We start from the raw sequence: 72,089 nt of genomic DNA, 5'->3' as shown, positions 1-72,089 counted from the left end.
AAATTGATGATACAAGAATACAGCTGGGATATTACCCACATGTTCATTTCTAAACGCTGTTCAATCCCTAGTATCTGATGAACTTCATTCAATAAAGACATGTTCAAGATTAATTCAGATAACCGTAATGCATAACTCATAATGATGAAACAACATCATTAACTTTTATACACAAATAGCATCGACGTACTGACCATTGATCACACTATCGCGCTAATCGCGAGGCACCCATGCTAACCATGTGCTCAGGCCTGCTAAACTCATGACATACTTTAAGGGTAATACACAAACTGCTTTCAACACACATAAATCATCATTACTATATTACAGTGTTTATATTTAAACGGAAGAGTGTTTTGTACATCTTGTTTTACGATTACCTGAAAAGAAGTTCATAAAGATGAATAAAGAAAAATGAAAAAGAGAGCGCTGCAGTGATGGCTTCTTTGATGGCGTATTTACTCTGAATGAAGCACATCACGGGCGCGCTACCTACTGAAGCGTGCAATGACGCAGGTATGTCAGGCGAAAATAATTAATTCAATAAATGCACATAATGCATGTCATGAACAAACAGGAAATTAAACACTATTTAACGATTTTAGAAAAATAACAATTTTAGACAAATGGATTCAAAGAAAAATGTACCATATAAACATAACTGACATTCAATATTCAGTATAACACATTAACAATTTGGATTGGACAGAAATGGACCTATTCACTTCAACTGCAGCTTCCGACAGTAATTTACAGGAACCATAACACAATAATCCACAGAGAAATACACGAACAGCTTTTAAAATCCAGCCACTGCTTTCAAACCAGAGCCATAACGCGCTTTACCTCCTGCTGATCAGTCCACTTGTCCTATAGTCTCCGATTTGATAAATAAATTAAAAAAAGCAAACAACAAAAATAAAGAACAATCCATTCAAGTCCATAAAAAAGTTTGTATGACCTTCTTCGACACAGATCACAGAGGGGAGGTATCCAAAGCACATACACTGGTCACTGGGGTTCCTCAGGGATCAGTTCTTGGACCGCTCCTCTTCTCCACATACACTACATCACTGGGTCCCATCATACAGGCACATGGATTCTCATACCATTGCTACGCTGATGACACACAGCTCTACCTCTCTTTTCAACCAGATGATCCAACGATAGCTGCAAGGATCTCAGGTTGCCTGGCGGACATCTCGGCATGGATGAAAGAACATCACCTGCAGCTCAACCTGGCAAAGACTGAGCTTCTTGTCCTTCCTGCCACTCCGACTCTACAGCATGACTTCACGATCCAGTTAGGTTCATCAACAATAACCCCATCAACTTCGGTCAGAAATCTTGGTGTAATCTTTGATGATCAGCTGACCTTCAAAGACCACATTGCAAAGACTGCTCGATCTTGCAGGTTTGCACTATATAACATCAGAAAGATCAGGCCCTTTCTGACAGAGCATGCTGCACAACTTCTTGTCCAGGCCCTTGTCATTTCTAGGCTGGACTATTGCAATGCTCTTCTGGCTGGACTTCCGTCTAACACAGTCAAACCTCTACAAATGATTCAGAATGCAGCGGCACGACTGGTCTTCAACGAGCCCAAAAGAGCCCATGTTACACCTCTCTTTATCTCCCTGCACTGGCTACCAGTCGCAGCTCGCATCAAGTTCAAGACACTGATGCTTGCATATAGAACAACCACTGGCTCAGCACCCGTTTACTTGCACTCTCTATTAACAAACTACATCCCCTCCAGAAATCTGAGATCTGCTAGTGAGCGACGCCTCGTGGTACCATCACAGAGAGGCTCAAAATCACTCTCCAGAACATTCTCGTTCACCATTCCTGGCTGGTGGAACGATCTTCCCACCCCTATCCGAAATGCTGGATCCCTGTCAATCTTCAAGCAACAACTGAAAACTCATCTCTTTCGACAGCACTTGACTTCATCCTAAACTTAAAAAAAAAAAAAATTATCTTTACTTATTCCTTCCTTTGGTAGTTTGTATTTATTTGAACAATGCCTGAGACTTGGTGTTGCAAGCACTTCGTCTGTCTGATTGCCTCTTCAAGATGAATCGCTTTATGTATTCCCCAATTGTAAGTCGCTTTGGATAAAAGCGTCTGCAAAATGACTAAATCTAAATCTAAATCTAAATCTAGATCTGAGTTGACTTGAGAGCATAAATACATTATTCACCCTCTAGTGTTGTGAAAGAACATTACAAACAAACAAAAAATGGCTCCTACAGTGAGCAACCTCTTATTAAATTGACAGTCTTGTGTGAAAGTGAAAATGACCAATAAACAACCTGAAAAAAAAAAAAAAACCTACATACATAAATCATAGTTCACTTACCCAGAGTGTGGAGCAGAGAGGGGCCTGAGACAGTAGTGCTTCACCAGATTTGTTTTAAATGAGGGAGAATGGTACTCATTTGGCTCCCCTTATCCTGCACAAGTGCCTCGACAATGATGTACTCGAAGTGCCTCTGAAAAGGTGTAGGTCCCATGTCAAAATGACAATTGATCACATTTTATAAACATTTGATGTGTATCATTTTTCAGCATTACATGAATTATGTGTGTTATGCGTGTAGGTCTAAACTTCATACAAAACTTTACAAAATAATTCTAACATGCACATCCATGCATGGTGTTGGGTAGCTCTTTGAAATAAGGTTTTCTTTTTTATTTAAAATATTTCTGTAATCAGTAAGTATTAATCAGTAAGTCTCCCTTTGTGCTGATTTAATGACAAACTTCACATTTAAAGGTGGGGTAAGCGATTTCTGGTAGCCAATGTTGATATTTCAAATCACCAAAACAAAAATGCCCCCTACCCCAAAAGGGTCTCGCCTCTATTTTGATAGCTCCGCCCCACACATACGTACGCAAACCAGGCAACGATAGTTCTGTGAAACAAAGCAAAACCAATGTTACTCACTGATCGAGAAGAAACAAAGCAACCTTGAGTTCTCTCCAGCGCTGAAAAGCTGATCCGATATTTACAGATATTTATCTACCAGTGTAGACAGACTTTAGCTGGTGCTGCGCGGCACAACATGACAACTGTCACGTCCGGTGTATAAGCCATCTTTTGTTCCGCAGACGTTTTCCTCTTTTGTTTTTTATCCGCCATCTCTATCTTTCTGTAATCGCTCGGCTCGGCTAATGTCCGTCCTGTGCACTGAGCACTCTCTCCTCGAATCATGAATAGACACGCCCCTTTCTGCTGATTGGCTACAAGTTTGTTTTGGTACTCGGCCCGACTCGTTTTCTAAAGCGTTTTTGAAAAAAATGCACACCGCACCTATAAGAAGACAGAAATTAGTTATTAAATGTAAAACATATTTTCAAAATACATTTTAAATGTATGAATATTTTTCATACTTGTTTTTTTGTTTTTTTACAGAAAAATAACTCAATTTCCCCCCCCCCAATCATTTTAAATTGTATGCAAAACTCTTGTATGCAAAAAAATAAAAATAATAATAAAAAAATAAATACTAAATTAATAATGCAACTGTTATTTTAAGTATTATATCATTATTGACACATTACAGTAATTCTCATTTTTATACAGATAAATACTGTATTATTCTGAGACTGTTGAATGCTTGGTCTGACAGCAAGCATTTAGAGAACAAGAACTTGAAAAATGTTATGGAAACAATGATGTAAACCACTTATTATGACATTATTTAATCTTAAGAAATACAACTGTATGTACAAATGCATGTAGATTTTATTAGTATGTACATTTTAAAAAGTGTTGGACAATACACTTGTAAACCTAGTGTTTTAGGATTGCCCCTGAAAAGTGTTTCTACTGTAAGAATCCACCTGCTATCACAAACAACGAAATCCAGCGGCCTGGTCGAAGGTTTAATGCGTATTATGCCATGTCTTCATTACTTCTTCCTGCCCACTGGAGGGCGCTGTTTGACATAGGTTGAGTTAAAATCCAGTTTGACAAAAATTTATTTGTTATGCTTCATAGCCTAAAAGCACAGCGGCCATCTCGCAGCAGAGTTAAAACCCCTAAGAAGCTTTGCTTGTAAGTATATCGTTTATAATCGGTAATTTGTATACTTTGTTTGTATTTTGTTAAGAGTTATAAATGTTGGAAGCATGCTAGCCTTTCACATGCATTATATTTACATTCAAAGATCAGTATAACTAACGTTACTGCAGTTTACCAATGTAAATGTAAACGTTGTATAATTAATGTGTTACTGTATTTTGTTTGTTTTATTTAAGTAAGCATTGTATTTATTTTGCAGTTTCACAAAAGAATGTAACAGAGATTGAACTACGTGATTGCACTCAAGCCAAAGTAAAGAGAAAATTTACTCCATCATCTGAGTGGACACTGAGGCTGATCATCAGTCATCTTCTTGCAATGTTTGGCTATCTGTATATGCTCGACACACACGCATGCAGAGGACAGAATAATGCACATTCTTTTACTTTCTCTTCTGAATTTATCTGGATTTAGGTTCAATTTTAGTCTAGCTCCGTGTTCAATCTGACTCCGATTTCAAGTGATCATTAAATTTAGACAATATTTATAATTGAAAACCGATCACAGACATCGATTGTATATTAATTTAGATATTTGATTATTCTGAAAATCCCATACTTTCAATTATTCGTTCATTAGGGACCAGGTATCACACAGTAATTACACTTCGGGCGATAGTGAACCCACGGACACAAACTCGTCAGTTCTGAACTTACTCAGAGGGTGCAGAGCGGTTATAATACCTTTAAGTGAGCTGCTCCTGCAAACTCATAACAAAAAGTGTATTTTTTTCATATAACCACGAGAGCTACACCGTGTTAAGCCAGTGACAGTCAGAAATCAGAAGCCTTTAATGGTGGTCCCCATGGTTCATCCATCGGTGCTTTGGTGTGATCTGTCCTGAACGCAGATTTGCGGAAATACTGCTACACATTAATCTACTTGAAAAATGATTTCAGAAGAGTTCAGAATAAGTCAAATATAACATTTTATTATCAGTCAGGTAAATATGTATTAATTATGTCAATTGCATAGCCAATTCAAAGATGTCAAATCATATCAATACAAAACATAAAATGCTCAAAGATTAATCGAAGAGTAAAAGATGCACACCAGACCTCTGGAAATACATAGTATGGAGTGTAGAGACACCACACTAAGGGGTCATTCTGGCTACAGAATCATAATGACTGATTTGCTACTTTCCCTTAAATGCTACCAGAACAAAAGGGCCCTAAACATTTATTCTCGGCCCCCCACAGATTAGATCTGTGTATGGGGGATGAGAAGCCTCCTGTAGAAGCTGTTCTCGTGCACCAAATGGTCACACCTGTAGAGCAATGTTTATCAGATTCTGAAAGGAGGCCGCCCACAACAGGAGTACAGAGTTGATTCAAGTTTTCAATATTTCTCATAATATAAGAGACCAATTTACCAATCGCACAGAGACCTTTAAAATGATACCAAACATGAAAGAAAAAATACAACATTGACAAAATATAACATTTGTGGCATATGGATATTCTTGCTTTTTGGGGAAGAAGAGTGAGGGAGGAGAGACAGAGAGGGCAGAGGGGAGAAGAGGGAGGAAGGGGGTCATAAATGATCAAGGAGATAAGTTTTGGTGTTTGTTCTCTTTGGAGATCTTTTGTTCTCTTTGGTACATCTCTTCTCCAGATTATTTTCATGGCTTTATTGCATGGCATCTGTCTTTGGGAGAGTTCCTGAGTTTTGGCCTCAGAATTAATTTTATAAGGAAATAAATTCACTCCCTACACAGCACTTACATATTATTTAAATGTACTCCAGAGTTAACAATATCAGTCTCCATGATGAAAGTCCTCAGAGGTTTAGGGTGCCTGAAGATGGATGCTGACGTGAAGCATTTCTTGAGGATAATGAAGAGTTCTTTGACAAACATCGGTGTCAAATGGATGATGAGGAGAAGTTGTGTGGCCTTAATTTCACTAAAATGAAATGAACAAAATCAATATTCTTACATATACAGAGAGAAATCAATAATCAAACTCTGAGAAAAATCTTATTAAAACAGGTCATGATATTCAGGTGAAATGATCTGAATGAGAAAGTTTTTTTGTTTTGGAAATTAAATAAACATTGATTCATTGTTGCAGATCAATTCAGAGTTATAGAATATGCAAAGAAATAGAGTTAAAAAAACATGTATGATTAAGAAGTGAATAAATAATTTCTTCAAGCAAGGATAAAAAAAATCAAAACAAATAGAATGGTTTTGGAAATTTGCATCATGCACAGGTGTCTTAATGTGATAATTTGCCCACATTTACCTGAACTCATCCTTCAGCTTCATATTATCTTAAAATCCTATGCACAATGTCTTCAGCAAAACCAGCAACTACTCCAGCAGCTGCTCCAACAACAGGAATATAGTAACCCCAGTCACGAGCTCCCTTTGATCTGCATGGTAGTTTTGCTTCAGCTTCTTTTAAAGCTTTAGCCACTTTCACAAGTTTTCATGACATTCACGCTTTGCTTGTTCTGCTGACAGCAAAAGCAAAACAATTAATGATATCCTTAAAAAAATAATTGCACAACAAAACATATCTATCAACACTTGAGAATAGGGAAAAACATATTCACTATTATTTAAGAGTTTTCCCTCAACAAACTCCTATTTAGCTGCTTATTAATAGTAAGGTAGTTGTTAAGTTTAGGTATTGGGTCGGATTAACGGATCTAAAATATGATCATGTAGAAAAAGGCATTTATATGAACTTTATAAGTACTAATAAACAGCCAATATGTTAGTAATATACCTCTTGATATTTCTACATTTGATACGATCATAGCAGAGCCGCTGAAAATCAGAGATGTGACATACTTTGATCTCCCCGCTGTGCGCTCACGTGGTTCATGAAGCTCTCAATAGTTCCAAACAACTCGAGGGATAGACAGCACTATTTTAGGAATACTATTGAAAACTATTTTAGGCAGAGCAAATGTCTAATGAGTGCTGCTCTGCACTATCTACTGGTTGTAATGGTAATTCAGCGTGTTTTTAAATGTCAAAATAAAAAGTGTACGTTTTTGTACATTGTGAAAGTTTTCGTTTTACAAATGAGGAGAATCTTTAAAAGAAAAACAAATGTTGATGGTCATCACATTTAAATTGAAAAATAATCAGACGTTTGAGCTTTGAAGTGCTGGAAAAAGTTAGAGCTCATTCATCTTAGGATGCATCAAAGACACACTTGTGTTGTTTCTCTCTGCTATTGCTATACCATTGCAAGCATTTTGATTTCATGCATTTCCAATGGCTTCAATACATGTAGATGTGCTTGTGATTTGAGGACTGCAGCAGCATGTATAGGGTCAGGAATGAAAGAAAACGTGGGACTGCTACATAAGATTTGATGGTGTCATCAGAGTTTGCCATACCTAGGCTTTTGGTGAATTGATAGTTCTGCAGTATGATGAAGACCAGCAGAAAAACACAAATGAGCCCGAAACACACTGCCAAAAATCCATAAAATCCATATATTCCTCCTGAAAAACGGAGAAAACACACAGATATCCATTAAGAACAAATCACATATTATAAGATATAACCCCTAAAATCAACATTTGCAGGTAATTGATAGGGTTTTTTTTAACGAGTGCTCTTTTGAATGCTCCTTTATAATGACAATCACCGGAAATTAATATACGATACAATATACAAACAATGTATGCTGTAAAGTAAAAATAATACAATTCTGTGTTAATACACTAAAGGCTGGGTTAATACACTAAAGATATATTTCTAAAAATCATTCTCATTATTAAAGAATAGCAGAGAATACCACACCACAAACGTTTGAGGTCGCTTTTTTAAATGTTTTTGAAAGAAGTCCGTTATGCTCATCAAGGCTGCATTTATTTGATTAAAAATACCACTAATAATTAAATTCATTTTACTGGATTGAAATCAGGGCGGATTATCCATAGACGGGATTGGGCGAGTGCCCTGGGGCACCAGCCAATAGGGGGCACCAAGTGATTACGATAATGACAAGACCTTTAAAATATTTTTTCATGTTTTGTATATATTATTTTGCTGGAAGAGATACAGATGCATAGAAAAGAACAGTTAATGATACAATATACAGAAAGAATATCAAATATATGCACGCATATAAAGAATTGCGATTGTGTCAGGTCACAGTGTATTTGCCCCTCCCCAGTCAGAGTCAAGCATATTTATTCTCAAATGTATAGGCAGCATCAATTTGGCGGTTGTGCGAAACGTAAGTTAAAAAAAAAGAAAGAGAAAATATCACGACACATTGCCAGGGCTATACAGTGCGACTGAAAAGTAGCTACTGCGTGCGACTATCAAAAATATTTAGGAGCACCTGTGCGACTAACCCGATCAGCATAGACTATTTGTGTTTGCGCTGAGAGGAGCTTCAAAGATTTCTGCTCGTGTGTTTGTGCAGCGTTGAGTAATGTATCGCAGACATGATTCCTTGAATGCAATGTTAATCAGAATCCACTCACTGCTCAAAATATTTTTGTTCATTGCTGAGTTATGCAAGCTCACAAATCCTCTCCATAACAAACAAAGTGTAGACGGTGTAAATAAGAGATTCGTTGTGCAGTGCAGAGATCTTCATTGATTATAATGGAGTTTTGTAAGATTGCGATGAACTGAAGTGAGTAACAGCTTTTAAAGATTATTAAAGGAGTTTGTAAATGTGATATTAAATTAATACAACAGCTCAATAAACAGTAAGTTATGTAAAGTGATGTACATTGTATGACTTTTAACATTATTGCCTGATTGTGCTCTATTTGGTCAAGGAACATAGTTTCAAACAGTCACAGCCGAGCCGCTGCTCATCATTCAAACACAGCGGTGTTTCATTTATGAATGAACCTGCGTTTTTAAATGAGTCTAGTGAGTCAGTGATTCAATTACCCACTCATAAAGACGGTCACTTGCTGCATTCCTGAATGAATCACCTGTTCAAACGAATCAGTTGAATGAATGATTCAGTGAAAAAAATCAGTGACTTGCCGCCATCTACTGGCAGTTTTATTTTTATGTTTAAAGTGTCCTTTCAGTTATTTAAATCATTTCAATCAAACAATAGTTCTATATTCAAAATTTTATATTTAAAGCATTATTCTCACAACATTGTTATGAATTTAACTTTTGTGTTCTTCTGTGCCACCTTTGTAGTGGAAACTAATTTTGTTATATGATTTCTTTTGATTAGTAACTTATTCTTCTTATTCTACCTGTTCTTATTCTATTTTTTTTTTATTAGAAATTTTGGAAAAATATACATTTTTAAATCTGACAATGACATAGCCTACCTTTAATAAAATTAAGGGGAAAATATGGAAAATATATTTTAAGTGTAGTCAGATGAAGTACCAGAAGTGTTTTAAGTGCATTACTTATTCTCTCTTTCTCTTCTTCATGTTTCTTCATCAGTTCTTCTCTTTCTCTGTTCAGTTTCTCCATCAGGATCTTCTTCTTGTTTTCTTCTTCTTCATGTTTAGATTGAAGAACTTTTTTCTCTCTTTCCATTCGTTCTCTCTCTTGTTTCAGTCTCTTATTAAATTCATCATAATCTCTCTGTTCTTTCTCTCTTCTTTTCTCATCCTCTTCTTCTCTTTTCATCTTTTCCTCTTGTTTCTGTTTCGCCCATTTCTCTCTTTCTCTCTTCATCTTATTTTGCATTTCTCTCTCTTTCTCCTCTTTCTCTTTCATTAGTGATTTATAACCCTCTTCTCTCTCATTAAACACTTCTTCTCTTCTCTTTCTCTCATGGTCATGATTCTGTCTTTCATTCTCTATTCTGTTCATCAGTCTGTCTATTTCTATCTGTAGATTTTCTTTTTCTTTCTTTACAGTCTCCTTTTCTTGCATCATTTCATCTTTAAGCATCTCTCTTTCTCTTTTCATGTCGTCTCTCATGTGCTCCTCCTGTTCCTTCATTTCTCTTTTATATCGTTCTTCTCTTTCTCTGAGTTCTTCATCTCTTTCTCTGACTCTGTCCATCAGGATCTTCATCTGTTGTTCTTGTTTTTCTCTCTCCATCTGTCTGAACATCTTACACGAGTAGTAACTCCCTCCGTTTTCTTTCAGCATGATGTCTATCTTCTGCAGTAGATCAGTCACCTGTGTTCGGTCTTCAGTCTGATTATTATTGAACACATGATATCTGTTTCCACACGCTTCAATCAGATTCATCAGAGGAGATCCAGGTTTTCCCAAACACTGATCGATGGTTTTCTTCTTCAGGTCATCTCCTCTGGTGAAGAGCACCATGGTGTACATTAATGAGTTTTCACCAAACGTCTCTTGGATGATCTTCACTGCTGTTTCCTCTTCTTGAGTGAATCGTCCCAGAGGAATCAGTAAGAGAAACACATGTGGTCCAGGCAGGATCATGTGGATGCAGTTAGTTATTTCTCTCTGGATCTCCTCGTTACTGAGTTTAGTATCAAACAGTCCTGGAGTGTCGATCACAGTAACACGTCTGCTGTTGATTTCAGATGTTTCTCTCTGACTCTCTTTAGTCACTGATTCAAAACATTCTTCTGCTGTAAACGCTTCTCTTCCTAAGATTGTGTTTCCAGTTGCACTTTTCCCAGCTCCAGTTTTTCCCAGCAGCACAATCCTCAGATCATCTTCATTCTCTGATGAACCTGAAAAAGAGGAAATACATCAGTTGCAGCAATCTTCATTTCCTGTGGAACACTGGAACTTGACCTTTGACCTTATTTTTGTACAATCAGAATGTTTCCCTTTCAAATTTTTAAATTAAATTTTGAATTTTTTAACTTTATAATGTTAAATTTTGCAGTTCTTCTGTTTAAAAGACAAATGTATAAAACTTTAATATAACATCAAACCGTACTCTAGTAAAAATCTAATTTTAAAAAAGCTGTGTAGTTTAAGACCAAACAATTTTTCTTACCTTGTGACAGTAAATGTGTCTCTAGTGAATGAACTTTCTTCTTCATCTCTTCATATTTCATCAGTTTCTTCACCTGCGCCTGCAGAAACATCTCTGTGGAGAAACACTCTCCTCTGTTTTCTTCCAGCATCTGCTCGATGTTCTCCATCAATGTGGACACTTGTGTTTTGAGACCAAAGAACTGATGTCGTCCTCCAAACCTCTGAATGACAGACTGTGTTTCTTCACTGAGTTCTTCTGTCTGACGCTCTGAACTCTGCTTTATGAGGATCATGATGTGTTTGTTGATTCTTGAGCTGAAGATCCTCTGGATCTCCTGTATTTCTGCTTTGTCTTCATTATTGAGCAGAGCGTCAGGAATAATGAGGAGGAAAGCATGAACTCCAGGATCACAGAGAGACACACAGCGGAGAGTCTGACGCATCACTTCCTCCTCCGAGAGACCAGTCAGAGCTGGAAGCTCCAGCAGATTAATCAGACGATCATGAAGCTCCACGTCTGATCTTCTGTCTGTCTGCTGCAGGATCTGCTCTGATACGGAGGATTTTAATGAGCCGTCACTCCCACACACAACCAGATTCAGCTTCACACACTCTGAAACTGACAGAAGAAGATGATTAAAACATGTTCATTAATCATTAGGAACTAGTGTTGCACAATATATCGGTACTAAAAAGGTATTGCGATACCCTGCTTTTAAAAAATGGTAAGATTCCACATTTTATTAGTACCAGTACTTTAAGAATGCATTTTAATAAGAGCCGTAATTCCTGAGTAAAACACTGTTTACTTATAAGGCCGTATGATTATGAAAATGCGGATGGAATCACAGGAAACTTATAATTTACTGCATAACGCGGAATATCATGGAATCTGGCCATTTAAATCTGAATCCTGCATGTTGTATGTGTCTGTGTGTGAATGAATGACGCAGACTCGCGGTTTCGTTTACTACACACATACTGAAGTGCACATCAGTGTTAATTTCAAGTACTCCTCGCTGCAGATTGTAGCGCGGTGACGTCAGGTACCTACGTCAGGTATGTGTTTACCGCGCATGCTCAAAGTGACGTATGGTATATCTATAAAACGCAGGCGCAGTAGCGCTGTGACGTCACGTACCTACGTTACCTATGTATTTACCATAAATACGCAGGTTCAATAATGGTTCATTCACTTCCAGAACATTTACTTACTTTTGTTTTCTTAAAATGTGCGTTTGTGTTGGCTTTTAATTGTAAGGATGCTTTGGTCATAATCACAGAGAGTGTCATTGCAAATGTGTGCAATTTCAAACATTTATGACATGTTTTATGATATGTGTTAGTATTCGACGTGACAGGGATTCTGGTGCTGGTCTTTAAAAGTCTTATTTCGCCTAAAATTAGCCTTTAAACGTATTAAAATAGAGCAGAAATACTTATATTAATAAAGTAATGAATTGCATGCATTGCAAAAAAATAAATAAATACATACATACATACATACATACATACATACATTTATATATATATTCTTCATTATGTATGTATGTATGTTTCTCATATTTGTCATCTTTTGCATTAACATTATCAAAAATTAATAGATACTGTAACAAATGTATTGTTCATTGTTAGTTCATGTTAATTAATACATTAACTAGTGTTAACAAATGACACCTTATTGTAAAGTGTTACCTCTTAAATTTACCTTCATGTTCATATGACTTTTTAGGGACATTATCAGTGAGACGAAATTCAGAGAAGAGGCCCACTTCATATGTCTAGACAGATAGTTCTTTAACTCCTTAACATGTAGTGAATACTGTAAAAAGTATTTGAGTGTCTGTCTCTCTTCTCATCTTTCTGTCTGTCTCATCTCAACTATCTGTTTTTTGTTTTTTTTTCCTGATAGACTGTATTGCCCTCAACTGTAAAACTTTCAAATTGTTTCAGGCTATGCTTTCTCAAGCCAAGCTTAAATATTTAACATGCAGAATTGCCAATGCAAAAGGAAAATGTCCAAAATTATCCAAAATAAATAAATAAACAAGAACCATGACAGAGGACAGATTAAAATAATAAAGGCAGCAGCTATTTGCACTAAGTGATAGCAGGGTTTTCTGCTATTTAAACTACTTATTGCAAACAGTGGTAATTACCTGTACCTTAGTGTTGTAGTACATTATAAAACATTAACGTTATGCAATAATAACGTATTGAGTGTAAATTATAATTTTAATTCAAATTATTAAATGGATATATCACCTTATTGGGACAATAAAGCCCTCCCTCACAACTTTTTGATTATTTCCTTAATTTTTATTGAAAATAAATGCTTTTTTGATGTGATTTGAAATTTGAAAAGGGAGAAAAAACTTTGCTAAAAGGCGGATTCGAACCTGCGTCGATCATGTCAAAATGTGAAAATCACACGATTTACCATCTGCACCACTAGAGCTAACGACTGATGTCATCTTTTGTAATGTTGACTAGCCTAATAAGAAATATATAAGGCGCCGTTAAAGGGTAATATTACAATATACACAGTGAAGTAAAGTGCAACAGAATGTTAATAAATTGTAAATAAAATACTACACAGATATTACAGAATAAACTCTGTAATTCCGTATCATTTTACCTGAGATGAGACATGGTTAAAATCATGGATATGTGCTGTATTACATTTTATTGTTTTATTTTTTCCACCTTAGGGTTCTTAATACTTTTACATTTTATTAGAGTATTGTTAAGTATGCGCATGCGTTTTATGATGTGTTACGTCACGCACGGCGCAAAAACACCTACCGTCACCACGTAATGCAAATTACACACGCAATGCGCATGCGTGTCATAGACATACCATACGTCACTTTGTGCATGCACGGTAAACATATACCTGGCGTAGATACCTGGCGTCACCGCGCTACAGTCTGCAGCGAGGGTGTCTCGTTAATTTTGGCAGGCATTTTTGATTTAGTCTTAGTCTTTATCTTGAGACGAAAATGCTTAGTCTTAGTCACATTTTCCGCCTATCCGTCCGCTGCGGCTGCCATACTGAGACTAGATATAAACGTCCCTCATCTGATTGCAATCCAAAGACAGAGGCGCACATTTTGAAAGACATTACAGTTAACTTAGCCTATAGGATGTATTTTGAATGTCCGGTAGTCCTCAAATAACATTTTAGTCCCGTCTCGTCTTGTTAATGAAGACGCGGCATAAATTTCGTCATAGTTTTTATCATCAGATATTAATTTTAGCTCGTCAACGTCTAGTCTTAGTCACAGAAAAAGGTTTGTTGGCGAATATTTTCGTCTTCGTCGGCGAAATTAACACTGGTGCACATGATGCTCGCGGTGTTTATGAACACATAAACATGATCTCTAGAACTGCTCTGGGGTCAGTTCATGAGCATTTTACTGTTACTTTTGAGAAAAACCATGGAGATATCACATACAAACAGAAACATAAAGGTCTTCACAGTAACCCGTCAAAATAAAAGTTCAGTTCAACTTGACATAAATATTACTTAATTTAATAATAATGCTACTACTAATAAAATATTAACAATTAGCAATATTTAAGGAATATTTATCAGAAATTTTTTTATTTTACAATTTATTTACTAGAAAATTGTAAATACACAACAGTGTTTGTAAAAAGAGAAATAAATAATATAATAAATTAATTCTTTATAAAATTGAATTATTCTTTATAAAATAATTAGACATGCTTTTAAATTATTATTATTATTATTATATAATTATTATTAAAATGGAATCCAGAAAATGAATGGAAAACCAAATTTGAAAAAAATAAAACTGAATTTGAGAAAAATAATAAAACGTATTTCATAGGGCCTTAAAAATTTTTTTGTTAAACTTTTAATAAATTGCTGTTAAATTGTGTAAGGCTCACGATTTCAATTAATTAGACATGCTTTTGATTAATATTTTTAATGTAACCATTAAAATAGAGTGGAAAAAAGCAGAATTTGGAAAAAATAAAACAGAATTTGGGCAGAAATAAAACAGATTTCATAGGCCCCTATTTATTTCATTTTGTGTCTTTATTTTATTGTATTTGTCCTTTAGTTTGTTACTTGCATCTATGTTATTATTATTAATAAGAAAGATAAAACCTTTCCTGTTGTTCTATGTTGGTATCGGTTCAGTAGTAGTCTCAATATATTTTAGTGGAGTATCGTATTGAAGTCAATATTTTGGTATCGTGACACACTATTAGGAGCTTCAAGCATCATCACACTCACGTCTCTCTGTGGTCTGTTGCTCCATCATGAAACACTGTGAAGCTTCAGCACAGTCCAGATAACGTCCATCATTCATCTTCTCAATGTCCTCAAGCGTCTGTGAAAAAAAAATAAAATAAAATACTTGTTCATGAAAGAGGACAAATAAAAGAAATGATCTTGCTTTATCAGTGCAGTCACAAGTGAAACTTGTTAAATTAGTTTATATAGTTAGAAATATACAGCGATAGAGACTCGAACATGTAAGGTCACAGTCATTTTTAAAGTGTTATCTAGTGATTCTACAGCTTATTTATATTATATACGATCTGTATATATTAACATTCATTTTAAATAAATGATTTATAATAACTGTTAAACTAAAATTGCTTGTGTGTAATGGATTAATAATAATATAAAACATATAAAATAACTCAGTTTTTTATTTTGGCCAAACAATTTTTTTTTAGTAATGACCTTTGATTTGGAGCAAGAGAAACTGGGAGAGTGACTTCTTTGTGTCAGACGTGTCACTTTGCTCACATCTGATTGGTCCAATTTCAGTTTTAGATCTCTAACTCAGAACATAATCTGCCCCGGAGCAGGCTAGCTGTGGAGTATAAGTTACTATGGCATTGAACGCAGCTAAAAGTCAAGCCACTTTCATGGTACCTAAAACCCAGGATTGGTGCAAACTAAACTGAAACTTACCTGGCTAGCCAGCTAAACCGGCTTCACGGTACTGGCCCCAGATGTTCTGCACCATGTTTCCAGCATGTTTATCTAAAGACCATAAACTAAACACACTTCACATCAGCTAATATTCATGTGTCTCAACTCTGAACACAGTCTTTTACTCACAGATTTGTTTCTCATACAGTTCTGTGACTGAAATGAAAGTGAAACTCACTGATGTTCCTGCAGTTTACATTTGATGATTAAAATAAACCCATGTTTTAGTCTATCTGATATTTACATTTCATATAACATATAGAGTGTTTATAAGGAAATGTGATACCTGCATGTTTCTTCGTGTTGATGATTATGTCCTTGTTGATGTCTTGAGAATAGAAAGTGATCTGTGTGTGTGGGCGGAGTCAGTGACGTCACAAAGCTGAACACCTGTTTCTGTTTGATTAACAGCAGATAAGAGTTCAAGCTATACAAGTTCAAGAAATATGTTGCATTAAACCAGTGAAAACAGCATAAAGTGTTGTATTAATTATCATACACATATTCACATTTAAAGGTGGGGTAAGCGATTTCTGGTAGCCAATGTTGATATTTCAAATCACCAAAACAAAAATGCCCCCTACCCCAAAAGGGTCTCGCCTCTATTTTGATAGCTCCGCCCCACACATACGTACGCAAACCAGGCAACGATAGTTCTGTGAAACAAAGCAAAACCAATGTTACTCACTGATCGAGAAGAAACAAAGCAACCTTGAGTTCTCTCCAGCGCTGAAAAGCTGATCCGATATTTACAGATATTTATCTACCAGTGTAGACAGACTTTAGCTGGTGCGGCGCGGCGCAACATGACAACTGTCACGTCCGGTGTAGACATGGTGTATAAGCCTTCTTTTGTTTCCGCAGATGTTTTCCTCTTTTGTTTTTTATCCACCATCTCTATCTTTCTGTAATAGCTCGGCTCGGCTAATGTCCGTCCTGTGCACTGAGCACTCTCTCCTCGAATCATGAATAGACACGCCCCTTTCTGCTGATTGGCTAAAGTTTGTTTTGGTACTCGGCCCCGACTCGTTTTCTAAAGCGTTTTTGAAAAAAATGCACACCGCACCTATAAGAAGACAGAAATTAGTTATTAAATGTAAAACATATTTTCAAAATACATTTTAAATGTATGAATATTTTTCATACTTGTTTTTTTGTTTTTTTACAGAAAAATAACTCAATTTCCCCCCCCCCAATCATTTTAAATTGTATGCAAAACTCTTGTATGCAAAAAAATAAAAATAATAATAAAAAAATAAATACTAAATTAATAATGCAACTGTTATTTTAAGTATTATATCATTATTGACACATTACAGTAATTCTCATTTTTATACAGATAAATACTGTATTATTCTGAGACTGTTGAATGCTTGGTCTGACAGCAAGCATTTAGAGAACAAGAACTTGAAAATGTTATGGAAACAATGATGTAAACCACTTATTATGACATTATTTAATCTTAAGAAATACAACTGTATGTACAAATGCATGTAGATTTTATTAGTATGTACATTTTAAAAAGTGTTGGACAATACACTTGTAAACCTAGTGTTTTAGGATTGCCCCTGAAAAGTGTTTCTACTGTAAGAATCCACCTGCTATCACAAACAACGAAATCCAGCGGCCTGGTCGAAGGTTTAATGCGTATTATGCCATGTCTTCATTACTTCTTCCTGCCCACTGGAGGGCGCTGTTTGACATAGGTTGAGTTAAAATCCAGTTTGACAAAAATTTATTTGTTATGCTTCATAGCCTAAAAGCACAGCGGCCATCTCGCAGCAGAGTTAAAACCCCTAAGAAGCTTTGCTTGTAAGTATATCGTTTATAATCGGTAATTTGTATACTTTGTTTGTATTTTGTTAAGAGTTATAAATGTTGGAAGCATGCTAGCCTTTCACATGCATTATATTTACATTCAAAGATCAGTATAACTAACGTTACTGCAGTTTACCAATGTAAATGTAAACGTTGTATAATTAATGTGTTACTGTATTTTGTTTGTTTTATTTAAGTAAGCATTGTATTTATTTTGCAGTTTCACAAAAGAATGTAACAGAGATTGAACTACGTGATTGCACTCAAGCCAAAGTAAAGAAGATTTACTCAATCATCTGAGTGGACACTGAGGCTGATCATCAGTCATCTTCTTGCAATGTTTGGCTATCTGTATATGCTCGACACACACGCATGCAGAGGACAGAATAATGCACATTCTTTTACTTTCTCTTCTGAATTTATCTGGATTTAGGTTCAATTTTAGTCTAGCTCCGTGTTCAATCTGACTCCGATTTCAAGTGATCATTAAATTTAGACAATATTTATAATTGAAAACCGATCACAGACATCGATTGTATATTAATTTAGATATTTGATTATTCTGAAATCCCATACTTTCAATTATTCGTTCATTAGGGACCAGGTATCACACAGTAATTACACTTCGGCCGATAGTGAACCCACGGACACAAACTCGTCAGTTCTGAACTTACTCAGAGGGTGCAGAGCGGTTATAATACCTTTAAGTGAGCTGCTCCTGCAAACTCATAACAAAAAGTGTATTTTTTTCATATAACCACGAGAGCTACACCGTGTTAAGCCAGTGACAGTCAGAAATCAGAAGCCTTTAATGGTGGTCCCCATGGTTCATCCATCGGTGCTTTGGTGTGATCTGTCCTGAACGCAGATTTGCGGAAATACTGCTACACATTAATCTACTTGAAAAATGATTTCAGAAGAGTTCAGAATAAGTCAAATATAACATTTTATTATCAGTCAGGTAAATATGTATTAATTATGTCAATTGCATAGTCAATTCAAAGATGTCAAATCATATCAATACAAAACATAAAATGCTCAAAGATTAATCGAAGAGTAAAAGATGCACACCAGACCTCTGGAAATACATAGTATGGAGTGTAGAGACACCACACTAAGGGGTCATTCTGGCTACAGAATCATAATGACTGATTTGCTACTTTCCTTAAATGCTACCAGAACAAAGGGCCTAAACATTTATTCTTACAGATTAGATCTGTGTATGGGGATGAGAAGCCTCCTGTAGAAGCTGTTCTCGTGCACCAAATGGTCACACCTGTAGAGCAATGTTTATCAGATTCTGAAAGGAGGCCGCCCACAACAGGAGTACAGAGTTGATTCAAGTTTTCAATATTTCTCATAATATAAGAGACCAATTTACCAATCGCACAGAGACCTTTAAAATGATACCAAACATGAAAGAAAAATACAACATTGACAAAATATAACATTTGTGGCATATGGATATTCTTGCTTTTGGGGAAGAAGAGTGAGGAGGAGAGACAGAGAGGGCAGAGGGGAGAAGAGGGAGGAAGGGGTCATAAATGATCAAGGAGATAAGTTTTGGTGTTTGTTCTCTTTGGAGATCTTTTGTTCTCTTTGGTACATCTCTTCTCCAGATTATTTTCATGGCTTTATTGCATGGCATCTGTCTTTGGGAGAGTTCCTGAGTTTTGGCCTCAGAATTAATTTTATAAGGAAATAAATTCACTCCCTACACAGCACTTACATATTATTTAAATGTACTCCAGAGTTAAAAATATCAGTCTCCATGATGAAAGTCCTCAGAGGTTTAGGGTGCCTGAAGATGGATGCTGAAGTGAAGCATTTCTTGAGGATAATGAAGAGTTCTTTGACAAACATCGGTGTCAAATGGATGATGAGGGAGAAGTTGTGTGGCCTTAATTTCACTAAAATGAAATGAACAAAATCAATATTCTTACATATACAGAGAGAAATCAATAATCAAACTCTGAGAAAAATCTTATTAAAACAGGTCATGATATTCAGGTGAAATGATCTGAATGAGAAAGTTTTTTTTGTTTTTTTTTTTGTTTTGGAAATTAAATAAACATTGATTCATTGTTGCAGATCAATTCAGAGTTATAGAATATGCAAAGAAATAGAGTTAAAAAAAACATGTATGATTAAGAAGTGAATAAATAATTTCTTCAAGCAAGGATAAAAAAAAATCAAAACAAATAGAATGGTTTTGGAAATTTGCATCATGCACAGGTGTCTTAATGTGATAATTTGCCCACATTTACCTGAACTCATCCTTCAGCTTCATATTATCTTAAAATCCTATGCACAATGTCTTCAGCAAAACCAGCAACTACTCCAGCAGCTGCTCCAACAACAGGAATATAGTAACCCCAGTCACGAGCTCCCTTTGATCTGCATGGTAGTTTTGCTTCAGCTTCTTTTAAAGCTTTAGCCACTTTCACAAGTTTTTCATGACATTCACGCTTTGCTTGTTCTGCTGACAGCAAAAGCAAAACAATTAATGATATCCTTAAAAAAATAATTGCACAACAAAACATATCTATCAACACTTGAGAATAGGGAAAAACATATTCACTATTATTTAAGAGTTTTCCCTCAACAAACTCCTATTTAGCTGCTTATTAATAGTAAGGTAGTTGTTAAGTTTAGGTATTGGGTCGGATTAACGGATCTAAAATATGATCATGTAGAAAAAGGCATTTATATGAACTTTATAAGTACTAATAAACAGCCAATATGTTAGTAATATACCTCTTGATATTTCTACATTTGATACGATCATAGCAGAGCCGCTGAAAATCAGAGATGTGACATACTTTGATCTCCCGCTGTGCGCTCACGTGGTTCATGAAGCTCTCAATAGTTCCAAACAACTCGAGGGATAGACAGCACTATTTTAGGAATACTATTGAAAACTATTTTAGGCAGAGCAAATGTCTAATGAGTGCTGCTCTGCACTATCTACTGGTTGTAATGGTAATTCAGCGTGTTTTAAATGTCAAAATAAAAGTGTACGTTTTTGTACATTGTGAAAGTTTTCGTTTTACAAATGAGGAGAATCTTTAAAGAAAAACAAATGTTGATGGTCATCACATTTAAATTGAAAAATAATCAGACGTTTGAGCTTTGAAGTGCTGGAAAAAGTTAGAGCTCATTCATCTTAGGATGCATCAAAGACACACTTGTGTTGTTTCTCTCTGCTATTGCTATACCATTGCAAGCATTTTGATTTCATGCATTTCCAATGGCTTCAATACATGTAGATGTGCTTGTGATTTGAGGACTGCAGCAGCATGTATAGGGTCAGGAATGAAAGAAAACGTGGGACTGCTACATAAGATTTGATGGTGTCATCAGAGTTTGCCATACCTAGGCTTTTGGTGAATTGATAGTTCTGCAGTATGATGAAGACCAGCAGAAAAACACAAATGAGCCCGAAACACACTGCCAAAAATCCATAAAATCCATATATTCCTCCTGAAAAACGGAGAAAACACACAGATATCCATTAAGAACAAATCACATATTATAAGATATAACCCCTAAAATCAACATTTGCAGGTAATTGATAGGGTTTTTTTAACGAGTGCTCTTTTGAATGCTCCTTTATAATGACAATCACCGGAAATTAATATACAATACAATATACAAACAATGTATGCTGTAAAGTAAAAATAATACAATTCTGTGTTAATACACTAAAGGCTGGGTTAATACACTAAAGATATATTTCTAAAAATCATTCTCATTATTAAAGAATAGCAGAGAATACCACACCACAAACGTTTGAGGTCGCTTTTTTAAATGTTTTTGAAAGAAGTCCGTTATGCTCATCAAGGCTGCATTTATTTGATTAAAAATACCACTAATAATTAAATTCATTTTTACTGGATTGAAATCAGGGCCGGATTATCCATAGACGGGATTGGGCGAGTGCCCTGGGGCACCAGCCAATAGGGGGGCACCAAGTGATTACGATAATGACAAGACCTTTAAAATATTTTTTCATGTTTTGTATATATTATTTTGCTGGAAGAGATACAGATGCATAGAAAAAGAACAGTTAATGATACAATATACAGAAAGAATATCAAATATATGCACGCATATAAAGAATTGCGATTGGGTCAGGTCACAGTGTATTTGCCCCCTCCCCCCAGTCAGAGTCAAGCATATTTATTCTCAAATGTATAGGCAGCATCAATTTGGCGGTTGTGCGAAACGTAAGTTAAAAAAAAAAAAAGAAAGAGAAAATATCACGACACATTGCCAGGGCTATACAGTGCGACTGAAAAGTAGCTACTGCGTGCGACTATCAAAAAATATTTAGGAGCACCTGTGCGACTAACCCGATCAGCATAGACTATTTGTGTTTGCGCTGAGAGGAGCTTCAAAGATTTCTGCTCGTGTGTTTGTGCAGCGTTGAGTAATGTATCGCAGACATGATTCCTTGAATGCAATGTTAATCAGAATCCACTCACTGCTCAAAATATTTTTGTTCATTGCTGAGTTATGCACGCTCACAAATCCTCTCCATAACAAACAAAGTGTAGACGGTGTAAATAAGAGATTCGTTGTGCAGTGCAGAGATCTTCATTGATTATAATGGAGTTTTGTAAGATTGCGATGAACTGAAGTGAGTAACAGCTTTTAAAGATTATTAAAGGAGTTTGTAAATGTGATATTAAATTAATACAACAGCTCAATAAACAGTAAGTTATGTAAAGTGATGTACATTGTATGACTTTTAACATTATTGCCTGATTGTGCTCTATTTGGTCAAGGAACATAGTTTCAAACAGTCACAGCCGAGCCGCTGCTCATCATTCAAACACAGCGGTGTTTCATTTATGAATGAACCTGCGTTTTTAAATGAGTCTAGTGAGTCAGTGATTCAATTACCCACTCATAAAGACGGTCACTTGCTGCATTCCTGAATGAATCACCTGTTCAAACGAATCAGTTGAATGAATGATTCAGTGAAAAAAATCAGTGACTTGCCGCCATCTACTGGCAGTTTTATTTTTATGTTTAAAGTGTCCTTTCAGTTATTTAAATCATTTCAATCAAACAATAGTTCTATATTCAAAATTTTATATTTAAAGCATTATTCTCACAACATTGTTATGAATTTAACTTTTGTGTTCTTCTGTGCCACCTTTGTAGTGGAAACTAATTTTGTTATATGATTTCTTTTGATTAGTAACTTATTCTTCTTATTCTACCTGTTCTTATTCTATTTTTTTTTTATTAGAAATTTTGGAAAAATATACATTTTTAAATCTGACAATGACATAGCCTACCTTTAATAAAATTAAGGGGAAAATATGGAAAATATATTTTAAGTGTAGTCAGATGAAGTACCAGAAGTGTTTTAAGTGCATTACTTATTCTCTCTTTCTCTTCTTCATGTTTCTTCATCAGTTCTTCTCTTTCTCTGTTCAGTTTCTCCATCAGGATCTTCTTCTTGTTTTCTTCTTCTTCATGTTTAGATTGAAGAACTTTTTTCTCTCTTTCCATTCGTTCTCTCTCTTGTTTCAGTCTCTTATTAAATTCATCATAATCTCTCTGTTCTTTCTCTCTTCTTTTCTCATCCTCTTCTTCTCTTTTCATCTTTTCCTCTTGTTTCTGTTTCGCCCATTTCTCTCTTTCTCTCTTCATCTTATTTTGCATTTCTCTCTCTTTCTGCTCTTTCTCTTTCATTAGTGATTTATAACCCTCTTCTCTCTCATTAAACACTTCTTCTCTTCTCTTTCTCTCATGGTCATGATTCTGTCTTTCATTCTCTATTCTGTTCATCAGTCTGTCTATTTCTATCTGTAGATTTTCTTTTTCTTTCTTTACAGTCTCCTTTTCTTGCATCATTTCATCTTTAAGCATCTCTCTTTCTCTTTTCATGTCGTCTCTCATGTGCTCCTCCTGTTCCTTCATTTCTCTTTTATATCGTTCTTCTCTTTCTCTGAGTTCTTCATCTCTTTCTCTGACTCTGTCCATCAGGATCTTCATCTGTTGTTCTTGTTTTCTCTCTCCATCTGTCTGAACATCTTACAGTAGTAACTCCCTCCGTTTTCTTTCAGCATGATGTCTATCTTCTGCAGTAGATCAGTCACCTGTGTTCGGTCTTCAGTCTGATTATTATTGAACACATGATATCTGTTTCCACACGCTTCAATCAGATTCATCAGAGGAGATCCAGGTTTTCCCAAACACTGATCGATGGTTTTCTTCTTCAGGTCATCTCCTCTGGTGAAGAGCACCATGGTGTACATTAATGAGTTTTCACCAAACGTCTCTTGGATGATCTTCACTGCTGTTTCCTCTTCTTGAGTGAATCGTCCCAGAGGAATCAGTAAGAGAAACACATGTGGTCCAGGCAGGATCATGTGGATGCAGTTAGTTATTTCTCTCTGGATCTCCTCGTTACTGAGTTTAGTATCAAACAGTCCTGGAGTGTCGATCACAGTAACACGTCTGCTGTTGATTTCAGATGTTTCTCTCTGACTCTCTTTAGTCACTGATTCAAAACATTCTTCTGCTGTAAACGCTTCTCTTCCTAAGATTGTGTTTCCAGTTGCACTTTTCCCAGCTCCAGTTTTTCCCAGCAGCACAATCCTCAGATCATCTTCATTCTCTGATGAACCTGAAAAAGAGGAAATACATCAGTTGCAGCAATCTTCATTTCCTGTGGAACACTGAAACTTGACCTTTGACCTTATTTTTGTACAATCAGAATGTTTCCCTTTCAAATTTTTAAATTAAATTTTGAATTTTTTAACTTTATAATGTTAAATTTTGCAGTTCTTCTGTTTAAAAGACAAATGTATAAAACTTTAATATAACATCAAACCGTACTCTAGTAAAAATCTAATTTTAAAAAAGCTGTGTAGTTTAAGACCAAACAATTTTTCTTACCTTGTGACAGTAAATGTGTCTCTAGTGAATGAACTTTCTTCTTCATCTCTTCATATTTCATCAGTTTCTTCACCTGCGCCTCCAGAAACATCTCTGTGGAGAAACACTCTCCTCTGTTTTCTTCCAGCATCTGCTCGATGTTCTCCATCAATGTGGACACTTGTGTTTTGAGACCAAAGAACTGATGTCGTCCTCCAAACCTCTGAATGACAGACTGTGTTTCTTCACTGAGTTCTTCTGTCTGACGCTCTGAACTCTGCTTTATGAGGATCATGATGTGTTTGTTGATTCTTGAGCTGAAGATCCTCTGGATCTCCTGTATTTCTGCTTTGTCTTCATTATTGAGCAGAGCGTCAGGAATAATGAGGAGGAAAGCATGAACTCCAGGATCACAGAGAGACACACAGCGGAGAGTCTGACGCATCACTTCCTCCTCCGAGAGACCAGTCAGAGCTGGAAGCTCCAGCAGATTAATCAGGCGATCATGAAGCTCCACGTCTGATCTTCTGTCTGTCTGCTGCAGGATCTGCTCTGATACGGAGGATTTTAATGAGCCGTCACTCCCGCACACAACCAGATTCAGCTTCACACACTCTGAAACTGACAGAAGAAGATGATTAAAACATGTTCATTAATCATTAGGAACTAGTGTTGCACAATATATCGGTACTAAAAGGTATTGCGATACCCTGCTTTTAAAAATGGTAAGATTCCACATTTTATTAGTACCAGTACTTTAAGAATGCATTTTAATAAGAGCCGTAATTCCTGAGTAAAACACTGTTTACTTATAAGGCCGTATGATTATGAAAATGCGGATGGAATCACAGGAAACTTATAATTTACTGCATAACGCGGAATATCATGGAATCTGGCCATTTAAATCTGAATCCTGCATGTTGTATGTGTCTGTGTGTGAATGAATGACGCAGACTCGCGGTTTCGTTTACTACACACATACTGAAGTGCACATCAGTGTTAATTTCAAGTACTCCTCGCTGCAGATTGTAGCGCGGTGACGCCAGGTACCTACGTCAGGTATGTGTTTACCGCGCATGCTCAAAGTGACGTATGGTATATCTATAAAACGCAGGCGCAGTAGCGCTGTGACGTCACGTACCTACGTTACCTATGTATTTACCATAAATACGCAGGTTCAATAATGGTTCATTCACTTCCAGAACATTTACTTACTTTTGTTTTCTTAAAAATGTGCGTTTGTGTTGGCTTTTAATTGTAAGGATGCTTTGGTCATAATCACAGAGAGTGTCATTGCAAATGTGTGCAATTTCAAACATTTATGACATGTTTTATGATATGTGTTAGTATTCGACGTGACAGGGATTCTGGTGCTGGTCTTTAAAAGTCTTATTTCGCCTAAAATTAGCCTTTAAACGTATTAAAATAGAGCAGAAATACTTATATTAATAAAGTAATGAATTGCATGCATTGCAAAAAATAAATAAATACATACATACATACATACATACATACATACATTTATATATATATTCTTCATTATGTATGTATGTATGTTTCTCATATTGTCATCTTTTGCATTAACATTATCAAAAATTAATAGATACTGTAACAAATGTATTGTTCATTGTTAGTTCATGTTAATTAATACATTAACTAGTGTTAACAAATGACACCTTATTGTAAAGTGTTACCTCTTAAATTTACCTTCATGTTCATATGACTTTTAGGGACATTATCAGTGAGACGAAATTCAGAGAAGAGGCCCACTTCATATGTCTAGACAGATAGTTCTTTAACTCCTTAACATGTAGTGAATACTGTAAAAAGTATTTGAGTGTCTGTCTCTCTTCTCATCTTTCTGTCTGTCTCATCTCAACTATCTGTTTTTTGTTTTTTTTTCCTGATAGACTGTATTGCCCTCAACTGTAAAACTTTCAAATTGTTTCAGGCTATGCTTTCTCAAGCCAAGCTTAAATATTTAACATGCAGAATTGCCAATGCAAAAGGAAAATGTCCAAAATTATCCAAAATAAATAAATAAACAAGAACCATGACAGAGGACAGATTAAAATAATAAAGGCAGCAGCTATTTGCACTAAGTGATAGCAGGGTTTTCTGCTATTTAAACTACTTATTGCAAACAGTGGTAATTACCTGTACCTTAGTGTTGTAGTACATTATAAAACATTAACGTTATGCAATAATAACGTATTGAGTGTAAATTATAATTTTAATTCAAATTATTAAATGGATATATCACCTTATTGGGACAATAAAGCCCTCCCTCACAACTTTTTGATTATTTCCTTAATTTTTATTGAAAATAAATGCTTTTTTGATGTGATTTGAAATTTGAAAAGGGAGAAAAAACTTTGCTAAAAGGCGGATTCGAACCTGCGTCGATCATGTCAAAATGTGAAAATCACACGATTTACCATCTGCACCACTAGAGCTAACGACTGATGTCATCTTTTGTAATGTTGACTAGCCTAATAAGAAATATATAAGGCGCCGTTAAAGGGTAATATTACAATATACACAGTGAAGTAAAGTGCAACAGAATGTTAATAAATTGTAAATAAAATACTACACAGATATTACAGAATAAACTCTGTAATTCCGTATCATTTTACCTGAGATGAGACATGGTTAAAATCATGGATATGTGCTGTATTACATTTTATTGTTTTATTTTTTTTCCACCTTAGGGTTCTTAATACTTTTACATTTTATTAGAGTATTGTTAAGTATGCGCATGCGTTTTTATGATGTGTTACGTCACGCACGGCGCAAAAACACCTACCGTCACCACGTAATGCAAATTACACACGCAATGCGCATGCGTGTCATAGACATACCATACGTCACTTTGTGCATGCACGGTAAACATATACCTGACGTAGATACCTGACGTCACCGCGCTACAGTCTGCAGCGAGGGGTGTCTCGTTAATTTTGGCAGGCATTTTTGATTTAGTCTTAGTCTTTATCTTGAGACGAAAATGCTTAGTCTTAGTCACATTTTCCGCCTATCCGTCCGCTGCGGCTGCCATACTGAGACTAGATATAAACGTCCCTCATCTGATTGCAATCCAAAGACAGAGACGCACATTTTGAAAGACATTACAGTTAACTTAGCCTATAGGATGTATTTTGAATGTCCGGTAGTCCTCAAATAACATTTTAGTCCCGTCTCGTCTTGTTAATGAAGACGCGGCATAAATTTCGTCATAGTTTTTATCATCAGATATTAATTTTAGCTCGTCAACGTCTAGTCTTAGTCACAGAAAAAAGGTTTGTTGACGAATATTTTTCGTCTTCGTCGACGAAATTAACACTGGTGCACATGATGCTCGCGGTGTTTATGAACACATAAACATGATCTCTAGAACTGCTCTGGGGTCAGTTCATGAGCATTTTACTGTTACTTTTGAGAAAAACCATGGAGATATCACATACAAACAGAAACATAAAGGTCTTCACAGTAACCCGTCAAAATAAAAGTTCAGTTCAACTTGACATAAATATTACTTAATTTAATAATAATGCTACTACTAATAAAATATTAACAATTAGCAATATTTAAGGAATATTTATCAGAAATTTTTTTTATTTTACAATTTATTTACTAGAAAATTGTAAATACACAACAGTGTTTGTAAAAAAAGAGAAATAAATAATATAATAAATTAATTCTTTATAAAATTGAATTATTCTTTATAAAATAATTAGACATGCTTTTAAATTATTATTATTATTATTATATAATTATTATTAAAATGGAATCCAGAAAATGAATGGAAAACCAAATTTGAAAAAAATAAAACTGAATTTGAGAAAAATAATAAAACGTATTTCATAGGGCCTTAAAAAAATTTTTTTTTGTTAAACTTTTAATAAATTGCTGTTAAATTGTGTAAGGCTCACGATTTCAATTAATTAGACATGCTTTTTGATTAATATTTTTTAATGTAACCATTAAAATAGAGTGGAAAAAAGCAGAATTTGGAAAAAATAAAACAGAATTTGGGCAGAAATAAAACAGATTTCATAGGCCCCTATTTATTTCATTTTGTGTCTTTATTTTATTGTATTTGTCCTTTAGTTTGTTACTTGCATCTATGTTATTATTATTAATAAGAAAGATAAAACCTTTCCTGTTGTTCTATGTTGGTATCGGTTCAGTAGTAGTCTCAATATATTTTAGTGGAGTATCGTATTGAAGTCAATATTTTGGTATCGTGACACACTATTAGGAGCTTCAAGCATCATCACACTCACGTCTCTCTGTGGTCTGTTGCTCCATCATGAAACACTGTGAAGCTTCAGCACAGTCCAGATAACGTCCATCATTCATCTTCTCAATGTCCTCAAGCGTCTGTGAAAAAAAAATAAAATAAAATACTTGTTCATGAAAGAGGACAAATAAAAGAAATGATCTTGCTTTATCAGTGCAGTCACAAGTGAAACTTGTTAAATTAGTTTATATAGTTAGAAATATACAGCGATAGAGACTCGAACATGTAAGGTCACAGTCATTTTTAAAGTGTTATCTAGTGATTCTACAGCTTATTTATATTATATACGATCTGTATATATTAACATTCATTTTAAATAAATGATTTATAATAACTGTTAAACTAAAATTGCTTGTGTGTAATGGATTAATAATAATATAAAACATATAAAATAACTCAGTTTTTATTTTGGCCAAACAATTTTTTTAGTAATGACCTTTGATTTGGAGCAAGAGAAACTGGGAGAGTGACTTCTTTGTGTCAGGCGTGTCACTTTGCTCACATCTGATTGGTCCAATTTCAGTTTTAGATCTCTAACTCAGAACATAATCTGCCCCGGAGCAGGCTAGCTGTGGAGTATAAGTTACTATGGCATTGAACGCAGCTAAAAGTCAAGCCACTTTCATGGTACCTAAAACCCAGGATTGGTGCAAACTAAACTGAAACTTACCTGGCTAGCCAGCTAAACCGGCTTCACGGTACTGGCCCCAGATGTTCTGCACCATGTTTCCAGCATGTTTATCTAAAGACCATAAACTAAACACACTTCACATCAGCTAATATTCATGTGCCTCAACTCTGAACACAGTCTTTTACTCACAGATTTGTTTCTCATACAGTTCTGTGACTGAAATGAAAGTGAAACTCACTGATGTTCCTGCAGTTTACATTTGATGATTAAAATAAACCCATGTTTTAGTCTATCTGATATTTACATTTCATATAACATATAGAGTGTTTATAAGGAAATGTGATACCTGCATGTTTCTTCGTGTTGATGATTATGTCCTTGTTGATGTCTTGAGAATAGAAAGTGATCTGTGTGTGTGGGCGGAGTCAGTGACGTCACAAAGCTGAACACCTGTTTCTGTTTGATTAACAGCAGATAAGAGTTCAAGCTATACAAGTTCAAGAAATATGTTGCATTAAACCAGTGAAAACAGCATAAAGTGTTGTATTAATTATCATACACATATTCATATTTAATTTTAATTTAATATCAGCCATTTGTTTTCAGTGTAAGTGAAATCTGAATTAGATTGCGTGTTTTAAATCACAGATGTTGGAAGTGTGAATCTAATGTGGTTTCTGATGTAAATCAGCACACTGTCCTCTGGCGGAGAGACTGCTGATATTACAGTGGAAAAGATGGAGTCTGTTGAATTATGATTCAGAAGTCACAAAGAGCTTTATTACAAAGTACCACAACAAGAAAAGTACAGACATAGCGCAGACGTAAATAGAATTACACAGTAGAGATGAAATATAACACTAATATAAGAAAAACAGAACATTAAATAATGCACTTTATACAGAAGTATAAATATAGAGAAAAATAGAATTGTTTAAATGAATGTACAGATATGTTATTTACAAGTGTGCAATTTATGTAGAATTTTCAGTTTTGTATGTATAAATGTGTCAGTTATGATGGAAAATGTATAGTTATGAATGTTTTTATTGTTCAGGTGGGATATGGCCTGGTTGAAAAAAAAAAAAAATGCTTTTCCTGAAGCTTTCTTAGTCTTCTGTATTTATTCATAAAATGCATGAATAAATACATTTATAAATGAATGACTAAATCAAACAGATATGAAAAATAAATGAAAGAATAAGTAAATAAAATGAAAAAAAAATGAATGTAAATATACATATGAAAAAAATGCATAAAGAAAATAATAAATAAATAATAAATTCAGCATTACATTTTTATAACAAATGAACTATATTTGTTTTATCAAGTCATTTATTTATTTATTTATTTTCCTATGATCTAGTTAGTTAGTTAATTTCTGCAGGTTTTGTCCTCAGTTTAGCAGTTGCGTCTGAAAGCTGAACACACTTTCTTCTGAGGATTAATTTCATTCCAAGGTAGAAAGACAGCAAGACATGTACGAATCCACTTCAGTTCTTATGGCGTTGTGTTGCTGTCTATGGAGGGTCAGAGAGCTCTCGGATTTCATAAAAAAACATCTTAATTTGTGTTCTGAAGATGAACGGAGGTCTAATGGGTTTGGAGCGACATGAGGCGAGTAATTAATGACAATTTAAATTTCTAGGTGAAATTTCTAGTGGTCTTATTCAACTTTTGTCTGGCAATACTTCTTCTGAGTTCATCCTCTTAGATATATATATATATATATATATATATATATATATATATATATATATATATATGTATATACATATGTACAGTGGGTAAAATAAGTATTGAAAATTGAAGGGTCAAATGACCCAATATATGTACAATTCCCAGATCAATTCTCAATTGGGAACAGTAACGATGAAACAGGTAAACTAGAAATTTATTTTGATTAACTACTTGTGCAAGGAATCCAAAAAAGACTGGAGCTGCGAAGTTAAAAGAAAGAAAGAAGATGGACCGAAGGAGACAGAAGCAGAATGGAGTTGGAAAATTAGAAGATCATCTTTAAAATAAAGGGAATAATCAAATTACTTAGAAAACAGGAGGATATAAATAAGAAAATGATGAGATTGCTAAAGGAAATTATTATTTTGAGCAATTTTCATTTTGAGTTAGTGTAATAAATCAGCTCAAAAGGGAAATGTCTATAAATAATTACAATTAATTATGATTAATTACAATTATTTATATCGGCTGACAGTAATAACTGTAGCATAATTAAATTGCCATCAACTGATCTGTTCGTCCAGCAAACATTCAGTACAAGTTCATATCAACTCTAAGAAAGGATATTTCCTTGGCCACAGAAAATACTTTCCTATTAATGCATTAAAGCATGTAGCGAGGATCAAAATCGTAAAGAGACATTAATTTGCAAGGCAGAACCAGAAACTCATGAAATTTGTGCACACAACTTTTATTAATTAAACGCAAACACACATAACTAACCTAAACCAACAAACGAATAAACATACACTCACGCGTACATACAAAGGGGAGCTAAAGTGGATGAATGAAGCCATTAGAGAAACCAGAGAATGCAGTTATGGACAGAGTCAGTTAACCGCCTGAGTAAAACCATCAGCGCCGTTTATAACGGGGTCTATAACTTATACTAAACCTCTGTTTAGTTTAGTTAAATGTACGATACTTGCATTGCCTTTGTTTGTTGAATTTAAATTTCTAGGTGAACTATACCTTTAAGGTTTTTGGTTTTGGAGACAATTTAATTTGACATAAGACTGCTTTACAATGAAGCAACTTGCTTGATTTACATAGCCGGGGGTCTCAGTGTTCCCATAAAGATTCAGAGGAGTATTAGACTCTTTCAGGGCAGCTTTATAGCATTGAACCGTTATGTAAATTAAGAAGAGAATTAATGGGATTACAAATCAGAGATATTGGTCTTTCACCTATCTATTAAAATGTCTGCATTATGCAGATGATCTTACAGTTTTAATCAATAAATCAAGATGTTTGTGTTTTAAAGAAGTGTTGAGAAACCTAAGGTCAAAGTGTGGCTGTATGGTGTGAGCATGACAATAACTGGAGGGTTGAAATGAGGAAGAGAAGGTTTTAAATATGGAGGAGTGTTTTTAGGATCTGGAGAAAATAGCAAACAGTATTGAGAGGGACTAGAGGAGAAAACATGCTCGGTTGTCTCAGTGGAAATGGTTGCTCTCCCAGCTGTCCTATAGAGCTAGAGCTCACGGAGAGGTGCTTGAAAGTTTCCTTCATTCATCCTTCAGCTGAATTTAGATTTTTAAAGCCTGAACGTCTTGTATCAAAACTGATAGAGGAGATTTGGAATGTCTTACCAAGTGGCCACAGAGAGTACATCGAAAAAGGTTGGTCGATGGACCAGTTACGCTTGAGGAGAGTGTGGAAGTAAATATGGACTCAATTTTGTCTTTTGATACACCTCAGTTGGACTATTTTGAATCATCATCAAAGAAAGCAATTTCCGATTCTTCAGTAAAAGTCATACATCAAATTTTTCTCAAGAGAATTAAAGCTTCAAAGTGGCCAAGATTGTTAGGATCAGATTTCCTCGTGAGGGACAGGTGGAGAGCCCTGTATAAGCCTCCCATAGAGAAGAGAACAGCAGATCTACAATGGAGGCTTATTCACGGGGCAATAGCTACAGACAGACATGTGGCGCACCTGAACTCAGCAGTGGGTGGTGAATGTAGATTTTGTGGAAAACAAGAAGATTTAGAACATTTGTTTTTAAAATGTGGAAGATTACAAGATCTTTTTAATTTTCTTAAGGATTTGTTTAAAAAATTTGATGAGGAGTTTTCAGATAAAATATTTATTAGGGGCATTAAGTATAGGTATTCAATGAGAAGGATGACATGTTTATTAAATTATTTGTTGGGAACAGCTAAATTAGCAATATGGAAAACGAGAAAGAATAAAGGAAAACAACTTGGGACTATTGATGGACATGATGTTTAGAAAATTAGTTGGTGGAAGAATCAAAATTGAATTTGCCTATTATAAACTTGTTAATAATGAATTGTTTTTTTTGTGATATCTGGTGTTTTAAAGACATCTTATGAGTGGTTTTTGAGGGTCAGTTGTTTTTGAATGTTTGAGTATTTTATGAGAATTACTATTGTTGTGAATTTGTATGAGAGGTAATTTGTAATAAAATAAAAAGTGTTTTGATCCTCTCTCTCTCTCTCTCTCTCTCTCTCTCTCTCTCCGTGTGCCATAGACTGTAAAAAAGATGGAGGATGCACCTTCACTCTCTTCCACTGAAGAGAAGTGAAGCTGCCAGTGTCCCAATAGAGCGCTGACATCTTGCAATGATACGGGACTAGAGTCTTCATAATAGATCACATAACTAACTAAAACCCGAATTCCTTCATTATAAGATTGTAAGATTAGTATTTGATGCCATTTCTAGTGGTCTTATTCAACTTTTGTCTGGCAATACTTCTTCTGAGTTCATCCTCTTAGATATATATATATATATATATATATATATATATATATATATATATGTATATATGTATATACATATGTACAGTGGGTAAAATAAGTATTGAAAATTGAAGGGTCAAATGACCCAATATATGTACAATTCCCAGATCAATTCTCAATTGGGAACAGTAACGATGAAACAGGTAAACTAGAAATTTATTTTGATTAACTACTTGTGCAAGGAATCCAAAAAAGACTGGAGCTGCGAAGTTAAAAGAAAGAAAGAAGATGGACCGAAGGAGACAGAAGCAGAATGGAGTTGGAAAATTAGAAGATCATCTTTAAAATAAAGGAATAATCAAATTACTTAGAAAACAGGAGGATATAAATAAGAAAATGATGAGATTGCTAAAGGAAATTATTATTTTGAGCAATTTTCATTTTGAGTTAGTGTAATAAATCAGCTCAAAAGGGAAATGTCTATAAATAATTACAATTAATTATGATTAATTACAATTATTTATATCGGCTGACAGTAATAACTGTAGCATAATTAAATTGCCATCAACTGATCTGTTCGTCCAGCAAACATTCAGTACAAGTTCATATCAACTCTAAGAAAGGATATTTCCTTGGCCACAGAAAATACTTTCCTATTAATGCATTAAAGCATGTAGCGAGGATCAAAATCGTAAAGAGACATTAATTTGCAAGGCAGAACCAGAAACTCATGAAATTTGTGCACACAACTTTTATTAATTAAACGCAAACACACATAACTAACCTAAACCAACAAACGAATAAACATACACTCACGCGTACATACAAAGGGGAGCTAAAGTGGATGAATGAAGCCATTAGAGAAACCAGAGAATGCAGTTATGGACAGAGTCAGTTAACCGCCTGAGTAAAACCATCAGCGCCGTTTATAACGGGGTCTATAACTTATACTAAACCTCTGTTTAGTTTAGTTAAATGTACGATACTTGCATTGCCTTTGTTTGTTGAACGAGTGTCCGGATGCAGTCTCGGATGAAAGTTCTGATGGTTTTAAGATTTGGTGGTGTTGGAGTTCTTCAAGTTCTTCAGGGTTTGAAGGGTGATGAACTCCAAAAGATGTTATTCTGGCTCAGTGGTAATTGGGAGTTTCTTCCCAGGTAGAAAGGGAAAAAGAGCTAAGAAAGAGATCTGCTGAGATCCGAGGATCCTTGGATGAATGGAAAGTCAAGGCCGCAAGGCCTGGCGCAAAACTTAAGGATCACTGAGGAGCTCACATCCTTCTCATCCTCTTAGGATCTAACAGAACCGCAGAATGGGGGGCGGGTCACTGATGTGAGAGCTTTATCTGATATAGAGGTCACACCTCTGGGGAGTCAAAGAGCCAGTGGTGACTTGAACTTTTGGAGGGAAAGTTTACGACTCTTTGTCTCCAAGCATGGTAATTTGCATATGAACTGGATTGGAAGTTGATATACAAACTATATACAAACTATTAAAGATTCTTAGAACACTAGTATGTTGCATAAGTATCAACATATAATATATACTCTCAATTAGATCATCCGAAGACGAATTGATAGAGACCAAACATGGTATAAGTGAGGTAATATTAACTAGTGATCGATCATAAGCATGCATAAAACAGGATACAATACACAAGAACATATACAAGAACAGTAATAATATACACAATGACCTGAAGGATATGTGTGTTCATTCAAAGAAAGGTTTTCCTATGAATTAATTAGAGAAGAGTCCATTTTCCTAAGGGGAAATGAAGTGAGTGTTTCTCTGCCCACATTCTTTTGGGCAGTAAAACTAGTGTTATCAGGTTGGTTGCCATGGAACCAGGGGCCTGGAGTCATCCACAGACATACCGGCACCCAGTATGTGTATTGGGTGAGGGGTCTGTGATTATTTGTTAATCTAATAACTAATTTGATTTGTTAAATCAAATGAAAAATTGTTTGTCTGATTGGTCCAAATGCTACGTTAGAATCGTTAACAGACGATCTAAGAACTACAGGCTTCTGCTCTAGCATCCAAAAAGTCTTAGATGCAGTTTGAGCGTGCATCCTGTCAGAAATAAGAACAGGTGTTGTTCAACTTATAGTTAGCAACGGTTAAAACTGCCATGTACAGTCATGGCCAAAAATATCGGCACCCTTGGTAAATACGATCAAAGAAGGCTGTGAAAATGTATCTGCATTGTTAATCCTTTTGAGTTTTTATTAAAAAAATTCACAAAAATCTAACCTTTCATTGGATAATAAGAATTTAAAATGGGGGGAAATATCATTATGAAATAAATGTTTTTCTCTAATATACATTGGCCACAATTAACGGCACCCTTTTATTCAATAATTTTTGAAACCTCCATTTGCCAGTTTAACAGCTCTAAATTTTCTCCTATAATGCCTGATGAGGTCAGAGAACACCTGACAAGAGATCAGAGACCAGACCTTCATCCAGAATCACTCCAGACCCTTTAGATTCCCAGCTCCATGTTGGTGCTTCTTCTCTTCAGTTCACTCATTTTCTATAGGGTTCAGGTCAAAGGTGTCAGGGGTCCGGGTAATGTGTTTCTCCCTCTCACCACCAGAGGTCGCCATCTTCCATCCTCCCGGGCTCCTTTACCTTAACTTCACACACCTGTTCACCCACTCACACATACACAGCTGTTGCCCATCCGGATGACTATTTATACTCCTTCCCCACGTCTCTCTGGGCTGGATTATTAGTTGTTTATATGTGGATTGATGCAAGCACTACGTTGCCATTTGTGGCATGTTTCTGTTTCTGTTTTGATCCTGTTTTCAGATTCTGATATCTGTGTTTGTTTCCGTTTTGATTTCTACTTTGTCTGCCTTTAAGTTAATAAAGACCTGCATTTGGACCCAGATCCCTGTTTACACGGTGTGTTCCCTTACTGCGCCGTGACAAAAGGACTGGAATGGCCATAGCAGAAGCTTGTTTTTGTGATCAGTGACCCATTTTTGTGTTTTTGAGGTTTGTGTTTGGATTATTGTCCGGTTGGAAGATCCAAACATGGCCCATTATAAGATTTCTAACAGAATCGGTCACTTGTTGATTTTTTATGATAGAATCCATGATGCCGTGTGTCTGAACAAGATGTCCAGGACCTACACCAGAAATATAGGCCCACAACATCAAAAATACAGCAGTGTATTTCATTGTACACATGGGGTACTTTTTATCCCTGTGGTCACCAAACCCATCTTGAGTGTTTGCTGCTAAAAAGTTCATTTTTTTGTTTCATCTGACCATAGAAGCCAGTCCCATTTGAAGTTCCAGTCGTGTCTGATAACTGAATATGCTGGAGTTTGTTTTTGGATGAGCGAGGAGAATTTTTCTTGAAACCCTCCCGAACTACATGTGATAATGTAGCTGCTGTTTGACAATTTTTATTAAGGTTTTCTGACCCCGAGACTCAACTATTTTCTGAAATTCTCCAGCTGTGGTCCTTGAAGAGTCTTTATACACTCAAACTCTCCTTCTCACCATGCATTAGGATGATATAGACACACGTCCTCTTCCAGGTAGTTTTGTAACATTTTATGTTGATTGGAAATTCTTAATTATTGCCCTGATGGTGGAAATGGGAATTTTCTCTGCTCTAGCTCTTTTCTTAAAGCCACTTCACTAATTTGTGAAGTTCAATTATCTTTGCTGCAAATCAGAAATATATTCTTTGGTTTTCTCATTGTGATGGATGATTAGGGAATTTGGGCTTTGTTTTCCCTCCTGTTTATAGTTAGCAACGGTTAAAACTGCCATGTACAGTCATGGCCAAAAATATCGGCACCCTTGGTAAATACGATCAAAGAAGGCTGTGAAAATGTATCTGCATTGTTAATCCTTTTGAGTTTTTATTAAAAATTCACAAAAATCTAACCTTTCATTGGATAATAAGAATTTAAAATGGAAATATCATTATGAAATAAATGTTTTCTCTAATATACATTGGCCACAATTAACGGCACCCTTTTATTCAATAATTTTGAAACCTCCATTTGCCAGTTTAACAGCTCTAAATTTTCTCCTATAATGCCTGATGAGGTCAGAGAACACCTGACAAGAGATCAGAGACCAGACCTTCATCCAGAATCACTCCAGACCCTTTAGATTCCCAGCTCCATGTTGGTGCTTCTTCTCTTCAGTTCACTCATTTTCTATAGGGTTCAGGTCAAAGGTGTCAGGGGTCCGGGTAATGTGTTTCTCCCTCTCACCACCAGAGGTCGCCATCTTCCATCCTCCGGGCTCCTTTACCTTAACTTCACACACCTGTTCACCCACTCACACATACACAGCTGTTGCCCATCCGGATGACTATTTATACTCCTTCCCCACGTCTCTCTGGGCTGGATTATTAGTTGTTTATATGTGGATTGATGCAAGCACTACGTTGCCATTTGTGGCATGTTTCTGTTTCTGTTTTGATCCTGTTTTCAGATTCTGATATCTGTGTTTGTTTCCGTTTGATTTCTACTTTGTCTGCCTTTAAGTTAATAAAGACCTGCATTTGGACCCAGATCCCTGTTTACACGGTGTGTTCCCTTACTGCGCCGTGACAAAAGGACTGGAATGGCCATAGCAGAAGCTTGTTTTTGTGATCAGTGACCCATTTTTGTGTTTTTGAGGTTTGTGTTTGGATTATTGTCCGGTTGGAAGATCCAAACATGGCCCATTATAAGATTTCTAACAGAATCGGTCACTTGTTGATTTTTATGATAGAATCCATGATGCCGTGTGTCTGAACAAGATGTCCAGGACCTACACCAGAAATATAGGCCCACAACATCAAAAATACAGCAGTGTATTTCATTGTACACATGGGGTACTTTTTATCCCTGTGGTCACCAAACCCATCTTGAGTGTTTGCTGCTAAAAAGTTCATTTTTTTGTTTCATCTGACCATAGAAGCCAGTCCCATTTGAAGTTCCAGTCGTGTCTGATAACTGAATATGCTGGAGTTTGTTTTTGGATGAGCGAGGAGAATTTTTCTTGAAACCCTCCCGAACTACATGTGATAATGTAGCTGCTGTTTGACAATTTTTATTAAGGTTTTCTGACCCCGAGACTCAACTATTTTCTGAAATTCTCCAGCTGTGGTCCTTGAAGAGTCTTTATACACTCAAACTCTCCTTCTCACCATGCATTAGGATGATATAGACACACGTCCTCTTCCAGGTAGTTTTGTAACATTTTATGTTGATTGGAAATTCTTAATTATTGCCCTGATGGTGGAAATGGGAATTTTCTCTGCTCTAGCTCTTTTCTTAAAGCCACTTCACTAATTTGTGAAGTTCAATTATCTTTTGCTGCAAATCAGAAATATATTCTTTGGTTTTTCTCATTGTGATGGATGATTAGGGGAATTTGGGCTTTGTTTTCCCTCCTGTTTATATTTCTGTGAAACAGGAAGCCATGGCTGGATAATTTCATGTTCATAATGACCCTGGAGAGCTCAAAATTTTGAATATGAATGGGAATATACTTCAGAGATATTTTACTCATGAGAATTTCTAGGGGTACCAATAATTGTGGCCAATGTGTATGAGAGAAAAAAAAATCATAAAAAATAAATGAATAAACAAATAAATAAATAAATAAAAATTAATACATTGATATTAAAGCAGCATATTAGAATGATTTCTAAAGGATCATGTGACACTGAAGACTGGAGTAATGATGATGAAAATTCAGCTTTGCATCACAGAAATATATGATATTTTAAAGTATATTAAAATAGAAAAACATACTTATAAATTGTAATAATTTCACAATATCAGTTTTTTCTGTATTTTTGATCAAATAAATGCAGGCTTGATGAGCATAAGACACTTTCATAATGCTGCATAATTATACACGGAATTATACACAGAAATAACACACGTCACCATTTTGCCAGCCTACACTTCACATAATAGGCCTGTAGGTGGCACTTGGGCTTCATTAACCCCTGCTCTGACCGTGTCTTCTCCCTCACACAAGCGAGCACACACACACACACACACACACACACACACACACACGACGCTACGCTGTGACTCTCTCTCCCTGCTGAAAAAAAACAATAGAACCCTGCCCAAAACACAATAATCGTAGTTCTATACTGCCACCTCTTGGCGCAGTTGTGTAACTTGAGAACAACTCTATCGAGATCAGAGAAAAAATAAGTCGTGATAACGACAAAACAACTTTTGTTATGTCGAGATAACGAGAAAAATAAGTCGTGATCACGAGAAAACAACTTTTGTTATGTCGTGATCACGAGAAATTTAAGTCGTGATAACGACAAAACAACTTTTGTTATGTCGAGATAACGAGAAAAATAAGTCGTGATCACGAGAAAACAACTTTTGTTATGTCGTGATCACGAGAAATTTAAGTCGTGATAACGACAAAACAACTTTTGTTATGTCGAGATAACGAGAAAAATAAGTCGTGATCACGAGAAAACAACCCAGACAGCAGTTGACTCTGTGCCGGATCCGTTTTCAAACCGGCAAATCCGTATTACAGTCACATCCGTTTCAGTGCTGTAACACGGATCCAGCCCGGGCCCGGTTTCAGTGGTGGGAACTACTGTCGCAGAGCAGATCCGGGCCACGTCCGAAACGAGCGCGTGTTCAGAACAGAAGACGTCAAAGATATTTGCTTAGATCAAAGCAATAAATTGTATTTTGAAGTAAATTAACCCTTTAAGCGCCAAAGTCGCAAAATTGCGACAAGACGTCATACTTCATTAAACAGATTGTAGTTCCTAATATGGTGTAGTATCTCATTTGTATTCCCTACCACTAGATGGCAGACATGTAGTACTTCGATTCTAGACCAAAATTGTTCGAGGAAATAGCAGAGCAAGTGAGCTATCGTGTCATTGATGCGGAAGCAGTTCAGTTCTTAGCGTCTGAGTAAATTGTGAGATTTGTGAGAGAAAATCGCCAAATGGCTAATAAAAAGTTGTACCGTGAGGACGTGTTGCAAATGTTATTCGCCTATTCTGACTCTGAAGGGGAATATTTGCCTTTGGAAATGACGATCGGCCATCTAATGATCGCGCATCTCCTGGTACATCTTCACATGCGCAATGGCACCGCCGTAAATGGCGAGAGTGTTCACAAAGCACCATCAAGTGATAATTTCGAGCCTTGCCCAACGGGGATGAGGGTGGCAGGGGTGGACGTGGTCTTAGTGTCCATAGGAGAGGCATCGCGTTGCTGATGGTCGGCCAGATTGCGTCTTTTTTTCTGATCGCGCTCAAAGGGCCGCCGGCAGACAGTACAGGTGCAGTCAGTGAGGGGCAGGTCTGTGCGCTGTGCCATGCAATGAGAGGTACATACTCTCAAGAACTATAAACTGTCACCTAGAAACCTGATTGGGCAGATAGCTGGTCAACTGATAAAAAAAAAATAGGTACATGTATTTTACTATGGCACAGTAATATAGTAATAATTTACTACTTTCTCCTGTTTTACTGTTGATTTCCTCTTTTCATGATCATTTGGAATGAGGATAAAAAGACAAAAAAAAAAAAAAAACATGCAAATAAGTTCAAACATCCATTCAATATCTATTATTTCCTGAATATTACTGATGAACTGATCAAAAAGTAGGCTACTGTTCACATGCGTTTTACACATAGTATAGTAATATAGTAATAATTTTGTACTTTCTCCTGTTTTATTGTTGGTTTCCTCTTTTCCTGATCATGTGGAATGAGGATAAAAAGACAAAAAAAAATCTAAAAAAAACATGCAAATAAGTTCAAATATCAATTCAATATCTACTATTTCCTGAATATTATGAAATTCAAGAGGACCGCCCCCTGATGACATCATAATATGCTAATTAGATGAGTATATTTACACCCCACATAAACTTTAGGTCATGCCCAACATTTTTCTAATTTACAGTAGATCTCTATCTTTAAACCCTTTCAAGCTACAAGCTTTTGAAATCTTGATGTCAAAATCCACCATTTTTTCAAAAAAACCCTGGCGCCTAAAGGGTTAAAATAGAAAACCATTATTTTAAATTGTAATACTGCTAAATATTACATTTTTTTTCTGTATTTTTGATCAAATAAATGCTAGCTTGATTAGCATTTTGCGGAAAGAGTAAAAAAAATGTGTTGTAATATACTGTTTCAATATCTTAGAGAAACCAATTTAAGTGGAAGGATATAGTTTTTTTTAAACAATGCTTACACACAACATTCTGGTCCACACTCATACCAGATGGTGGCGGTAATGCACCAAAAAGTTGTTTGCCAACCGCCAATAAACCTTAATAGAAGAAGAAGACATCAAGAAGAGCGAGGCAGACGGACTGCACGCTGTTAAAACTTCACCGAGGTATGTCACACCGTGTTATCACACTGTTCTACTAACAAATTCATTTCTTCTTATGTTGTGTACACGATAACTTAAAGGTTTGGTGTTTTTATTGCTCCTTAGATCGGTGTTGGACCGGCGAACACTTTAGGCCTATTATCAGAGGACTTGCTAACATGAAGAAAACGGTCCAGAGGTCTGTAATTATACGTAATTAACGAATTTTAACTTAATTACTTAATTTAAACTATAGTAATTTTGACTGCTTCCATTAAAATTTAATGTTTAAGATTGCTGCCTGTCATGGTGGGCTAGCAGTGTTAATGTTTAAGTACTAACCCTCAAGGCTGCATGCATTTATTTGATCAAAAATAAAATTAAAAAAGTAATATTGTGAAATATCATTTGAATATATTTTAAAATGTAATTTATTCCTGTGAATTTTCAGCATCATTACTGCAGTTTTCAGTGCACGATCGTTCAGAAATCATTCTAACATGCTGATTTAGTGCTGGATTTATATTGGTGCTCAGTTATCAGTAATGATTCTTATTATTATTATTAGATGTAAAAAAAATAAAAAAATAAAAAGTTTTTGCTGCTTAACATTTTCTGGAAACATTTTTATGATTCTTTGATGAATAGACAGTTCAAAAGAACATCATTTATTTGAAATATATATTTTTGCTTCATTATAAATTTTTACTTTTATCAATTTAATGCCTATTTGCTAAATAAAAACAGTCATTTCTATTAAATAACACACACCAAACATGTGAATGGTTGTATATCATGGTTTCTGCATATATTAAGGAGCATAACTGTTTTTCCAACATGATCTCACAGAATTCGTGTAATGTTCACGGACTTAATTAACCTCCGAATCTGTGGTGGCATCACGGAATCGCCGAAAATTCCGTGATGGGCTCACAGAAAAATCCGTGATGGGCTCACAGAAGTGATACCAATGTAAGTCAGTGACAGGCATCAGCCGTGCTCCACTCACGGATCCACTGGTTCAACACTTTCAATATGCCGACGCGATAATTTATCGTCACCATAATTGTTCAGAACTGGGTAGGTTTAGGGTAAGGGTGGGGTCAGATACTCCAGTGAAAGTATAACTGCATCGGAGTCACTCTTTTTACGTGGTCCGATGCAGCTCTGGTGTTGAACCAGTGAATCCGTGCATGGACCACGGCTGATGCCTTCTGTGAGCCCATCACGGAATTTTCGGCGATTCCGTGATGCCACCACAGATTCGGAGGTTAATTAAGTCCGTGAACATTACACGGAATTCTGTGAGATCAGGTTGGTTTTTCAACTGATAATAATCAGAAATGTTTCTTGAGCAGCAAATAATAATATTAGAATGATTTCTGAAGGATCATGTGACACTGAAGACGAGTAATGATGCTGAAAATACAGCTTTGATCACAGGAATAAATTACGTTTTACAATATATTCATAAAAAAACATTTTAACTGATAATTACTTTTAAAATTGTAATTAAAATATAATTTATTTCTGTGATGGCAAAGCTGAATAAATAAATGCTTTTCTTTTAACTTTTATTCATCAATAAATCCTGAAAAAACTATCACAGATTCCCAAAAAATTAAGCAACACAACTGTTTCCAACATCGATAACAACGGAGTATCAAATTAGTATATTATAATGATTTCTGAAGGATCATGTGGCACTGAAGACGAGTAATGATGCTGAAAATTCAGCTTTGATCACAGAAATAAATTATATTTTGAAGTGTATTAAAATAGAAAACCATTTTATTTCATTATTTTTAATACTTCACAATATTTTTTTTTCTGTATTTTTGATCAAATAAATGCTGGCTTGAGGAGCATAAGAGACTTGTTTCAAGAACATTAAAAACAGTAATGTGTCCAAACTTTTGACGAGCCCGGTCCCCTTGAATAAGCAGGCAGAACGCTTTCAAGCACACTGAATGATAGAAACAGAGGGGCACTGAGGAGATATACATGTATTACATTATATTGTTTGGTATGGTTTTTATTTATAAAATCTTTGCCAAAATATGCTTTTATTTCTGTTAACGGTATGGTCCATGTTAATTGGGTAAATGAACTGAGAAATTGTCCAGCAACACTATATAACGATCTGTTTCAATTTCAGGTTCCACCTGAGAGCCGGGACTGTCGAATAGTAAGGTGAGTCCATTTTTTTTGTTTGTTTGTTTTTTTAGTTTTCAGTGGAGTTTGAGTTATTCAAGCTATTTGAATGCCACAATTTATAATTGAGTATTGATAATAATGAGTGCCTGATAATGTTACAACTTGTGCTGTTCAAAACATACTGTTTGTTAGGGCCGATTGAGGCTTGCAGCTTTCTGGAGAAATGCTCCTTCAAATAACCTCACACCCAGCATCCTGAACAATATTCCTGTTATAACAGTCATAGTCCTCTAGCAATGCTATAGTCTGTGTGTCATTTGGGTACAAACCCTTTTTCATCTCAAGTCGGTGATTAAAGGAAGTGTGTATGACACTGATGTCACATGCACTAATTTCCACAGTGGAGCATGTTAATAAACTCTGACTCTTATGTGTAAGGCTTAAACATTGCCTTCCTTGCTTTGTAATACTAAATGAAACAAATACATTCATAACATATCTGTGTAATATGCAATTAGTTGTGTATTTTTTAATATATAAAACAGGTGGCACAGTTTCCCCTTGCTTTTCTTCTGTTATATCAGTTATTATACTTTACACCTATGGACAGTAAGCAGAATGAACATTATCTTTGTTACACACAAAGCAGGACAAAATTACTTGATTACAGGAAAATTAAAAAATGCTAACCATGGATAACATTGATGATGTGGAAAAGAACTGGAAGTGAAAAATGCTTACTGATGCTCCAGAAGGAAACACAATACATTAAGGGGGTGAAAACTTTTAAACAGAATGAAGGTGTACATTTTTCTTATTTTGCCTAAATATTTTTTTCATTTAGTACTGCCCTTCAGAAGCTACAGAAGATACTTCCCAGACAGCAAGCAGTGTCGGCCCAGATCCGGCCCACATGTGGCCCGCATTGATTTCATGTGATTTTGAGATCCATCTTTTCACACTGTCACTGCTGGAAAGTGTTCAAATACACAAAAATGTTGGAAAAGCACAGCATTTGTGGGAGCTGAAGGATTTTTCTGAAGAACAGCAGACAGTTTAACTGTTCAGAACAAACAGGGGACTCATGAACCACTATCACTAAACAAAAACACACAGCTGTGGATCATTCAGGGAACAACACAGTATTAAGAATCAAGTGGATGTAAACAACGGGGTCATTTTTATAAATTCAACATTTTTTTTCTCTTGTGGACACTATATGTAAATATCTTATCCCACTTATTTTGGTAAAATAATTAACATTTTGCAGATTCTGCAAGGTGTATGTAAACTTCTGACCTTATGTGTGTGTTTGTGTATATATGTACTGTATGTGTGTGTGTGTATAATATATTTAATATTAATATTTTAATATTAAAAAGATATTTAATCTTTTTTTTTTTTTAGAGACAACGAAAAGGGGGGAACTGTCTTTAAGCTGTGGAGTCAGATGGAGGGCTCGCATTTACCTCAAAAACAGCATTGCAGAAGACTCGAACAACTAGAACCAACTCAAGCACACAATGGTGACACACATTTGTAAGACCTTTCCCTGTGATATCAAATTTCCCTTTGGTAATTATTCAGATTCTTCTCATTCTCATTGTGTAGCACTGTTTTAAGCTTAGTGAATATTATGTACAGTAAGCACTAGAAGTAGAGACTTGTACTACTTGGGGTAGTTTTAAATTAACTTTAATTTTGCTTTTGATGCAAAAATTATCAAAAGAAAAGATGTAGTGTAGTAAAAGATGTTTTGTGTAGTAATTCAATTGTTTTAATATGAATATTGTTTTAGTAGTGTTCAGGACAGTAATTGTCTGTACATCTAAATCAGTTCTTTAAACTTTTTGTTGTCTAAGACCTTGATATTATACCTTAAGGGAAAAAGAAAGATATTTAATTATGTATTATGTACCCAGACAGCAAGGAGTGTCGGCCCAGATCCAGCCCACATCTGGCCCGTGTGAAATCCATGCTGGCCAGTTGTGGGCGGATCTGGGCCGACACTCCTTGCTGTCTGGGTAAGATGCTTGTAATCATTGCTTTTAAAGGTATTTATCATTTCTACTTAAATAGTCATTATCTACTTGTATGATTTGTATTATCTGGGAACTGTACAAATACTGTGGCATATGGACATTACTCTTTTTATTTGTAACTTTTAAATGCAATACTCTTTTAAATGCATTTTCTGTAAAGCTGCATTGGAATATGTATTGTGAAAAGCACTGTACAAATAAACAAATTGTGTTTGAATTCTAGATATGTATACAACTTATTTGTGTGTGTGTATAAAGGCCTATATATAATACACAAAATGAGCTGGCCCAGATCCGGCATGGTACTGGACCAGATCCTGCCCACATTTGGGCCAAATCACCATAAAGGAATCCGCATCTGGTCTGGAGCTGGCCCAGTTCTGGCCCAGATCCGGAAAAAACGGATCCATGCCGGTATTGGCCCGTTGTGCCAAAAGACACCGGCCCAAGTCCGTTATGCGGATCTGGGCCAGAACGTCCGATGGGTCTGGACCAGATCTGGCCCAAATGATTTTTGCTATCTGGGAATTCGTTATGTCGTGATCACGAGAAAACAAGACGGGAAAAAAATTCTAATGCATGGCCGCTTAGAACTTCCGTAGGTTTGGGTGTTTTATATATTTATATATAAGACATTTACAGAGGTTTAATGATTATGGGAAACCAGTTAAAAATATTCAAGGTTCAAAAAAAGTTAACCTCAATCAACAGCATTTATTATAAAATTTCACAATGTCACATTAATTAATACCACAAATAATTTTTGTTAGGTTTTATGCACCTTGATAAAACCTCTCGTTATAATCATTGAAGCAGTGCAAACTGTAAAATGAATCTCTTGTATGCTGCATTGTTGTTTATGATGAAAATGCAGAATTCAGAGCGCAAAATTAAAAACTCTGGCGCGATGACTAATCTAAACGCTGATTGGCCACTACATTCATAAACTCAACATGAACATGTGTGATTGGTTTTAAGGCTTAGCAACATAAGCAGTAATGCCGCAATCAACATTACTCATTTTTAAATTTAATCGTCGACAGCCATAATAAATTTGGTGGTACACAGCCTGAAAGCCCATATTTCAGAACTTAACTTATGTCAGAAAGCAAATTCAGAATTATGTCATTCAAAATTAGTGCTATATCGGCTGGAAATTTATTTTTCCCTCAGGGGAAAAAATGGCGGCTACAGCCACAAAATACAGCAGGAAAGCCTAAAATAAACAAAATTTGGCTATATGACTTGATAAATGTCAGGCAAAAACAACATTACATGTCAGAGTCAACAAAAATGACCTCAATTTTAAACCTCAGAGACATTTACGTTATTAACTGTTAAGCCCCCCCCTGTTGTTGTTTCCGTTTAAATTATGCGATTCTGCCGCAAGCGGGTTCGTTACTAAGCAGCATGGATGCGCGCGCACATGGAGTGTAAACTGGAAGAGAAAGATCTGATGAATGCTGTAGGTAACTCCTTCATTTATTTTTTCGATTTTAAGATTCCTCTACGAAATCACTTGCCTGTGAAAAGATAGTGAGAGCTGATGTTGGGGAATATAGCCAAATTCGCGCTAAATTATTACTGATGCAGTCAAAAAAATAAAATAAAAACCTCTCCAACTGCTTTGCAACCAGAAGCTTTAACTTAGCTTTGGCTTCCTGAAAGGAAAGTACTAGAGATGTTATAACAGTTGGTGAATCTGATAAAAGACAGACAAATTCATCCAAATAAAATAAATTGTTTTACATATTTAAAAAAGGATCAAAAATACAAAGAAATTTGGCCCCAAACATGCCAACTGAACAGCAGTGCTCAGTGTACATACTGTACACACACAGTAGGATTACAGAACTTGTCCTGAACATGTATGCCAAGCTCTCTCTCTCTCTCTGTGTGTGTGTGTGTGTGTGTGTGTGTGTGTGAGAGAGAGAGAGAGAACGAACGAACAAACACATTTCAGCTTATGATTTTATTTTTTTCTGTTGTGTTTGTTGCACATCTTCATGACAGGGGTAGGGGGCTCCCATATAAAGCACTGAGGCTTCCCCAAATTCAAATTTAGATGCGGTGTGTTTTCCATGGTGGGTTTGAACAAAACTAGAAGCAGTTTGGCTCTGGATGGAACGCTATTATCATGACAGTGCTTTATGTGGGAGTCCTCTACCCCTGTCATCAGGCATCAAAATGTGCAATAAACATTTACAACAGAAAAAAAGAAATGTGTTCTCTCTCTCTCTCTCTCTCTCTCTCTCACACACACACACACAGTTTGACATACATGCTCAGGGTAAGTACTGTAATGTATGTGTGTACAGTATGTACATTGAGTACTGCTGTTCAGTTGGCTCGTTTGAGGCAAAATTTATTTTTATTTTTGATACATTTGTATTTTTAAATACATAAATCTTTTTATTTTATTAGAATGAATTTGTCTTTCATCAGATTTACCAAATGTTATAACTTCTATTTGAGCTGGTCAATTACGAACAATAGGTAAAATTGAACTGCTAGCAAAAACTTGGGTGCTGCAAATATTTGAGTTGCTCCTCCCCTTTGACTTGCCCCTCCCCTTTGAGTGACTCCTCCCCTTTGTGTGGCCCCTCCCCTAATCTCACTCCAAACTTTCGCTATAACTTGAGAGCCCTGAAACTGTAAAAACAAAGTTTCCTATGCTTAAACACATATTAACAAAGACATGTTTAGAAAATCTGCATGTACCTGCACATTTTTTTGCTCCCGATCCACATCCTTGATTTGCTGAAACGATTGAGGTGATTGCCCATTTTCAGCCCATGCCCACATAGATCCCATGAAGGTCCCATATGTTCAAACCTATATGGGACCCAGATTGTGAAACACACATGGGACCCACATAAATTGCCCATTTTCAGCCCATGCCCACATGGAACCCATGCTGCCCGGGTATAACCCATATGGGGCCCACATATCAATGTTGGCTGGGATATATGCATGTGCTTATTTATCAGAATACTCGCAAGCACAGGTTACAGTTTTATTTATTTTTATTTTTTTAACTCAGATTTCAAACTCACATTCACACCTCAGATAAATCCATGCTAACGGTCTTTGGTGAAAAAATAAATAAATAAAAACTCGGTTTCTCACCCGAACACTGCATGCAACCAAAACTAAACTAAAGCTGGATCGCAATTTGTCTCAAGCTATTCATAACTGCAATCAAAAGTTTCTGAAAGCTAGAGTAATTCGTGTTTCAAGCTGAAAAATTAATTTGTTTCACATAATTCCCAAAAGGATAAAGGAGAATAGTCTAATAGTGGGTTGAGCACGTGCGTCGCAATTACACACGAGAAATGCCTTTATAAAAATGTGGACACATTTTAGAACTCGTGCAAATAAATGTAACTAACATTCATGAAAAAACACACAATGAATGATCCATGTACACGCCGCGGCTATTAACGATGAACTTGGAGAAACACAAAGTGTTAGATTAGACTGGCTCCACTCCTATTGTAAAAAAAAAAAAAAAAACAGATTAAGTTACATTTTCAGAGAGATATGTTGCGATTAAAATGCCAGATATGTTAACAATTTGGACTGGACAGAAATGTACCTCCTATTCACTTCGACTGCCACTCCCGACAGTAATTTACAGGAACTATAACACAATAATCCACAGAGAAATCCACGAACAGCTTTTCAAATCCAGCCGCTGCTTTCAAACCAGAGCCATAACAGGCTTTTCCTCCTGCTGATCAGTCCACTTGTCCTATAGTCTCCGATTTGATAAATAAATTTAAAAAAAGCAAACAACAAAAATAAAGAACAATCCATTCAAGTCCATAAAAAAGTTTGTATGACCTTCTTCGGCGCACAGCTCTGAGTTGACTTGAGAGCATAAATACATTATTCACCCTCTAGTGTTGTGAAAGAACATTACAAACAAACAAAAAATGGCTCCTACAGTGAGCAACCTCTTATTAAATTGACAGTCTTGTGTGAAAGCTGTGAAAATGACCAATAAACAACCTGGAAAGAAAAAAAAAAAACCTACATACATAAATCATAGTTCACTTACCCAGAGTGTGGAGCAGAGAGGGGCCTGAGACAGTAGTGCTTCACCAGATTTGGCATAAATGTGGGGGAATGGTGCTCATTTGGCTCCCCTTATCCTGCACAGGTGCCTCGACAATGGTCAAAACTTCATACAAAACTTTACAAAGTAATTCTAACATGCACATCCATGCATGGTGTTGGGTACACTGTAAAAAGTAATACCTAGATCTAACTTATAAAAAGTGGGGCAAGTGGCTGCATTGGATGTTTTAAGTTGAATCAACTTGCAGCCTTTTTTAAGTATAATAAACACTGAAAATATAATTAATACTAACTCAACAAAATCAAGTTGAGTTAAGTAATAGTACACTGTAAAAAGTGATCCACTATATTTACTCAATAAAATTGAGTGATACACTATATTTACTCAATAAAATTGTGTCAACAGATTACAAGTAAAATTAAGTAAAATTTAAACAAAAATATTGATTTCACTGGTCCAAAAAAAAAAAAAAACCTCTATGCTAATGAATAGTATGCATGTCAGGCCAGTAGTTGGCGATGGAGAAACACTGCGCAAAAATGTAATACGCATGCACATGACGTCACCTTTTTCACAAATTCATGTTTTTGTTGTTCACATGGAGATGATACAGGCATTGTGTTCAAAAGCTTGTGTTTCCAGGCCCCAAAAACAGTTATTGAAGACACCTGATGTTAACAAACAGAATAACTGAAGGAGAAAATCTGAATTTTTAGGTTACCATTACGGTGGTCAATGTTTGCTTTAGTTGGGCTCTTGACCCTTGATTCTTTAACATTAGATTTTGTTTGGCTGCTGTTGCAGAGTTGAACAACAGTTAGACAAGCCAAATGAAAAGTTGGTTTGGTGGTGTTGATTATGTATTTTCATCATCATTTGACCTGAATCTCTGAACTCTTTTAGAGCTTAAGAGAGAATTAGATTCACTTTGATTACAGTAGTCCTGTAATTCTACAGTATAAGATAATCCAAAGGGCTTCTTAAAATTGTTCTGATCCAAAAAAAAAAAAGTTATTTTAGGCACACTCTGACATCAAGAATCAGAGTATGAATCTCAACAACGGTGATAAACAGCATATTCAGATAAACAGATAAACTCTGAACGTCACAAAACAAACTACTAAAAATGCTATTGATGAGTTTTGATTGGTGGCACCCAGAATGCACTGCAAAATTTGATGGTCACCATTGTTGAGGTTCTCACGCTGATACTTGATGTCTGTGTGCCTAGATGAAAGCTTTTTTTTATTATTATTTTTAATATTTGATCAGGAGAGCTTTTAAAAATCTGTTTATGCTGAAAATTCCAGATATTACACTGTACAATCACAGGATGGCAGAAATCGATATGGTAAATCCAACTCAGAGATTCAGGTCAGATGATGATGTCAAAACATAACCAACACCACCCGATCACCTTTTCTCTTGGCTTGTCTTAGCTGTTGTCTAACTCAGTTACAGCAGCCAAACAATAACTAATGTTAAAGAGTCAAGGGTCAAGAGCCCAACTAAAGCAAACATTGACCACCGTGATGGTGACCCAATGGTAAAACATGATTTTCTCCTTCAGTGATTCTGTGTTAACATCAGGTGTCTTCAATAATTCAGTTTTGGGGCCTGGAAACACAAGCTTTTGAACAAGATGCCTGTATCATCTCCATGTAAACAACAAAAACATGAATTTGTGAAAAAGGTGACATCATGTGCATGCATATTACGTTTTTGCGCAGTGGTTCTTGATCGCCAACTACTGGCCTGACATGCATAACATAGTATCATTAGCATAGTGTTTTTTGTCCAATGAAACCAATATTTTTGTTTAAATTGTACTTAATTTTTTTGTGCTATTTTACTCATTTTGAATGGTTAATTTGTAATCATCTCATTTGATTAATTCTAATAAATTTTTATGTGTTGAATTTAATTAATAATATTGCTTGTAATCTATTGACACAATTTTATTGAGTAAATATAGTGTATCACTCAATTTTATTGAGTAAATATAGTGGATCACTTTTTACAGTGTAGCTCTTTGAAATAAGTTTTTCTTTTTTATTTAAAATATTTCTGTAATCAGTAAGTATTAATCAGTAAGACTCCCTTTGTGCTGATTTAATGACAAACTTCACATTTAAAGGTGGGGTAAGCGATTTCTGGTAGCCAATGTTGATATTTCAAATCATCAAAACAAAAATGCCCCAAAAGGGTCTCGCCCCTATTTTGGTAGCTCCGCCCCACACATACGTACGCAAACCAGGCAACTATAGTTCTGTGAAACAAAGCAAAACCAATGTTACTCACTGATCGAGAAGAAACAAAGCAACCTTGAGTTCTATCCAGCGCTGAAAAGCTGATCCGATATTTACAGATATTTATCTACAGGGCTCGCAAAATCGCTAGTGCGACGTCCCGGGCTATTGTGTTTTCCAGTCGGGCTACCAAAATGTATCACCGCCTGCCCGACGGGCTCCTTAAACACAGATCTCCCGCGGGTCCTTAAAAACTCTGAAAGGGAGTTGTATCAAAATTAAGGCCATCAAAAGTTTTAAATACGTTAAATGGTATAAGAAATGTCTTGATTATAATTTCAAGAGGTCTTACAGTTGGGGACGGAAAGACATGAGTCGCGATATGGATGGATTAAACTTCAAAAGGCAATGATGTCATTGAATAAATAATGAGCGCTGCACGTTTCAAGTCAAAACGCGGCACGGATGTCTTTATGTGAATGTATCTGAAGGTAACCGACTGTCCTCAGAAACGTGTTGTTGGCATTTTAATTTAATTTAACCTATAATTCCTGATAAAGCAGCGTTTATGAGCGCAGAGCTGCTTTGTGTACAGCGTTTCCGGGGAAACCGCAGTATTTCAGCGCTCCTAAAGCGCCACCTCGTGGCAGAGAATGAATTTGCATTTCCAATAAGCCTTTCTTGCTGTTTATGGTCAGATCAATGCAAATATCAACTCATGTTTGTACGCAGCAAACACATAGAGTTGTAAATGAGAAAGAAGTTGATGTGCCTTCTAAAAATCTAAACAATTAAGACAGTAATATTTATACGTTTTAAATTAACATAATTTATATGCTTGATTGATCCCTTTTCATAAAAACAGTCTATAGCCTGAAACGCTGTTTTTTGTTTTTGTGAAAACCTGTATCTGAACTGTAAATCATGTAATTTTATGGCTCAAAACTGTATGTTACCATAGACATTGTCCAACCCCGCTCATTCTGTGTTCATTTTACTCATGCAGCTCTTAAAATGGGTCATAAATTGCCTTAAATTTATTTTTAAAAATTCTGCAGATACCCTGTAAATAGTGAAATAAAATGCCTTCCTTCATATTTGTTGATATTTGTGTATTGAAAATATTTTTGATTGACATTTAAACTCCTATCTGATTTTCTATATTTACATTTTTTTTTTTTAATTATAAAATAAAATATTAATTTTTTAATTCGGGCTAGTTAAATTAATTTTCGGGCTACCAAAATCTGAAGAGTACCTGCCTGAAGGGCTACCAGGGATTTTGAAATTTTGCGAGCCCTGATCTACCAGTGTAGACAGACTTTAGCTGGTGCGGCGCGGCGCAACATGACAACTGTCACGTCCGGTGTAGACACAGTGTATAAGCCTTCTTTTGTTCCGCAGACGTTTTCCTCTTTTGTTTTTTATCTGCCATCTCTATCTTTCTGTAATCGCTCGGCTCGGCTAATGTCCGTCCTGTGCACTGAGCACTCTCTCCTCGAATCGTGAATAGACACGCCCCTTTCTGCTGATTGGCTACAAGTTTGTTTTGGTACTCGGCCCTGACTCGTTTTCTAAAGTGTTTTTGAAAAAATGCACACCTCACCTATAAGAAGACAGAAATTAGTTATTAAATGTTATTACTCCATCATCTGAGTGGACACTGAAGCTGATCATCAGTCTTCTTGCAATGTTTGGCTATCTGTATATGCTCGACACACACGCATGCAGAGGACAGAATAATGCACATTCTTTTACTTTCTCTTATGAATTTATCTGGATTTATGTTCAATTTTAGTCTAGCTCCGTGTTCAATCTGACTCTGATTTCAAGTGATCATTAAATTTAGACAATATTTATAATTGAAAACCGATCACAGACATCGATTGTATATTAATTTAGATATTTGATTATTCTGAAAATCCCATACTTTAAATTATTAGTTCATTAGGGACCAGGTATCACACAGTAATTACACTTCGGCCGATAGTGAACCCACGGACACAAACTCGTCAGTTCTGAACTTACTCAGAGGGTGCAGAGCGGTTATAATACCTTTAAGTGAGCTGCTCCTGCATACTCATAACAAAAAGTGTATTTTTTTCATATAACCACGAGAGCTACACCGTGTTGAGCCAGTGACAGTCAGAAATCAGAAGCCTTTAATGATGGTCCCCATGGTTCATCCATCGGTGCTTTGGTGTGATCTGTCCTGAACGCAGATTTGCGGAAATACCACTACACATTAATCTACTTGAAAAATGATTTCAGAAGAGTTCAGAATAAGTCAAATATAACATTTTATTATCAGTCAGGTAAATATGTATTAATTATGCCAATTGCATAGCCAATTCAAAGATGTCAAATCATATCAATACAAAACATCAAATGCGCAAAGATTAATCGAAGAGTAAAAGATGCACACCAGACCTCAGGAAATACATAGTATGGAGTGTAGAGACACACCACACTACGGGCTCATTCTGGCTACAGAATCATAATGACTGATTTGCTACTTTCCCTTAAATACTACCAGAACAAAAGGGCCCTAAACATTTATTCTCGGCCCCCCACAGATTAGATCTGTGTATGGGGGATGAGAAGCCTTCTGTAGAAGCTGTTCTCGCGCACACAAATGGTCACACCTGTAGAGCAATGTTTATCAGATTTTGAAAGGAGGCCGCCCACAACAAAAGTTAATTCAAGTTTTCAATATTTCTCATAATATAAGTGACTACTGTTGAGTAATTGAGACCAGTTTACCAATCACACAGAGACCTTTAAAATGATACCAAACATGAAAGGGGAAAAACAACATTGACAAAATATAACACATATGGATATTCTTGCTTTTTGGGGAAGAAGAGTGAGGGAGGAGAGACAGAGAGGGCAGAGGGAAGAAGGAGGTCGTAAATTATCAATGAGATAAGTTTGGTGTTGTTTGTTCTCTTTGGAGATCTTTTGTTGTCTTTGGAGATCTCTTCCCCAGGTTAGTTTCATGGCTTTATTGCATGGCATCTGTCTTTGGGAGAGTTCCTGAGTTTTGGCTTCAGAATTAATTTTATAAGGAAATAAATTCACTCCCTACACAGCACTTACATATTATTTAAATGTACTCCAGAGTTAAAATATCAGTCTCCATGATGAAAGTCCTCAGAGGTTTAGGGTGCCTGAAGATGGATGCTGACGTGAAGCATTTCTTGAGGATAATGAAGAGTTCTTTGACAAACATCAGTGTCAAATGGATGATGAGGGAGAAGTTGTGTGGCCTTAATTTCACTAAAAAGAAATGAACAAAATCAATATTCTTACATATACAGAGAGAAATCAATAATCAAACTCTGAGAAAAATCTTATTAAAACAGGTCATGATATTCAGGTGAAATGATCTGAATGAGAAAGTTTTTTTTTTTTTTTTGGAAATTAAACAAACATTGATTCATTGTTGCAGATCAATTCAGAGTTATAGAATATGCAAAGAAATAGAGTTAAAAAAAAACCATGTATAATTAAGAAGTGAATAAATAATTTTTCAAGCAAGGATAAAAAAAAATAAGAATCAAAACAAATAGAATGGTTTTGGAAATTTGCATCATGCACAGGTGTCTTAATGTGATAATTTGCCCACATTTACCTGAACTCATCCTTAAGCTTCATATTATCTGAAAATCCCACGCACAATGTCTTCAGCAAAACCAACAACTCCTCCAGCAGCTGCTCCAACAATAGGAATATAGTAACCCCAGTCACGAGCTCGCTTTGATCTGCATGTTAGTTTTGCTTCAGCTTCTTTTAAAGCTTTAGCCACAAGTTTTTCATGATATTCACGCTCTGCAGCAAAAGCAAAACAGTTAATGATATCCTTAAAAAAATTATTGCACAACAACACATATCTATCAACACTTGAGAATATGGAAAAACATATTCACTATTATTTAAGAGTTTTCCCTCAACAAACTCCTATTTAGCTGCTTATTAATAGTTAGTAAGGTAGTTGCTAAGTTTAGGTATTGGGTCGGATTAACAGATCTAAAATATGATCATGTAGAAATAGGCATTTATATGAGCTTTATAAGTACTAATAAACAGCCAATATGTTAGTAATCTACCTCTTGATATTTCTACATTTGATACGATCATAGCAGAGCCGCTGAAAATCAGAGATGTGACATGCTTTGATCTCCCCGCTGTGCGCTCACGTGGTTCATGGAGCTCTCAATATTTCAAAACAACTCGTGGGATAGACAGCACTATTTTAGGAATACTATTGAAAACTATTTTAGGGAGTGCAAATAGATAATGAGTGCTGCTCTGCACTATCTACTGGTTGTAATGGTAATTCAGCGTGTTTTTAAATGTTAAAATAAAAGTATTTTTTATCAAGTGCACGTTTTCGTTTTACAAATGAGGAGAATCTTTAAAGGGAAAAAAAAAAATGTTGATAGTCATCACATTAAAAATCACATTTAAATTGAAAAATAATCAGACGTTTGAGCTTTGAAGTGCTGGAAAAAGTTAGAGCTCATTCATCTTAGGATGCATCAAAGACACACTTGTGTTGTTTCTCTCTGCTATTGCTATACCATTGCAAGCATTTTGATTTTATGCATTTCAGTTTTCCAAATGGCTTCAATACATGTAGATCTGCTTGTGATTTGAGGACTGCTGCTGCATGTATAGGGTCAGGAATGAAAGAAAACGTGGGATGGCATCATCAGAGTTTACCATACCTTGGCTTTTGGTGAATGCATAGATGATGAAGAGCAGCAGAAAAACACAAATGAGCCCGAAACACACATATCCACATATCCGTCCTGACAAACAGGGACAAAACACAGAGATATCCATTAAGAGCAAATCACACATTATAAGATATAACCCCAAAAATCAACATTTGCAGGTAATTGATAGGGTTTTTTTAACGAGTGCTCTTTTGAATGCTCCTTTATAATGACAATCACCGGAAATTAATATAAGATACAATATGCTAACAATGTATGCTGTAAAGTAAAAATAATATAATTCTGTTTTAATACACTAAAGGCCTGTTCACACCAAAGACGGTAACTATAAAGATAACAATGAAGATATATTTCTAAAAATCATTCTCATTATTAAAGAATAGCAGAGTCCACACCACAAATATAACAATAAAGGCACAGATAAATAATATCCTTGGAATCAGTTTTAGAACAACTTTCTTTCCAGCTGATGTACGATAAAAGATGAGCGTGTGCTTAAAATAAACAGACATCATCTGCTGGTGTGTACACTAACATAGTTATATTTATAGTTATCTTCATCATTCTTGATGTGAACGGACCTCTACACTGACATACTCTTCTTACAGAACAATGACTGAAATTGTATGTAATAATTCTCGTTATGTAATATTCCTCAAACATATCACCATCTCTAAATACACGAATTGAAAGCACATTTCTACTTCAGTAGTACTTGAGTGCACTTGAAAAAGTATATTAAATACCACTAATAATTAAATTGATTTTTAGTGCATTGAAATAAAATATACTACTGCAAGAATGTACTGAAATTGATTTTAAATTGATTTTAAATGTAGTCAGATGAAGTACCAGAAGTGTATACACACACACACACACACACACACACACATACACATATATATATATATATATATATATACACACTCTTTCTCTCTTTGTGATTCACTCGTTCTTCCTCCATCATCATCTTCATCTTGTTTTCTTCTTCTTCATGTTTAGATTGAAGAACTTTTTTCTCTCTTTCCATTCGTTCTCTCTCTTGTTTCAGTCTCTTATTAAATTCATCATAATCTCTCTGTTCTTTCTCTCTTCTTTTCTCATCCTCTTCTTCTCTTTTCATATTTTCCTCTTGTTTCTGTTTCACCCATTTCTCTCTTTCTCTCTTCATCTTATTTTGCATTTCTCTCTCTTTCTCCTCTTTCTCTTTCATTAGTGATTTATATCTCTCTTCTCTCTCATGAATCTCTTCTTCTCTTCTCTTTCTCTCACGGTCATGATTCTGTCTTTCATTCTCTATTCTGTTCATCAGTCTGTCTATTTCTATCTGTAGATTTTCTTTTTCTTTCTTTACAGTCTCCTTTTCTTGCATCATTTCATCTTTAAGCATCTCTCTTTCTCTTTTCATGTCGTCTCTCATGTGCTCCTCCTGTTCCTTCATTTCTCTTTTATATCGTTCTTCTCTTTCTCTGAGTTCTTCATCTCTTTCTCTGACTCTGTCCATCAGGATCTTCATCTGTTGTTCTTGTTTTTCTCTCTCCATCTGTCTGAACATCTTACACGAGTAGTAACTCCCTCCGTTTTCTTTCAGCATGATGTCTATCTTCTGCAGTAGATCAGTCACCTGTGTTCGGTCTTCAGTCTGATTATTATTGATCACATGATATCTGTTTCCACACGCTTCAATCAGATTCATCAGAGGAGATCCAGGTTTTCCCAGAAACTGTTCAATAGTTTTGTTCTTCAGGTCATCTCCTCTGGTGAAGAGCACCATGGTGTACATTAAAGATTTATCTCCAAATGTCTCTTGGATGATCTTCACAGCTGTTGCTTCTTCTTGAGTGAATCGTCCTAGATTGAGCACAATGAAGAACACATGTGGTCCAGGCAGGATCATGGAGATGCAGTGTCTGATTTCTCTCTGGATCTCCTCGTTACTGAGTTCAGTATCAAACAGTCCTGGAGTGTCGATCACAGTAACACGTCTGCTGTTGATTTCAGATGTTTGTCTCTGACTCTCTTTAGTCACAGACTCATGAGATGTTTCTGCTGTAAATGTTTCTCTTCCTAAGATTGTGTTTCCAGTTGCACTTTTCCCGACTCCAGTTTTTCCCAGCAGCACAATCCTCAGATCATCTTCATTCTCTGATGAACCTGAAAAAGAGGAAATACATCAGTTGCAGCAATCTTCATTTCCTGTGGAACACTGAAACTTGACCTTTGTCCTTTTTTTTGTACAATCAGAATGTTTTTATTAAATTTTTAATTTTTTAATTTTATAATGTTAAATTTTGCAGTTCTTCTGTTTAAAAGACAAATGTATAAAACTTTAACATAACATCAAACCGTACTCTAGTAAAAATCTAATTTTAAAAAAGCTGTGTAGTTTAAGACCAAACTATTTTTCTTACCTTGTGACAGTAAATGTGTCTCTAGTGAATGAACTTTCTTCTTCATCTCTTCATATTTCATCAGTTTCTTCACCTGCGCCTCCAGAAACATCTCTGTGGAGAAACACTCTCCTCTGTTTTCTTCCAGCATCTGCTCGATGTTCTCCATCAATGTGGACACTTGTGTTTTGAGACCAAAGAACTGATGTCGTCCTCCAAACCTCTGAATGACAGACTGTGTTTCTTCACTGAGTTCTTCTGTCTGACGCTCTGAACTCTGCTTTATGAGGATCATGATGTGTTTGTTGATTCTTGAGCTGAAGATCCTCTGGATCTCCTGTATTTCTGCTTTGTCTTCATTATTGAGCAGAGCGTCAGGAATAATGAGGAGGAAAGCATGAACTCCAGGATCACAGAGAGACACACAGCGGAGAGTCTGACGCATCACTTCCTCCTCCGAGAGACCAGTCAGAGCTGGAAGCTCCAGCAGATTAATCAGACGATCATGAAGCTCCACGTCTGATCTTCTGTCTGTCTGCTGCAGGATCTGCTCTGATACGGAGGATTTTAATGAGCCGTCACTCCCACACACAACCAGATTCAGCTTCACACACTCTGAAACTGACAGAAGAAGATGATTAAAACATGTTCATTAATCATTAGGAACTAGTGTTGCACAATATATCGGTACTAAAAAGGTATTGCGATACCCTGCTTTTAAAAAACGGTAAGATTCCACATTTTACTAGTACCAGTACTTTAAGAATGCATTTTAATAAGAGCCGTAATTCCTGAGTAAAACACTGTTTACTTATAGGGCCGTATGATTATGAAAATGCGGATGGAATCACAGGAAACTTATAATTTACTGCATAACGCGGAATATTATGGAATCTGGCCATTTAAATCTGAATCCTGCATGTTGTATGTGTCTGTGTGAATGAATGACGCAGACTCGCGGTTTCGTTTACTACACACATACTGAAGTGCACATGATGCTTGCGGTGTTTATGAACACATAAACATGATCTCTAGAACTGCTCTGGGGTCAGTTCATGAGCATTGTACTGTTACTTTTGAGAAAAACCATCGACATATCATATACAAACAGAAACATAAAGGTCTTCACAGTAACCCGTCAAAATAAAAGTTCAGTTCAACTTGACATAAATATTACTTAATTTAATAATAGTGCTACTACTAATAAAATATTAACAATTAGCAATATTTAAGGAATATTTATCAGAAAAAAAATATTTAACTGAATTTATTTACTAGAAAATTGTAAATACACAACAGAGTTTGTAAAAAAAGAAATAAATAATATAATAAATTAATTCTTTATAAAATCGAATTAATCTTTATAAAATAATTAGACATGCTTTTAAATTATTATTATTATTATGATTATTATTATATAATTATTATTAAAATGGAATCCAGAAAATGAATGGAATTTAATAAAAATAAAACTGAATTTGAGAAAAATAATAAAACGTATTTCATAGGGCCTTAAAAATGCAGTTTTTGTTAAACTTTTAATAAATTGCTGTTAAATTGTGTAAAGCTCATGATTTCAATTAATTAGACATGCTTTTTGATTAATATTTTTTAAAGTAACCATTAAAATAGAGTGGAAAAAAGCAGAATTTGGATAAAAATAAAACAGAATTTGGGCAGAAATAAAACAGATTTCATAGGCCCCTAATTATTTCATTTTGTGTCTTTATTTTATTGTATTTGTCCTTTAGTTTGTTACTTGCATCTATGTTATTATTATTAATAAGAAAGATAAAACCTTTCCTGTTGTCCTATGTGTTCTATGTTGGTATCGGTTAGTAGTCTCGATATATTTTAGTCGAGTATCATATCGAAGTCAATATTTTGGTATCGTGACACACTACTAGGAGCTTCAAGCATCATCACACTCACGTCTCTCTGTGGTCTGTTGCTCCATCATGAAACACTGTGAATCTTCAGCACAGTCCAGATAACGTCCATCATTCATCTTCTCAATGTGCTCAAGCGTCTGCAGAAGACCATCAGGAGAACTGCTGCTCTGAAGACTGAAGTGTCTGTTTGCACATTTCTGGATGATGTTCTGTAGGATGTCACTGGTTTCTGTGGGCTCTTGTGTGCTGAGCACCATGGTGTGTTGATAAACGCTCTCAGAGAAACAGCGCAGCACCTTCTCCACACGCTCCTGATCTTCTGCTGAACACGGCTCATGTTTGAGGAGCAGAACGATCACATGAGGTCCTGGATCAGACAGATTCACACACTCTCTCACTGTCTGTGTGATCTGATGATCTGAGATGTTCGTCCGGAGCAGCTGAGGACTGTTGATGATGATCACGTGTCTGTCCTTCAGTCTTCCTCCGACTCTCTCTACAACATCTGGAGGAGCTTCACTGTCAAACGCTGCTCGTCCTAATATGAAGTTCCCCACCAGACTGTTTTCTGACACGCTCGAACCCAGAAGAACAATCCTCACTGCAAAGAGTCAAATCAGACATTTAATATTGACAGACCTCACATCACATCACACAATAACACAGATCATATGAGAGATGTAACATGTTATGATGGCAAGATCTTGATCTTAATCCAGCATCACAGATAGAAATGACCAGTAGGAGATACATTCGATCACTTTAATCACTTTCATTTATTGATGTAAGTACAGACTTACTCTGAGGAGGTTCGTGCATGCTCCGTCTTCTCCTATGAGGAGGATTGTGGAGGACAATCACTATTAAACAGACGTCATTCATTATATTTGACTCTTTCATCACAGTAGCACAAACCAACAGATATCAGTATCTTTGAATAATTCTCACAAACAATGTTAATCAAAGTGAAAATGAGATTCTGTCAAATCACTAAAAGAATGAAAATAATTTTGCTAATTTTCACTGAATGTGGAGTTATGTATAATTGAGTATTTCTGTCTACCCATAATTGATTATATCTGCATGTAAATGAAAGAGCTTCAAGAATTTTAATCAATGAACAGAATTAAAATATTCTTGAAGACTCATTTTAAGCTTTCTGTGATTCTCACCTGTGGTGTCAGCGGTTGACATGTTGATGTTCTGTTCTTTATTCAGTCTTCATCTGATCATCTTCTCTGACTCCTGACGTCTGTCTGTTTATCGTCCTGTAAGAGATTGTAGTGATACTCAGACAGTAACACAGTCTCTGTCCATTCATCCAGACTATGAAGCTCCGTCAGTGTTCAGCCGGTAGTTTGTTGTTCAGTTTTCTGTTTAACTGCAGCAGATTGAGCTGGAAATCTCAGATATAGATTATAAAGATCTTCCTGCAAAACATACATGACAGAAATAAGACTCTCTCTGAATTACATAAAACAGATTAAACTGAGAGAAATTTAAGAGAAGTGTGTTTATCTGGAGCTTTAGTCTCTTCATGATAAACTTGTGCAGATATTCTGCACCATATTTCCAGCATGTCTATCTAAAGACTATAAACTAAACACACTTCATATCAGCTAATATTCATGCATCTCAACTCTGAACACAGTCTTTTACTCACAGATTTGTTTCTCATACGGTTCTGTGACTGAAGTGAAAGTGAAACTAACTGATGTTCCTGCAGCTCATACACTTATTAACGACATTAATGATTAAAATAAACTCATGTTTTAGTGTTTCTGATATTTAGATTTCATATTACATATAGAGCGTTTAAAAGGAAATGTGATACCTGCAGGTTTCTTCGTGTTTATATGATTATTTCCTTGTTGCCGTTGTTATGGATCACCTGGGGATCGTGTTAACTGTGGAAGTGCGCGTGCGCGTGCGCGCTAATAGTTTTACCTGAGTTTCCAGCAGATGTTGGACCTCCACAGATTCGTCACAGAACAGATTTAAACGCTTTCGACATTATACGGAAATGTTTGTATCGTTATTGGACTCTGTTGTATCCTCTGTCGCCGTTCCAAATGTATCAGATGCCGTTTAAGGGAAGTTAAAATGAGTTTTCATGTAGCTTCACGTAGACCACGCCCACATTATTTTGCTACATTGGTTTCAGTGGAATTAGTTTCTGATGGCTAATGTAAGTCCATTTAATAAAGGTTTTTATTTTGTTTCTTTGCAACGTGTGTGCAGTTTTTTTCTTTAAAATAATGATTAATTGGAGCATACAGAGAGGGGCGTAACTTGAAGGGGGCGTAACGTGTAGCAGGAGGCGTAACTTGAAGTTGTCCAAATCACACAGAACCACGCCAGATGTTGAAACGAGAGGTTTTTTGGCAAGATGGCCGCTCGCACAGCGACAGCGATGAGAACAATATTTCCAGAGATAATAGTTTAAAATTTAAGTGTATAACTTAGTTTTATGTTTTGCAGTATTGTTTCTGGAGCTGGTAACCTAAAAACATAACTTTCCTCGGCATTCTGACTTTGTGTTATTTACTTTCATGAATAATATATGATGTTTTACATGCACCCCAAGGAAATGTAAGTCTGGTTAATGACGAATTAATGAACAAGACTCAAGACTTTAACTTATTGACAACTTTTCCATGCTCTGAGTCGGGGTCTTTTTTTAAAGATAAATGTCCACTGTCTACATAAACATGGAATAATGAATTTGAAAAACTTCCTTCAAGCAGACGATACAGGGTACCCATAGCAACAAGAAACATCTTCAAGAAATCTTTTATATCATCTGCTGTTACTTTATTAAATAAATGATATATAATCAGGTTTATGTATATTATGTAACTAATTGCTGTTGTTTGTTTGTTAATTTTATTGAGTTATCTATTTGAGGTTTAGTGCTATTGGCCTAATTTCTATATACTTATTTTGTGTTTCATGTGTCTTTGATTCTTGGGGTAGGACGTTCTTGTATGTTCTGTGTGTCTGTTGTATTGGACTGTGAAGTCAAGTGTATTTGTGGTATATGTTTTTGTGTGAACAATAAAGATTTCTAATCTAATCTAATATCTCTGTGTCCATAAAGGTTCTGCCTTTAATTTACCTATTGCCATGGTGAATCGTAGTACAAGCCTGTCAACATACATTGCCTATGATAACAATGGTTTTGTTATAGTAGTAACACTTTACAGCCCATTTTGCATTTAGATTTATTGAAACAGACACCTACAACACACAACATCTGTAGATAAAATGCATAGATTCTTTGGATACTGAATTAATTAACTGGCATATAAAGTGCTTTCAGATTTACAGAACTGAGATAAAAAAAAAAAAAGTAGAAATGCATGTAGTCTGAGCCTTTCCAACAGGCATATAACAATAGAAAATCACATCAAATAGAACGACAGTTATTACAATGTGCCTCCGGCTTCATAAAAACAGTCAGCGCTACAGTATCCGGCAAATTCATTGTCGGAGTAGAACCCTGTAATTTTCCCTCTGTCCAGATCCTGTAACCTTCACAGTCTTTATATAGAGAACTGCACTGAATGCAACGGGAGATTCGATATGGAGTTCTGTAGGTCCTTCTATGCTCCTCTGAAAATGCGTCCCAGTTCACCACACCTGATGACAAAATAAGAGAGGGTTTCATGTGTAAAACATGGTCAGATTTAAAAAAAAATTTTGATGCACAATTTTCTGGTAGCAGTGTTCCCTCCATTCATTTTAGGAGTGGCGAGCCACCACAGCAAAAGAAATGTGAAATTACAATAAGCACTTATTGTCAAACAAAACAATCAGAACTAATACACCCTACAGCACACTCCCACTCACACAACATGCCACGCACTGCACTTTAACACCGTTCTACATGCACACACTGCAATAATACAACCTATCTGCTATCACTGGATACCATACAATGCACATCCACGACATTACATATGTAAAATCTGTTGCACCTTTGCACAACTATCTATTGCACTACTAATCTGTTGTAAATGTACAATCTGTTGCACTTTCACATATTACTATGTATAGATGTGTACATAATGTAGAATGTGTACTGGTAACTAAGTATGTCTTTATAGTACACTGTGTATTGAGTATATGTATGTGCATTTTGCACATTGTCTTCTGTACAGTCTTTAAATATGTACTGTCTATATGTAAATTGTTTTTTGTTTTTTTTCTCTTGCACTGTCTGGAGCACGCTCTTAAGAATTTCACTCACCAAGGCACTTGTGCTGTGGTGATGTGACAATAAAAAGTGATTTTGATTTGAAAACATTAGGCCAGTGTATAAATAATTATTATTTTATGATGAAAATCATTTTAGCACTAGAAACAAATCACAACTTGGCCCCAAACAGACAATGGACAAATGTAGAATAATCACTTAAAAACATCACAGTCGTAAACTGGTATAGAAAACAAATATGCTGACATCTATGTACAACACACTTTTTACATTTTAATAATGGGAAGTGACCGCTCCAGGTGCCATTCGTGTTGTTTTGCTGGCATTTTCAGGACATTCAGTGGTACAAAAACGGACAAACTCTTCTCGAGTTATAAACTCTTTGCTCTGCCCTTGCTGGAAAATAAAAAGCAGCAAGCCTACATGTTGGTTCTGTGTGATTTGAACAACTTCAAGTTACGCCTCCTGCTGCACGTTACGCCCCCTTCAAGTTACGCCCCTCTCTTGCAGTCCGCAGACAGACCCCTCTCATACATTCTGCTGTGGTTAAAGATTAAGCATTTTTTATTATTATTAATGTATTTGGTTAAAATGCATACTGAAAAATTCATCAGTGTTCCTACAAGAGTGGACAGTAGTGATAAAGTAGTTAAAATAAATGAAACCTTAAATAAAATGCATTTTTCAATGTTACTATGAAGACAAATCTATATGGCAGAAATGAACACTAATCTAAAAGTCTGCAGCATCATGTACTCAGAACATAAGGAAATAATTTATTGTGATCATAATTATTACAATAAATAGGATACTTCTGCAGTTCTGCATGTTGATTCAAAGTTGGTGTCATATGAAGTTTAGGGGTTGTCATCTGTTCTAGGTGCTGGGGTCATCTGAAATCTTCAGCTGGATCCGAATTGGAATGGCTGCAATTTAGTTCCTAGCTCTTCTCTATTTGCCTGTACCTCAGGATTCCCATCCAAGGTGGAAACAGAAAAGCAATGAAGAAGGGTTAGCGTCGCTGCAGTGTGTAGCATTTTAGGCAAAAGATAATTAGCATTTTATCAAGTACACGGTTATGTGAATGTTGGCTAAATAGATGCTTCTTTAATCTAGATTTAAAATGAGAGAATGTCTGAGCCCCGAACATTATCAGGAAGCCTATTCCAGAGTTTAGAAGACAAATGTGAAAAAAGCTTTTCTAGTTTAGTTTATTTATTTTTATTATATTTTATATGAGGACACAGGACAAATGCATTAAATGCATGCAGGACAGGTGTATTTGCCAGCTGTGGAGGGTCTGCTCACACAGTCCCAGTGGTACCACCTTCCACATTCAGTACATTCAATCTAAAGAGGAACAAACAAATATAATAGGTTACATTTTACTAGAGAACAGCAACATTTATGTTTTGCAGTGTCTTATTTTACCCATTGGTCAGTTTGGTCTTTGTCCTGTTCTCCACAGTAATGGCACAGTTGAGAAAGGTCATCTATAATATGTGGAGACAGTCATATCATGCCCAGAACATTGAGAAATAAATGTGTCTAGGCTATAAAAGACATAAAATACTCATGTTCACCAGATTCTCTCAAAAGCGTTCCTGCAATATCCATGCGCATTGATGCAGTCCCTTCCTCATTTGAAACGAGTGTAATTTCTTCCTCCATAAGAAGATTCTCTGCAAGCTGATGTGAGAAGTCATACATTAATTGTTTTATCAATAAAAACAGCAAACAAAGAAATACATGAAAGTAGATTTAGCTTACTTTGCAAACAAATGCACCGCAGGATGTAGAATCCTGTTGGGTGGGATGAGTAACCACCTCGAAATGTTAAGACCTCTCATCCTCATGAAAGATCTATTAAATAGAAAGTGTACTCATTAACAGGCAATAACACATTATATACAGTATAACAGATAGGCTACTTTCCTCTCATTTTAAGAAACTTTGTCTACTTGCCTTGACACATCCTTGCATTTAGTAATTGCTACTTGTTTAGCACCGAACGGGTCTATATATATAGACTTTGATAGTTTTGGGAACATTGCCTAAAACAAACACCAACTGTCATTAGATAATTGCTTCAACTTTTCATTATAATTTATTAATGCGTGTACTTCTGTGTATATTAAGAAACTTGCAGACACTTACTATGAGCGTGCAATGGTTGTCACATACAGCCCCAAAAAGCACATCATAACTGGATGGATCAAGCTAAAAAAAGCAAAAAAAAACAATCAAACAGTGCAACAGCAGTTTAAAATGTGTTCTGTTAATATACAGAAATACTTTGGGGCTTATGTTTAAATGCAAAAACCTCTTTCAAGCCTTTTAGGCTTCCTTTCCAGATTGCAGTCATCTGGTATGAATCTATTAAATAGGCCTTTTTCTCCCCTGACATATTTAATCTGTTTTTAAGGTGCTGCAGATAAGCATTGACAACCTATTTACAAAAAGAATGAAAAGTAATGATTAGATTACTAGCACAAAGAACCATAACAGAGGTAACCATGCAAAAATTGAGAATGCATACTTAAATCCTACCTCACTTTCTAACTGTTTGCCCGGTGCCAGATCCATCATGTTGTTTGTGAACAACTTGTAAGGGCCCATTTTGCTCCACAACACTTGTTGTTTTTTGCCCTCTCATTTATCACTAAAAGAAACATGATATCACAAAGTAAAATACTGAGCTATGGCACGGTCAAATAGCAAACCATTTAATATTTACCATTTTCTTCTGAATTTGCTGATGCATGAAAGGTGTCTGAGGAGCAAGAGTGGGTTGATGGGCCTGATGGGTTCACTTGAGTCTGTGCATTGAAGCTATCAACTGAGTGGGTAGCGGTATGCCGAGGTGAGGAAAGTACCTTTAAACATGGATTGGTGGAGGTGCTGTTTGGTGCTGACAGACCATTAGTGGAACTAGGAAGAGAGGCAGGAGGAGGAAGAGGACTGGCAGAGTTTGATGGAATCCATTTTTTGGGAATGTGGGGCTCTGGCTCAACATACTTTATCAAGTGATCTGTATTAAATGTCATTGTTTTTTTTTTCCCTTTCTTTGAAACTACATCAACGATTTTTCCTTCAATTCTTACAACAGTAAATGGACCAAGCATGTCTGGGTCCATTTTTCCACCCTTTCTGTTCTCTTGTCGCACATTCCTCACCAATACCTTGTCTCCAACCACAAAGTTGTCCTCTTTCCATTTTCCTCTTCCGCACTTTGTCCTGGCTCTTTGAGATGTTCAGTTTTACAGCTTCCATGGTCTCCCTCCTATCAGTCAACCCCTCAGAAAGTTGCTCAGTGGCAACCATGGCTTCCACTTTTCCATGACAGATCTAAGTAAAACATTCACAATAATTATTCACTTCTTTCTAGATCGTTTTGTTTCAAAACAAAGTAAACAAATCACTAACCTCATAATCCTTCGGTACCTCACATGGATACGTGCCTCTCTCTCCCAAACATTAAATAGTATGGGGAAAACTTTGTTGAGATTTGTTTTTTTTGTTCTTAGTGCAAACACTGTAACACTTAGGTGTATGTGCCAAGATGAAGGATTTTCCCCAACCATTTTTGTCAGACTTCTGAACATGAAGAATTAAAAAGAAAATCATGAAACGTTAAAAACTACTCGACTTGTCTTTTAATCTTTAAAACACCTTTGAATTGTCCCATTCAGTCTCTCAACAAGACCATTTGTCTGGGGATGGTAGGGTGAACAAAGACTCCTGGTAATGCCCAGTTTGTCACACAGGCTAAAATTGAGCTTTGAAAAAAAAAAAAAAAAACAATAATACTAATTTTATATATATTGTTTATGGTCATATCAATACATTTTGAACTGATTTGCATTAAACCAACCTTGTTTACAAACCCTTCCCTGATCAGTTAAAATTCGCTTTGGTGCCCCTAATTTGTAAAAAAAAAAAAATCAAAATGCACTTTGTGACCTCTTCTGCATTTTTTGTCTTGAGAGGATAGGCTTCGGACCACTTGGTAAAATAGTCCACCATAACACATATGTACCGGTGGCCATTTTCAGTGGGAGTCAACTTGCCAATAAGGTCCATCCCAACTAATTCTAGAGCTTCTGTGACCTGAAATGGAAATCAGTTTTATAAACACTCAGAATAAAAGTTACTTTCTTAAATGTATCATACTCACAGCTATAGGATTGTATGCCGCCTTCTCCTTTATTGACTTTCTCCTGGTCTGACACTGCGGACACTGAGCTATCTGAAACAGAGGTGGGTCACAACCATTTTAATGTAATATTGCTTTAATGTAATCGACAACATCTAATGTATCATTTCTAACAATGAACTTACCCACTTGCAGATGTCCTGCTCCATGCCAGGCCAGTAAAATCTAAGGATTATGGCATTATGGGTTTTCTCCACCCCACAATGACCACCAAGAGGGCCTGAATGGAACTCCACAAAGATGTTGTGTGCCTCCTTGGGTGAAAGCACAACTTTAGCCAAATGTTGGCTCTTGTCTTTTTTTCTTCTGCATATGTAATGCAGCTCACCATCTGATATTAAATAAAATATTGAATAAAAGTACCAGTTATATTACCTGTATGGGGTGAGACCAACTTAACCCTTCAGTGTGAAATGTTCACATCGTCTCTTTATATGATAGCGCTCCTTTCTTGAGGAACTATCTGGATACTGGTTATCCTGCAAAAATCCTTTGATCTCTTACTTGGCTCCATTTGTCTGGCCTGTATATGGCCTAGTAACAATGGTGCCAATTAACATAAAGACACTGTATTTATAGACCTTTTCATCTGTTCCTAATTATTAATAGACGAGAACACTGAAAGCACATGATGTGATTAATTAGGAGAGAGAATATGTCATTACCACTAGGTTGATGATACCACTCAAAAGATATTACTGCCACAATCCAAAGTTATAGTTCATATAAACAGACCCCCACTCAATAAACTGATTTTATAAATCTGACAGACTATTGTGTCATATTTTTAGTTGAATAAGTCTGCAAATAAGTAAATAAAGCTTTTCTTGTTCTAATTGATGTTTGGTAGAGAGGCATGGTTTTCATGTGATAAATGATCGTAAATGATTATGATGGTAAATGATTATGAGGTTAGTGATGTCTTGTAGAATATCAGCCATATTTGAAAAAAAATAAAATCATCATCATATCATATATTTTACTTATGTCATGAAAAGTTGGGGTTGCCACTAGTGGTTGTCACAGGACTTACAAAATACAATACAAGACAAAATGGAATCTGGAAAAAGAACCAGTCAGTAAAAAAAAAAAAAAGATCTCATAGCATGGTTCAGTTTTAATTGTTAAACAGTTGTTAAGCACTTTATTTAGTCACCTTCAAAAAGTAAACATGACATAGATGTGACATACAATTGAAAAAAATACCTTCCTGGTTTATCACACATATCAAAGTGTTTGGCAATGTTGAATATGTGTTTTCTACTGTGTTCTGGCGAGAGACCAGAATGTAGGATGGGGAAAAAAGCAGGAATCATGAACTCAGACAAAAGACAAAATGTTCTCTACATGTCCAATAAAAGACATCTGATTCACAACATTCAAATCCAAGCACCTAACTGAGCATAACGTACAATAAAGAGACACTATTAATATATAAACAAACAGAAAATTCAGTTAATTTAATTGATTATGATTCTAACAAACTGCAATATTAGATGCAATTTGTTCTAAACATTGAGTTCTGTCATTTAAATAATTTAGGGAAAAAATGAAATAATCTTCTGTTATTATTTGTAAGCCTAAGTGTAGATTTCAGATCAGACATAAATCCAGGATGAATCTTCTCATCCAGGATGAAGATTCCTGGAGTCCATTGGCATAAGCAAGCCCTGCAATCACAACATTAAAAGAACAAGCATT

The 72,089-nt window shown here is 35.8% G+C and overlaps 2 protein-coding genes, 2 long non-coding RNA genes and 1 pseudogene across 10 annotated transcripts; 1 reads left to right on the top strand and 4 right to left on the bottom strand.

Annotated features, from left to right (window-relative positions):
- Positions 1 to 6,697: 6,697 nt before the first annotated feature.
- LOC131537085 (GTPase IMAP family member 8-like) lies at positions 6,698 to 16,293 on the bottom strand. Of its 3 annotated transcripts, XM_058770344.1 has the most exons (6): positions 16,235 to 16,293; positions 15,928 to 16,013; positions 15,238 to 15,334; positions 10,987 to 11,586; positions 9,458 to 10,714; positions 6,698 to 7,558 (listed from the first exon to the last, which is right to left on the bottom strand). In XM_058770344.1, exons 3-6 carry the CDS (start codon positions 15,311 to 15,313, stop codon positions 7,332 to 7,334), a joined length of 2,160 nt encoding a protein of 719 aa, XP_058626327.1. In that variant the 5' UTR covers positions 15,314 to 15,334; positions 15,928 to 16,013; positions 16,235 to 16,293; the 3' UTR covers positions 6,698 to 7,331. The 3 variants fall into 3 exon arrangements, with proteins under 3 accessions (XP_058626327.1, XP_058626324.1, XP_058626326.1); XM_058770341.1 differs by lacking the exon at positions 15,928 to 16,013 and having other exon boundaries at positions 16,235 to 16,282; XM_058770343.1 differs by lacking the exon at positions 15,928 to 16,013 and having other exon boundaries at positions 10,987 to 11,580; positions 16,235 to 16,282.
- A 3,013-nt stretch (positions 16,294 to 19,306) lies between these two features.
- Positions 19,307 to 29,267, bottom strand: LOC131537084 (GTPase IMAP family member 8-like; annotated as a pseudogene).
- A 13,005-nt stretch (positions 29,268 to 42,272) lies between these two features.
- On the top strand, positions 42,273 to 46,510 carry LOC131537124 (uncharacterized). Its single transcript, XR_009270165.1, has 4 exons — positions 42,273 to 42,421; positions 42,524 to 42,596; positions 44,556 to 44,590; positions 45,962 to 46,510. It is a non-coding gene; the product is annotated as an uncharacterized LOC131537124 (long non-coding RNA).
- An 8,702-nt stretch (positions 46,511 to 55,212) lies between these two features.
- LOC131537081 (GTPase IMAP family member 8-like) lies at positions 55,213 to 64,705 on the bottom strand. 4 transcript variants are annotated; one of them, XM_058770333.1, is made up of 9 exons: positions 63,901 to 64,705; positions 63,126 to 63,383; positions 62,754 to 62,813; positions 61,994 to 62,554; positions 60,083 to 60,682; positions 58,599 to 59,825; positions 57,660 to 57,743; positions 56,564 to 56,760; positions 55,213 to 56,208 (listed from the first exon to the last, which is right to left on the bottom strand). In XM_058770333.1, exons 2-8 carry the CDS (start codon positions 63,145 to 63,147, stop codon positions 56,588 to 56,590), a joined length of 2,727 nt encoding a protein of 908 aa, XP_058626316.1. In that variant the 5' UTR covers positions 63,148 to 63,383; positions 63,901 to 64,705; the 3' UTR covers positions 55,213 to 56,208; positions 56,564 to 56,587. The 4 variants fall into 4 exon arrangements, with proteins under 4 accessions (XP_058626316.1, XP_058626315.1, XP_058626318.1 ...); XM_058770332.1 differs by lacking the exon at positions 63,901 to 64,705 and adding an exon at positions 63,788 to 63,856; XM_058770335.1 differs by lacking the exon at positions 63,901 to 64,705 and adding an exon at positions 63,788 to 63,856 and having other exon boundaries at positions 60,083 to 60,676.
- A 2,317-nt stretch (positions 64,706 to 67,022) lies between these two features.
- On the bottom strand, positions 67,023 to 69,505 carry LOC131537130 (uncharacterized). 2 transcript variants are annotated; one of them, XR_009270173.1, is made up of 5 exons: positions 68,723 to 69,505; positions 68,496 to 68,621; positions 68,330 to 68,392; positions 67,943 to 68,226; positions 67,023 to 67,861 (listed from the first exon to the last, which is right to left on the bottom strand). It is a non-coding gene; the product is annotated as an uncharacterized LOC131537130 (long non-coding RNA). The 2 variants fall into 2 exon arrangements; XR_009270174.1 differs by having other exon boundaries at positions 67,023 to 67,665; positions 67,756 to 67,861; positions 67,943 to 69,505.
- Positions 69,506 to 72,089: the final 2,584 nt, after the last annotated feature.

The sequence above is a fragment of the Onychostoma macrolepis genome, chromosome 03 (genome assembly GCF_012432095.1).
Source record: "Onychostoma macrolepis isolate SWU-2019 chromosome 03, ASM1243209v1, whole genome shotgun sequence".
Classification (NCBI taxonomy): Eukaryota; Metazoa; Chordata; class Actinopteri; order Cypriniformes; family Cyprinidae; genus Onychostoma; species Onychostoma macrolepis.
This window is presented reverse-complemented; position numbering and strand designations above follow the sequence as displayed.

Bases quoted from the DNA above. Each gene is read 5' to 3' on its own strand.
- LOC131537085 (XM_058770341.1), bottom strand. The intron at 10,715-10,986 runs GTAAGAAAAATT...CCTCTTTTTCAG, and splicing joins GACACATTTACTGTCACAAG to GTTCATCAGAGAATGAAGAT. The intron at 7,559-9,457 runs GTAATGCACTTA...TCCGTTTTTCAG, and splicing joins AGAAGAGAAAGAGAGAATAA to GAGGAATATATGGATTTTAT.
- LOC131537081 (XM_058770333.1), bottom strand. From the start codon at position 63,147: ATGTCAACCGCTGACACCACAG. The intron at 62,814-63,125 runs GTGAGAATCACA...TCTGTTTAATAG, and splicing joins GTCAACCGCTGACACCACAG to TGATTGTCCTCCACAATCCT. The intron at 57,744-58,598 runs GTGTGTATATAT...CCTGTTTGTCAG, and splicing joins GAATCACAAAGAGAGAAAGA to GACGGATATGTGGATATGTG.